Genomic DNA, 72,089 nt, shown 5'->3' with positions numbered 1-72,089 from the left:
CGCATAGCACAGGGAGATCAGCTCGGTGCTTTGTGACCACCTAGAGGGGTGGGAGAGGGAGGGTGGGAGGGAGACACAAGAGGGAGGAGAAATGAGGATATATTTATATGAATAGCTGATTCACTTTGTTATAAAGCAGAAGCTAACACACCATTGTAAAGCAATTATACTCCAATAAAGATGTTTAAAAAAAAAAACAACCCACTTCGTGTCTTTACTATTCTCATTTAACTGTCGACTGGTGAAAATTTTGGCATGAACTTGCAGTGTCCGCTGTTCAATCTCTGAAGTTTCTGTGCTTTATTCTCTATCATTCATGCCTACATTATTCCATCATCCAACTAAGACAAATCGAGGCCCTCCTATGTACCAGGTATCGTGGTCAGAACATTCATCTTTTGTGTTCCAACAGCACGATTGAAGCAGTCTACCCCTAATCGATTAGGACTCAATAAGCAATAGTTCCATTGCATGGAACCAAACTGGATAAATATCACAATAAAAGCTGATCATTTTAACAAAAATTTCATGAAGAAAGAGTTAAGCCCACAGAATTATCAGTTTGCTTAATGGAAAAAAAATGACAGGATTTTTTTAGAGTATAAGTTATAGAAATGCAACCGTGCCTACGTGATAGCAGTGAAGCATTCTACAAGAATTAAAATAATAGAACATATCCTACTGAAGAGATTTAATTTTTAAAATCAACTAATGTTAGAGGCAATATCTGTACTCTGCACACTGAAAAAAAATTCAAGCAGTACGAAAGAGCATATGGTGAAAAGTCTCTCTTCTTCTTCTGAACCCCAGTTTCTCAAATCCCCTCCCCAGAGATAACTACGGCAACTATGGTTACCAGATTTTTGAGTATCTTTCCATAGATAGTCTATGATTATGCAAACACGTATATCCTCATTTTTTCTTTTTTACAAAAATGATAGCATACCATATAGGCTGTTCTCTATCTTGCTTTTTTAAATTAATAGTTTTGTCTTAAGATTGGTCCACATTAGCAGTGAAGGATCTGCCTCATTCTTCTTAACTTTGTGTAGTATTTCATTGTGTGGTTATACACAATCTATTTAACCAATTGTCTTTTAAGGTTTCTTACAGTCTCTTGCTGTTGCAACCAGTAATCCGGCCCACGTAGGTACACTTCTGTAGGATGTCTTCCTGGAAGTCGAGTTCTAAGCTCAAGGCTGCTTATATGTCTGGTACTCTCCCTGCCTTTCAACAACAATTTGGAGATTTTAAGAGATCCATCTTGTTCACCACCTTGCCATTTGGCTCTTCTCCAGATTTGCTGACCCTAGTTCCTTTGATCCTAGAGATTCTTAACCCTGCTGCCCATCAGCATCATCATGGGGTTTTTGAAAATACCAAGACCCATCTCAGAGATTCTGTTTTAATCAGTGATTCTAGTGTATAGCTGATGAGGTCTAGTTGCCAGACCTACTACTCCTTTTCAGGTCATCCTTCAGTCTGTCCTAGGCAGAAAGTAACCCTAAACAGTGAAGAAAGCACAATAAATTGCTCTGTTGAGTCATTTGTAAGAAAGTCAATTATTTATATGATAAATACATAAATTATTTATATTCCTTCAGGACAGATTAGAGGTTCCTCTTTCTTTTTCCTTGCTCTTAGCTCCCTGTTTCACCTCTTAACTGCTTCACCTTAAATAGCCCCAGAGATGTTGCTGAGTCCTCTGCTGTCTTATTAAATATGGGCTGAAAAATCAGTATTAGTAGGGGTAAGGAGCAAAAAATCAGAAGTGGAGTACAAGAGTCCATTATGACCTGGACTCCTTGCTACATAGCTGTTAGAGATCCTTGGTTTTTCTGCTTTTTACATATATATATATATATATATATATACACACATATATATGTATATATATATATATATATATATTTCATTCTGTCTTGCCTTTCTTCTCTCCTCCTTTTCTTTTTCATGCTTCTGTTTGTCACTTCTTTAACCAATATAGAAATTCATTGCTGTGAGGATCAGATTGTGGCTGATAGTATCCAGTCTCAATAATTCCTTAGTTTTTGTGTTTAACAGGGTGAAGTCATTACGTAAGTTTCCCTGTGCTTAACGTTGCAAAGCACCTATCGTTATTCTTCGACAGCCATTCATGGTTAGAAGCTCATCGGCTCCAGAGGAAAGCCTATGAAATACGTAACCCTTTGCTTTAGCTGTTCATTTACAGATGCTGGAAGCTCCGGTCGGGGCGTCTTGATAAAGCTGCTTTATAGCAATTAAGCTAGCTGCTGGGAAATTAGTTCCAGCATGTTTTATGGGCAGCTACAATTTTGGTTCAAAGGAAGGAGTGGGTAATCTCAGCAATTCCAAAAGGGTAATATTACAAGCAAATTCCGACACATTTCCATCTTATCGCTGTTTTCAGAGACCACTGACTCCTCACATCTGTGTGCTTCTTCCTATGTAAGAAGTTAATAAGATAACAATAACGGATGAACTGGGATGTGATGGGGGTGGAAGCTGTTCTCTGCTGGGAGTGGAATGATGTGCCCTTAGTATGATAAGCCGATTCCATCCCATTAAATCACAGATCTGTCTCCCCTCTGTGTATCCCACATGAACGGCTGAAGAAAACTCGTGGAATTGCTAACACTCGCTGCAGCTGTCAGGAAATGATACTAATTAGTTTAATTTGCAATAACACAAGCACTTAACTCTCCAAATAATCTAAGTTAGTAAGTCAGCTTTTATATTATGACAGTGACATGTTTAAGAGACTCTGGAGCACTGCTTTTTTGACCTTTGACACACATTTCTGATAAAGGAGCACATCAAAGATGTTTTGTTTTCCTTCTCCATGATTCTTTCATCTGTTTCAGTGCAAATTATTTGATCAATGAGACGGTTTGGTAGCCTTCCCTAACAGAAAAGAAGCTGAGATTGATGTCTTAAAAAGCATACATTAGCCAAAGGATTATATTTGCAAAAAGAAACTATTAGTATACCAAGCGGATGACACCTCTTAGGTCACTGAATCCCCTAGAATCCATGTGCTCACATTTAATTCTATGCATTGTTTCCCCTTTGCCCTCTTTTGGTGATTGTCAGCTTGGGAAAGGGGAGCTTAGCTGGTGAGTTTCACTTTCTCCTCTAATTTCATTTCTTTCCTATTTCTCAGGCACAGCGGCTGCTACCGTTTCCGCTCCTTCCCCTGGCAGGCGAATGCTTAATGTCTCTCTCTCCTTTTGCTTTTCCATACGTTTGGTAGCAAGAACTCTTTCGGAAGTCCAAGAGGAAAGAGCTCTCAAAAACCTTCTCCTCCACTTAAATTATCTTCATTTGGGGTGTCCCCGGGTCCCTCCGACTCGGGAGTTGGCCGTTGGGCATGCTTTCTGTTTCTTTCGAGTTGCTCCTTTCTTTGTGTCCTATTCATTTTCATTTCGCACAAAACCAGGGGTTTGTGGCTGCCACAAAGCACACGAACAATTCTGAACAATTCCAGACCTGAGTGGAATCCGCGTCCGATTATCTGTTTAGATCAGGGGAGGTGATCTAGGTGAACTGAAAGTTCTGCTCTCAGGCCCCTGGGCTACAAATAGCTTTATATAAGGGTTTGCTCTTTTCATCAGAGCTTCAATCTCTCAGTCATGTTCTTATTATTTTTTAATTTCATTATAAAGCTTAACCCTGGTCTGTGAAGCCTGTTAAGACCTTGGAAAGAGAAGTATTAGGAATTTCTGCTGTTATTCAAAGGGGAGAAAAGTTGTCTGGCCTCTTGGAGAAATTTTATTCATAGCCACCCAGGTTTGAACTCAGAAAGCGATTTTCAAAGGAAGGGTTGGATTTAAGTTTCCCCTTCCCCTCCCAACTGTGGTTCTGAGGTAAAAGCAAAGTGCTACTTTCTCCTGGAAGATTTAACCCTAGTCAATGAGAGCTAAATTTAAGATCAAGCATCGGATGGCTGGAGGATACTGCTCTGCTAAGTCTCGTTTTTTAAATCAATTACTGGGGAAACAAGAACACGTTTTACAGTTTAAAAAATCTGCAACATTCAGATCTCTTTTTCAAGGGATGTATAAAGTTGATATCAAATCTAAAAATTCATTCCAAAAATGGGTCAGATACCCTTGAAATGGGGAGGGGGATGGTGGGGCAGTGCACAATGTTCAGGGAAGCTTATTAACATAGATACTAAAGAGTTTCAGCATTTTCCCAATTCGTAAATTCTACCTCACTGGCGCATGTATCACTGAAGCCACTACAGTTAACATTCTGTCAATGTTTCCATTGTAAATAAGCCTCAGTATTGAAAGCTTTATAATTTGGTTATAAAAATTTGCTTTCTGCTAAAATTTGACAGGATACACAAGATCCAATTGTCCCAGAAAGAGATTGTTTTAAAAACATTTGGAAGGAATAAAGAAAGAAAGATTAACATATTGTGAAATGAGAATCAGAAATTTTATACCATATTTTTTAGCAGTCTAAACAGTGACATATTTAGATAAATCTTGGGCCCAAAGTAAAATTTTAGAAGGAATTCACTTATCCACTGGTAACTGCTGGATAAATATGTCTCCAGTGTCCCCTTCCCCCTGCCCCCAATATTCAGGGGCATCTTAGGTGGTTTTTAGTAATATAGAGAAATAGAGACTATATATTTATAGACTAATATATCTAGACTATGGGGGGAAAGGTGCTAAGGCTTTCTTTCCCCTTGCTCTAAACTTTGCTTTCCATTGTCCATTTTATTTTATTTTTCCCACACATTTCAAGTAATTAATACCAAGGACCTAGGTTACTAATCGCCATTCAGTCTAAGGGTAACTCCCATAGGTTTACTAGATTCAACTAAAATAATGGTAATGGAGAAAAGTTTTTTAAAAAAAATGATAGGGCATCAGGAATTCAGGAATCTACCCAGGGTCCTGCTGCCAACTGGCTGAGTTGACCTTAGTCATATCATCTTATCTCTGTGGAGACTTCAGTTTTCTCAACTGTAAAATGTGAATGCTGACATTCTAGCTCTTTGCTCCTATCAGCATGATTTTGTCATTTTAGGTGGAAAGGGGGTGGTTCATGGAGGCTCAGAGTTCCATCAGAACAACTTGCAAACATCGCCTGTTGAATTAGCAGAACCGGTGACTTCCCAAATGGTTCGGGGAGGGCTTTTCTCTCATAGAACCCCCAAGCTTTCTAGGGAATGCTTTGGGTTTAAGCTATACATATTTAGCTATACATATGGCTGTAATGATTGGATAATAATAATGCCTGTGTAAACTGTATATTTTATGAAGCACTTTTGAATATACACTCTTGTTTAATTCTCACAAAGCACCTAGAACATACATATTGTCTCCATTGCATAGACAAGGAAACTAAGATCAACCAGATTCAATTACATGGCCAAAGTGGTAAATGCTGGCGTATTCTGAAACTAAATTTCATCCTCTTTCTGCACACTGCTCCCTAACTTTAATTTCTATGAGAATGTTCATTTAGTAGAACTTATTTTTCTTTAAAAACATATGAGGCATGTCTCTATGTGTGTGCATGTTCGTGTGTGAACAGGTGCTTTTGTCTTTGTCCCACAGCTCTGATATTCTTAAAAGAGGCAGCAGGGGCTTCCCTGGTGGCGCAGTGGTTGAGGGTCCGCCTGCCGAGGCAGGGGACGCGGGTTCGTGCCCCGGTCTGGGAAGATCCCACATGCCGCAGAGCGGCTGGGCCCGTGAGCCGTGGCCGCTGAGCCTGCGCGTCCGGAGCCTGTGCTCCGCAATGGGAGAGGCCACAACAGTGAGAGGCCCGCGTACTGCAAAAATAAATAAATAAATAAATAAAAAGAGGCAGCAAAATATCCCTGTGCTCCACCTCTGAGCCTCAGCCTCAGTCAACATTCAGATATTGGGATTAATGTTTAGCTACAGGCCTGCTTCATTTCAGCTGCCAGGAGGCTCTCTTTCTTTCTCTCTGGCTTGTTCAGCCACTTCAAGGTAGCCAAGAAATACAGAAGCTCTTAGCTCTTATAGCTCTTATAGCTCTTATAGCTCAGCTCTTATAGCTGAGTGAGATTTTGACATCATTTAGGCCCATAATCTCATTTTTCCAGAAGAAGAAACAAAAGCCCCAAAGACCTGAGACTTCATGCAGCTGGCTGGTGGACGGTCGGGGACCAGAGCGTAGTCTCTAGTGTCAGACCTAGCATCATTCCCATGACTCATGGCAGCCTCGCCCTCTTCACTTAGTCCAATTGGACCTTTGCAGAGAAAGGTCACAGAGGCCTATTTAAATGAGTGGATTGAGTTACTTACTTAAGGTCTAGCGAGGGCACCTGAGACAGTCAGGCGTGGCTGTGGTTTATGAAGCCATCTCTACTCCTCAGACCTTCACACATTATGTGCATTCATCCCTCACAAGCACCCCTCTATTTTCCTCAGCATCATTCCCCTTCTTCCCCAAGTTCTACACTTTTCCCCGTTTCCTTCCGTCCCACTCCCAACATACATACGTATGTGACATAATGACCACTTACCAACATTTGCAAATCTTACTTAGTCCTTTAAGCTTATGAACCTATAATTCTCAACACTCTGATCTCTAAAACATGAAAGAAATTCAACCTTTAATTCAAAACAGCTGATTAAGGGTTCTTCATGTTCAGAACAAACAAACAAAAAAGCTCTCTGTTTTCAACTATGGTACCCAAACTGACAAAAAAGATGAGTTCCGTGACTTGCTAAGATTACAGTAGGACAGGGGAATGGAGTAGGGGAATAAAGTAAAGGGAATGGAGACCAAAGAACCATCTTTTTAGAGTGAATGAAGCAGAAATACTATATAGAATGCAAGATGTACCTCAATATTTCTAGTCAAATATTCAAGGTCTCAGTTTCAGAAAGAAACAAAAAAGAACAATGCATTCCCTTACCAGAAATATTCAGCAGTTTTGCATCATAAATCAGTTGTTTGAAACCAAAAAAACCTAGCTATTATCCTCTCTTATTACAACAGCGACCACAATAGTGCAGCGAAACTGACATTTTGGTCTTCTCTGGGGGGCAGGGCCAGACCTGCTGGGAATGGTACCCACAGTGGACAACATTCTGGTTTTGCTTCTTAAATACATTATTACTCAAAACCTACTGTGATCCAGATAACATCCCTTGTTTCTAAGAGATATCACTTGCCTTTGTGATTTTGTCTACATGTCAGTAAACAGAATTCAAAAATTCTGAGGAATTAAAGAAGGTCTTGGAATCAGGCAAGAAAACTGAAGAAAATAAGAGAGGTGTTGATTATATAGACTCATTCAAAATACAGGGCTATTAGGCAGCACACATGTATCACACAAAATATCCACTGGACAAAGGAATCTCAATGTAACTTTAACTTCCTTGAGTCCAAGAGTTGCATTGCATTTCTTACGCTCTCTCTGGAAAACAACATGAATAGGGTGAATATGTGAAGGGACAGAGTTCTTTCCTCACTTTTACTTTAGAATCTAGATCACTCCCCCCAAATTCACTGTAATGGAGCCCCTCGCAATTGGGACCCTATAGCCTATACCCTGACCTTTACGGCAGAAAAGTGTAATAGAAAAAATAAGGGATGGCTTCTGTTGGCTTGTGGGGCTGTGGTAAAAGCATGCTGTGTGTCGCTAGGAGACGAAAACTTAGTTGGAGGTTCACAGTTATTTCTGACATGTACCCCAGAGGTTCTTTAATATTTGCAACTGATTAACTTAATGGGGCCCACTTCTTCCAAAGCAGAAGGCCCTTTGCCTATTGAGGTATACAGGTGATCTCTATCTGTGACTCTCCCCCTTTTACAAAGACCAGCTTTAAAGGTTAAATGTGTTTGTTCAAAATGCCTCCTCCCCCTCCAAGTCACCAGGGCTGCTCACTGTAACTAGTAATTTAGAAACAATAAGAACACTTTTCAGTAGAATTATAATGCGGTTGTCTGATACCCAGAATGCCCCCTTGTCAAAGCTTCACTTATAATCAACATGAGAAATGCAGGGTTAGCTGGCAGTGGCCTTGGAGAAAAGAGTAGGTGGAAGGGGGAGCTTGTGCCACATCAGTGCCTGCCTGATGGAACCTCGTTCTTTCCCCCCTGAACACATCAGTACAGAATTATCCCAATCTAGGCACCACCACCCTTCAACTTGGAATGCTGTCACCTTTTCTGGCACAAGAAGTCAACACCAGATGTGCCAGGCCTTGGGTAAGAAAATAGAGATCACCGGGTACTTTGTAAAATGCTCAAAACTTACCCTAGAGCTTACACACGATTAAATGAAACTATGTCAGGATTCATGCTTCAACAGAGCCTAACACTTTGGAAAATTCCATCTCTTAGTGTCAATAAGTAAAATTTTCAAATGTCCCCAGAAATTAATGCACAATAGCTAGATTTACTCTATCTCTCATGGTACGGATTAAAACTCATAATACTGATTAATTACTGCCTATTTCAATGGAGTCTATATTAAGATGAGACAAAGGCATTCACATTTTCATCTGCAGAGGTCTGAAGGTTGTTGTGGGGTTTTTTTTTGTTTGTTTTTTTGTTTGTTTTTTTGCGATACGCGGACCTCTCACTGTTGTGGCCTCTCGCGTTGTGGAGCACAGGCTCCGGACGTGCAGGCTCAGCGGCCATGGCTCACGGGCCCAGCCGCTCCGTGGCATGTGGGATCTTCCCGGACCGGGGCACGAACCCACGTCCCCTGCATCGGCAGGCGGACCCTCAACCACTGCGCCACCAGGGAAGCCCGGTTGTTGTGTTTTTTAAGTGTCTTTCCTTAGAAACATGAAGGTCAACCTTACTTAGATGATATGAGACCAAGCATTGGGAGGACTGGAAGCTGTCAGCAGGTGTTAGGTTACTCTGCACAACAACAGGGCTTATTTCCAAACCTGCACTCCATGCAGTTCTGGTCACTATATCTCAAGAAATACAAAACATACTGTAAATTTATCCATAAAATGATATGGAAAAGAATCCTGGGTTTTAAGGGGTTTCTCTGCTGAGATTAGACTGTAAAATAGCACATTTCTCTCTGGAAAGCTGATCAAAGTTAAATCATGAAAGGTGACAATACCCACTTACCTAAGCTCAGATTACCAGATCTATGAAAAGAATAATTTTAGATCAAATAAAAAGAAGTTCAAGTTTCAGAGTATTCTTAAAAACCTTGTTATCTCAAATCTTTGCGAAATTCGTTTATTCAGAGTTTAGATGGGATCACAGATGTCAGTTTCTAACTGGTGGTGATGGGAAGATGGGGTTACCTGGGGAATGTCTTTTTAATTTTCTTATGTGCTCTCATGAGGATGACAATAGCCCCTGACACCCCAATCTACTGGAGATGCGTGGAAGGTCTGACACAGGATGGTATTCCCTTTGTTCCCATGACTTTGAGGAGGAGAAAGGAAAAGTCGTATAATTTCATTGAGCTTTCAGGCTACAGTGGTACGGAAACAAGAGCCAGGAGGCATTAGGGTCTAGCTTTTTCTAGCAGAAATAGAAATAGTCCACAATACATCATTTACCACAGTATTGTTACAATGGCTATTATTATTTCCCTTACAAAAAGGAATGATGTCCAGGTCTGAAAGATCTTGCTAACAGCTTCTGTATAAATGCAAGAATTGTAGGAAGATGCATTTTATTGAATGCATAAATAAAGGCTAAAATAAAAGCTTTGGTGCCATTTTCTTTGCCTTAGTCACTGGAAGCCTAAGGATCATTAATGCAAATTTAAAATAACAACAGTTAAAAGTGTATTAAAAGGCATATTCAAGGATAACATAGCCTTGATCTTTGGATGCCATTTAGGGTATTTTGTCACTTGGGCCTTCAGACGGGTCCTGAGGACTGAGAGACAGAGACAGAAATTTGAATGTCTCCCCCAGAGGCTGCTTTGACTGAGGGCCACCACCCTTGGAAAGCGTGGGAGAAGAGTGAGAGCACTGCTGGGGGATCACCTGGCCCCCAGGGCTCTCCAGCCAGTTCCTGGACTTCTGGAGACCTGGAAGAATGAACACATAGTTTCTTCACAGCCTCCTCTTCATGAGGTCCTGCTGGTGTATGATACCAAGATAGACCCCAGGACTGGCCATTGTCACTCTAGCTCCTCAGCTGCAACCAGTCAAGCTAACAGGCCGTGGGGGCAGCAGGGGGGACTTTTTAATGACTTTCTAGCTCCTGAAAGAGTCTGATGCCTGCTTCTTCCCTTGAAAGTTAAATGCTCTTTATAACACGCTGACTATGAGTAAATGAGAAGGAAAACAGAAAAGCAGCTGGAGATTAGGAAGTCAAGCAATGTGTCCCCCTTTCCCCCCACCATCCTATGGGGGAAATGGAGTATCATTCAAACCAGTAAAGCCTAGAAAGTATTTTATATTTTCCTTTGGGTTTGAACTTTGAGATGTTATCGTTTGGAGTGCTACCCTGGGCCCCACTGTATTAAGGATTTTAATCTGCGAAGATGTTGGTAGTGGCTCTGAATGTCTTATTTTAGGGAAGTTATAAAAGTTGGTTTCAGCAGTACTAGGGCCCTGGGGTCCCTCTGACCCTCAAACTCCTGACTCAATTCACATCACCAGTAGGGCTGCCTCTCTGGTTACGTGGTGTTGGAAACCTAGGCCTCTTTTGACAATTGCTGAGAGCCAGCAGGGGGAAATAGTCCATAAAGTGATTTTTTTTTTCTTCTAAATGTTAACTAAAGGTACCTTCTCTCTGCCGCTGCCCTAACTACCTCACTAATTCTGGTAGCAAAGTCATGCTGTTAAGGAAATAGCTGATTTAAACAAAGCAGGAGTATTTTTAGAACAAAAAAAAAAACCACCCTATTCATGATATCTAATTATGCAAACTGTGAACAAGAAGATGCTAGTCTTGCATTAGCTGAGACTTGAGTCCTGTTATAATTTGCTCTTTTTTCGCAGCAGAAAGCGGTTCTTTTCTGTCTCTTTCCTGCCTTAGCGCAGCTCGGCGCTTTGGCAGACGCGGTGCAGGTCACCGCAAAGTGTTTCTGTTGCCGCGGTACACTGCAGTTAGGGAGCGTGGCAGGATAATGTATTGTAATGCAGATTACGGTGGTTTGCTGCTGCGTGATTCACAGATATGATTGCATCCAATTTCAGAAATAAGTGGAACCGTCTGCTCTTTTGTGTTAGCTGAAAAGCTGTTCGACGGCATTCAAATGACTGCTGCCTTTGCCACCTAGAAATAGAGAAAAGAAACCCACCCATATCACAGCAGTAACTTTCCCCATTGTACCCCTCAAATTCAGCACCATATTGGTTTTTATAAGAATCGTAGTTCTTTTATCTTTCCTCCAAAAAACAGCATGGTTCGACGTTTTGGGGAGTGGGTATATTTTGTTTTATTAAATTTTCTCGTCTCTTCCTCTTGGAGAGGGATCCCGCTAAATGTTCGTTTACCTCACTCTCTCCATGGTTCTGTAACAATGCTCTTCCACTCTTGGAAGAAAACATCTCTGCGTAAACCCTTCAGTGAAAAGTTCCTAAGGAATGACCTAGCTTCTCGCTATCTGGTCACTTTTATGAGGCCTGGGGATCACTAGAGACTTTGTAACTGAGAAGTAATTACACCTTTGATTATTAATCAGATCCATTTAGGTTGTTGACTTTTTATCAATTTGTAGGGTTTTGTTGAACTTCCAGCTCCCGGGACGCCACTTCTAAGGGAGGTGGGTCTCCAAAAGCAGACGAATCATGCACACTTTTCCTCCTCTCTGACCACACACAGTCCTGTCCCTTTTATGAAATCAGCCTCCCCAGTTTGAGTTTGCATCCCCTTAAATATGTGCTTTCTTAAATGTTTGTTTTCCGTTGCTCTAACTTTGGTTTTGCATATCGCTCTTAAAAAGCCCACAGAAACAAGTTAACTATACTTTTCATTCCAAGCAGAAATTAAACCTAGGTAACAAACCCTTTGGCAGGAAAACAGTGGGATTTCCCAATGAGCCACATGAACACAGAGGCTGTTGGAAGCCAGCAGAGTCACTTGGGACCCACAGAGCACAGAGGTTATGGTGAGGGGACATCTATCAAAAAGGTCTGTGAAGAAGCAATCCACGATTTAACACTGACACTATTTTGTTCAGACTCTTTATGTGATAAAACCAATCACAGGCATTTTTCTTTTCCTTGCTTAACACTTAGAAAAATTCAAAGCTGCGTGTAAGCACGAGATTAGGATGTGCAACCAGAGGGGAACTTTTTAAACAGAGGCACCCCCTTTAGCCTGACTGACTCTTCATAGAGGCTAGCCCTATTTCCCCAAGCTGGAGGTTTTATGATGGTCAGGCTTTACTGGACCTAAAATAAATAGGAATCTATGCAACCACGAGCTCTCCTAAGTGGAGCTGTTATATGACTCTATTTTCTGGTATGATCTTTAGACATTATCCTTTAAGGTTGATTCAAGTGATATTTCACTTGGGTGGATGAGAGCATAAGAGATCTATGCAACCACGAGCTCTCCTAAGTGGAGCTGTTATATGACTCTATTTTCTGGTATGATCTTTAGACATTATCCTTTAAGGTTGATTCAAGTGATATTTCACTTGGGTGGATGAGAGCATAAGAGATTACAATTCATGTAAAATTCTACCAGGTTTTTTTTAGATACAGTTATTCATGCTGTAAACTCCAAAGCTGTCTGATGCCTGGGTCATTTGTACAACAGTCTTCATTGATCTTCACCAAAAAGAGCAAAAGGACTGTCGGGCTATAGCCAGAACCTTTGGTAAGACGTCAAAGGAGATTTCCTCTCCAGCACAATGATTATCAGAAAGCACCTGACGGGTATCCTGAGTCTCCAAGATGGAAGTCCCCAGCATCCCTCTGCACCCACACACTAAAGTCTCTACTGGGGAGAGAACAAAACTATCCCATTGATGTGAAACTCCAGGTGGGAGAAGAAGCTTGTTAGAAACAAAACTTTTCAAAGAATAGAGGATTTGGTTCCCTTTATATTTTTAAACTAATTATACTAATTAAATATCTGTTCCTCTTATTCTAAGTATTAATAGTCTAATTTTAAAGGAAAACACTACAACCTAGAAGTACTTGGAGAAATGTATAACTCCTACAAAACTTTTTCCCACCTTCACTTTGTAAATCTGCTTAGTTTGAGACACAAAGCCAGGAGAGAAGCAATATGGCCAGGAGTGGGGCCAGGAATCAGTTTCTAAATTCCAAATCCTTAATTCCATGAGAAAAAAATCATAAGTTGAACTCTTTCTGAGACACAGTAAGGAAAAAAGTGTTCTTTATTAACCCAATGATATAGCTTTACTGTAATGCTGAGGTGACGTCAAGAAAGTAAATGGGACTAGAGCCCAAATCCACAGAAACAATAGTACTTTGAATTGGGAGCTAAGAAATTTAGGTTCCCTCCTGGCATCAGTTACTAGCGAAAGCCTCAGTTGTACCATCTATAAAATGGGGAGTTATTCTACTGTCCTCACAGAAATACAAAAGTGAAGTTTCTTTAAACGTGCTTAAAAATATATGCTATTTTAACCTACTGCACACCGTTGGGCCCAGTGCACACAGCTGGAATTTAAAAGTGGAAAGGGCACCAGCAAGGTGATGTTAGCGGGACAGGGGTCTGCAAATTCCATGGCAACCGTCAGAGGAATGATAACAACATTATTAGTTATGCCCAAGGAAGTGTACTTCATCACCTTGTAATGTGCACAAATAACATTGTCCACAGTACAGAGGACGTTGTCCGTGGAAAATCTAGAGCAGGAGTTGTGTGCCGTCTCTTTCCTTGCTTCACGTAGGGGTAGCTTTCTTACCAGCATGGTCAGGCCTGAGCTTGCATGTGTAAGAGCATTGTTGGGTGGAAAGAGGTCTTAGCCTCCAGACACAGGAGAGGAACAGCTTCACCTTCAGTGAAGACTTAAGTCCATGCACAGTATTACTAACTGGTCTGCAGAAGCCTTTTGAGTTGACACTTTCCTGCCTCTTCCTGTGCCTGGCTTAGACCACATGCCAGCATTACTTAGGGAAAAAAAGACCATGATTCCCTGTCATTGTTTTTGAGTAATGAATGGGCAATTACCAAACTCTTCTGGAAACTCCTGTCTTCTCAGAGCCCTAATGGAGCATTTGATTCCGAGTATTGGGAACATAAATAGCAGTGAGGGCGCCCACATATCTCAAAGGCTGTAGAAATTATATTGCACAACTTAAACCACCAGAAGTTAAATGGCTTTCTGAAAGGATACTGCTGGGATATTTTTCATCACTTTTATAATATTCTTTTCCTTGCTGTCATTTAAAATAGATCTTTGGAAACTTGAAACTTAAATCTGTTTCCTTACCAAAAGTTTTCTTTTCAGCGTGCACATACACACATATAACTGCTTTGTTATTTTAGGATCACTCACGGACTGGTGGCACTCATTTTTTTTTTAATCAAAAAAACACATAAAAGCTTTCTCTCCACATATTTTCCCCACACACGCTGCATCTTGCAATGGTAAATTAAAGCCATGTAGACAAAAAAAAGAGAGAGAGAGAGATCCTTACTTACTATGTAGAAGCGAGGATGACGAGAACAGATCTTTTTCCAGATAAGTATCCATTATCATTATTATTTTGGATATTTCTCTAAAGACAGTTTTATAAACCAAACATATGAAAAATAATTGTATTAGGTGCAAGGTTTATTTAATGTTTACAGCCAGAGCTCATAGCAAAAACAATTTTCTCACTCCATATTCTTTGTATAAGAAGGCCAGCCAGTAAATCTGATTTTCATAATGGCTTGGATTCACATACATTGTTGGTGAAAGTCTATGAAAATATGCTTCGTATTAGCTCTGTTAACTTTATATTCAGTTTTTCTTTAAAAAAGTTAATTGCATTTCCCATTGTTTCTATCGCACTCTTATACAATTTGTGTTCCCTTTGGTAGCTAAAATTACACCTGTAACTGTCCAAAACTATTAGTAGAGTCAGCTTAGCCTGTGGGATAAAATATCTGTCTTGTATTTCAGACAGATTGTGTTCCAATACCCTTGTGGTCAGATTTTTATTAAAAATTCTTCATACTTCTTTTCTCTCTGTGCCAAACAGATCGCTACATTTTCAACACTTAATCATCTTCCTCATCTAAAAATATTTCCACATTAAATGAAAATATTTAAACTTCTTTTTGATGCAGCAAAACTTAGAACAGTGTACAAAGTCTGGTTTTCATAAAGTTTTATAAAAGGGTAGTGTGCGTATAGAAGCGAGTCCACTGCAAATAACTGTCCAGGTCAGCTCTGGGAGAAATGCAATGGTGAGCAGTGGAATGGTTCTTTTACTAAGATTTCGGAAAGCTAGCCCTGCCGATGTAAACTTGTGGCTTCCCTCAATGGAACTTCCTTCAGTGTCACAGAACCTTTCAAGCTCATTCATTAGATGGAGGAGGTACACCAAGATTTGACCCTTTTCCCAATGGCCCCAGGCAAAATCCTAATGACTTGCTGTTATAACAGCTAGATTCCAGTCAGTAAAAGAGAAACCTCTCTGAGCATTTAGAACAAAGATTTTAATACAGAGTGTTGGTTACACTGGAGCTACAAGGGGGCTTTAAGCCAACAAGAGACAGCTAGGAAATCCAGAGATTAACAAAAAGCAGGAGCCAGGGCTCTCCTGGGTCGGAGGGGCAGGAGAGGAGGTGACACCAGCTAGAGCCAGGCAGGAGACAGTCACCGGCTGAGGCAGAAAGGGAGGGACAGGGCGGCCCCTAGACCAGAGCTAGAAGGGACCGCCGCTGGGTCTGCACTTAAGAGCTTTAGAGCCCATGGTGGCCTCCTCCAGTTGTGAGCGCTCCACCCTGGCCCTGGAGGCAGGAGTGTTTAGGGCTACAGGGAGGTACCTATGGCCTCAAAACCTGCGCACCTGCTTCTAGGCTACACTGGGACCCTTTGTCCCAATGACCTGAGCCTAAACCCAGGGACCGTGCAGGCCTCTGGCCCCCACCTGCAGTGGGCCACACCTCCAGTGTGCTCTATTTGGGATAAAGAGGATGGAGCTTGGACGTTTGGACAGTGATATAATAATAAAATATAAATAATCAATGATGATATCAGCTCTGGGGAGCAAATGGTACAGTAGTTAAGATTAAAACCAAGCTGGACTTCAGTCCGGGTTCTGACATGCCTGTGTGACTGAGCAAATGTATTTAACATCTCTGTGCCTCAGCGTCCTCATCTGTAAAATAGGGATGTTAATAAAACAACCTTGTAGGGTTGGAGGGAAGTTAAGTGAAGTAAGTATGTGTGCTTGAAACGTCACAAGAAGCAACTGGCAGGCCAGAGGCCAGGCCAAAGTGGCACGAGGGTGAGGGTGGGGATAGGGATAAGGGCCACTTTTCCTGCATCACCATGTCCAGGCGTGGAATCCCTAGAGTCCAGCTAGCCTTCAGAGTTGATGCATAGGCAGAGCTGATGAGGTAGGAGGACAGAGTGTGCTTTATTTAGCAATCGGTCGGCTTGCTTTGTAACTCTTAAATGTTTATGCATATAGACATGTGGTATGGGGGCCTCCCCTTGACCTTTTACCTTGGACTCTGTAAGTGTTTGGGGTGGACCCGGGGAGGGGAGAGGTACCTTTGGCTTCTCCTTTCCTCTCACCTTGCAGTCTCCCACCAGTACCTGTCACTGCCGAACCTGAGGATACGGGTTCCCTATGACCCGGAGCAGAGCAGGGGAGGGTGAGAAGGGAACCCTTCTCAGCAACAGGACACTCATGCAGGTGATTATCCAAGGTAGTCTGGACATAGATGCATAAAGGACTTAGAAATGTGCCTGAGAAAAGGGGAAACTCAGTTTATGTTATTTTAAACCTCTAAATCCGGGAACAAACAAAGGCTGGCAGAGAGAGAGAAACATATGCAGTATACGACCTAATTTCACAGGGAATTTCCCTGTATTCAGGTGTTCAAGAAAAACTTGGATATTCTCTGATAACAAAACTCAATTGCAAGGATTTTAGGATAAAGTCCAGCTTTCTTTTCTCAGTGGATACTTTTCGGCACGAAAGTCTCCTACCTCCCCGTGAGTCCTCTCTATGGAAGGACAAAGGCGCAGTGGGGAGCAGAAGCCTGGCAGCCTGGGGGACAGAGACCTCAGAGGGCTGCTCCCCCAGGCTGGCTGACATAATGTTTCACATATTTTGTGGTAGGAGGTCAACAAGTTTTTGTAGATTAGCTATTTCCCCTTATTTTATTCTTGTTTGTAATTTAAAGCTTCTTACCTTTAATTTAATATCTATCCAGCAATCTCTTATCAAACACCCACTCTGAGCCCTGTGCTGGGCAAAGTACATGGAGACAGAGGTGAATGACAAAGGAAACAGTGTGAGGAGAAAGCTTGTGGTCCAGGGGAAGAGCAGATGAATAATAGGTAATCACGATAAAATGTGACATAAACTGGAATCTACAAATGAACAGAGGGCTCACCTAGCTAATTCAATAAGTCAAGCAATAATTCTAAGTGGGAGTGCTTTATCCAGGGTTTGAAGGGAGAATGGAAATTTACTAAGTAGAAAATGCTGGGGAGAAAACCTGTGCAAAGTAACAAAGTCTCAAAGGGCATGATGGGTTCAGGGACCATTTAGAATTAGAGGTAAGTTGGGGAGAAAGGGAAGATAAAAAGGGAAAGCTAGTAAGAGTCAAATTATGAAAGGTCTTATATGCCGTACCATGGAGGGTAGATAGTGAAGTGGAAATAGAAGAGGTTGAAGAGTGGATGGATTTATGTTTGACTCTTGAATCTGCTTTTACCACTTATTTGCTGTGTAATATTGGGCAAAGTATTTAACTTCAGTTTCCTCATTAATAAAAGATAGATGGCCAATAAACATATGGAGAGATGTTCCTTCATGAAAACGCAATTTAAACAATGAGATTTCTCTTCCCTGCCCCCTCACCGACCCATTGGGTTGGGAAAAATTGAAATGATTGAAAACATTATATGCTGGCATAAATAACAGAAAACGGTTACTCTTCGACATTATTGGGAGGACTGTAAATCATTGTAACTTATTGGGGAAATATTTGGAAATATCTAGATTTTTTAAAACATTCCCCTAGGTTTCCCACCCTCTCCCCCAGTTACTGCACTATCTCTTGTGGTTTCCTTTCCTATACCCACACCTCTGAAGTAGCTCCTTTGTAGATAAGCTCTCCTTCCTTTACCTAATTTGAGCATGCCATCTCTTTCCTGTTAGTACGCAGAATCAGCCCATAAAGCACGTGGCCACATGATGGGTTCTCAGTACACATAGATCCCTTCCCTCCTTCCCTACTGACCCTGAGGTTCTCGGGCTACATTTTGAATGTTATTAAGAACTCTTGAGCTTCTTCACACAAGAGAGTGGCTTGATCTGCTTTGCTCTCTAGAAAGATGAGCCTGGTGTCATGTAAAAAGGACTTTCAGATGGGAGAAGGAGAGGAGAGAATGACTGAACCATGGGGCCCTGCTCTGAAGTTCTTCCTGCGGGAGACTCCTAGGACACGATGGGTGGTTGGTTATAGCGTGGAACAGTCAGGGGTTTCTCCTGGTTCTGTGGCCTGAAAGAATGATAGATAACTTACTCTTAGCTGAAAATGGGAACCAGGAAGAGGAAGCAGAATGAAGAAGTATGGGGCAGGAAATCTGAAGAAGCGGATAAGGGCTCACTTCCCTTCTCTCACCTTCTATTACTTTGTGAGAGAGGAAAATGAGGGCGAGGATGCGGGAACACAACAAGTAGACAACAGCAGACTCAGAGAATTGCTGTGCAGGAATGTAGACAGAAAGACAGACGGGCGGTCCAGCCTCCTCTCACTGCGTGTGAACGACTCCTCCTACTTCTATGTGCTGAAGATGATTTACCTCCCTGCCAGTCCAGTCCTTCTCTGCTGAGATTCAGCTACATACCAAACATTTCCACTCAGATGTCTCAAAGGAGCCTCAAACTCGAAATGTCCCACCCTGGGACTTCCCTGGTGGTCCAGTGGGTAAGACTCCGCGTTCCCAATGCAGGGGGCCCGGGTTCGATCCCTGGTCAGGGAACCAGATCTCGCATGCGTGCTAAAACTAAGAAGTCCGCATGCTGCAACTAAAAAGACCCCACATGTCGCAACTAAAAAAAAAAAAAAGATCACGCATGCCGCAATGAAGCTCCTGAGTGCCGCGACGAAGACCCAGCCCAACCTAAATAAATAAGTAAATATTTTTTTTTAAAGTCCCATATCCTGAGCTCATCACGTACCCCAAATCTGGTCCCCACCATCTCTATTCCCAGCCTGGGCGACAGCACCAGCATCTATCCAGGTCAGAAACACAGGAGCTCTTTTTTTTGTTTGTTTGTTTTTGTTTTTGTTTTGCGGTACGCGGGCCCTCACTGTTGTGGCCTTTCCCGTTGCGGAGTACGGGCTCCGGATGCGCAGGCTCAGCGGCCATGGCTCACAGGCCCAGCCGCTCCGTGGCATGTGGGATCTTCCCGGACCGGGGCACGAACCCACGTCCCCTGCATCGGCAGGCAGACTCTCAACCACTGGGCCACCAGGGAAGCCCCAGGAGCTCTTTTTGACACCTTACCCATCCTGTGCCCCCTTGTCAGTTAATAAATCATCTTGGTTCTATCCCCTAAACATCTTTTAAAACTCTCATTTCTCTCCATTCCTCCTTCCATATCCTAGTCTGGCCTCTAGAATCTCTCTGTTGGACCACTGCAATAGCCTCTAACCAATATCTTCACTTTGTTCCTTTTGAGTCCGTTCTCCACATTGCTGTCAGAATGATCCATGTACAAGGCAAATGGGAGCATCTCATTCCCTAGTTGAGTGCTTCAATGGTTTCCCTTCATCCTAGCCTAAAGACAAAACTTCTTGGCGCCGATAATTGTCCCTCTCTGACCTTCTCAAGCAATTAAAAGTGGAGACTCTACTGCCAGAGCGCTGGTTTCAAGTCCTGGCTCTGTACTTCCTAGATGTGCGATCTTGCGGCCTCGATTTCCTTATCTCTAAAGTGGGGATAATAATTGCAGCTACCTCACAGCGTTGTACCGAGATGCTGGCCCAGATTGTAAATTCAGCGTTAGCTGTTAGGTCTCCAGCTTCATTGCTCACCGCGCTGTTTCTGTCTGTGCGAGTCACACCGAACTCTTGTCTGCTTTCTCAGCTGAAAGCATAGTTTCCTCTACCTACATATGCACTGCTTCCTCCTAAGCTTTCATTCTTCCTTAAGGGCTTGTGTGGCTTTCACTAAGACCTCTACCAGAAGGTCCCCCCTTTCCTTCCAAGTACACTCTAGGCACTTATTAATTAATTCATGGTGGAATAAATGAATACTATTTCCCACATTTTACGGAAATTGCTTTTTTCATACTTTCCCCCACTGTAGGACACAATGTGTATGAAAGTTATCTTGCTCACCGCTGAATCCCAGTATTCAGTAGGGAGAATGGCACATAGTAGGTGTTAAATAAATGTGTTGAAGAAACGAATACATTTGCCATCCTAGATGAGTACTGACTTTTGAAATCTACTTATACACTCAAATGCATCTATCATGAATCATAAAATTCTGCAAATTTTGCCAATTTACATTACAGTTCTTTTTTTTTTTAATTTCATGTTCTCTCCAAGTTTCTTACTCTTCCAATACTCATCCTTTAATTATCATATGTGTCGGATGATTTTGAACTTCATGTGGCAAAATGTTTTTTGATGAACTTTAAACCTGATCTTGCTAATGCAGTAGACTGTATCAGGTTTTTATAGGTATGCAAAAAGTTACAAGCTAAAAGCAAGCCATTAGTCCAACCTCTAATATATAATTTCGAGGAAACAAAAATATTTCAATTATTCCCCTTTGTCTTTCAATAACTTACTTTTATTAATATTAGTGAAACTGCTTTCCAAGTTAAGACCATCTTCACCTTACAGATAGCATGATATCTTTTATTGCAGTATATTAGAACACTGATTAACCATAATCTAAACTCTCCATCATCGAGCATTTATTTTTTGCTCTATACTTGAGGAAAAGAGCCCAAAGACAATGAAACAGGTCAGTTTTAGCTAAAACAACAAAAAAAGATCTGCAGCGTACATTCTATGGCAAGTGTCTATTAATGCATTAAAACGAACATTTTTTTCCTTAAGAATGATGATTTATTAGTATGCCAAGTCACCAAAGATTCCATTTTTTCCTCCATTCTATCGAAAAGGGAGAAAAATGGAACCATCTATTTAGATTTTTCAATAAACGCTGAAGCAAAAAGGGTTGCAGGTTTCATCCTCAGTTAAACAGAAAACTTGATTTTACCTTAACTCCATGTACCTTGGCGAACTGTGCTCTTATAATATTTTTTCTATTGCTTTGAATGACCTCTTAATGAAGAAATCTGATTTGCTCTAAGATACCTCTCACCGAAGAAGCACTCATTATGCACTGAATAAATAAATGAATGAACAAATAATATACATGAAGTCGGATCTGGCCCCTTTAGGAAGACATCTGTTTGACTCAAACCAGTTCTGTAAATATCATAAATGATAGTCAAATAGGTGACACTACATCAAGATGTTCGGAAGACTGAAGGAGGGGGAAACAACTCAAAACCTTGAAACCGAAGCTGTTAAATGTTACAAGCACAGGCATGCTTTGCTAAACTCATTTTTCAGGACAGAAAAGCAGATTGTGGAATTATTCACGCCAAAGTAATCCTTGCTTAATTTAATCATCGAACTAGGTTTCCTAATATGGATATTTTCTTAGACTTCAGTTTGTTACGTAGCTAACTTATCTTCTAATAGACTATGTTGGTAATAAGAAAGTGAAGTACATGCTCTTGGCAGAGAGGTGACAGTTAGATCTGAAATATCCCACACAAACTTGGTACCCCCTTTTAAATTCAGGAAGCTTGGGATACCTCTATAATGGATCAGAACTGAATGCCAATTATAAACAGATGGTGAGTCTCCGAACCCAGCACGCTGCAGTGAGCACAGGCCACACTGTGCGTTATGGGGAACTGTCCACGGGCGTCATCCGGAACAAAACATGGGCCAGCGAGTTTTGAACAAAGACCACTTAGCTTCCTATTTTAGGACCTTCTAAATGCATAAATCCAGTTGGCTTAGCACAAGCAGAACTTAACACCCCAGGAGACTGAACACTCCATCCAGGAGAGGACAGCGCCCTTCACAAGGAGTCCACATGCTACCCTGATGCTCTGAAAGATGAAAGAGGAAAACAATGAAATGAGGTGTCTGATACTTGAAAGATCATTGGCCTTTCATTAGCCACTGTCTCCAAACATGAACTGGGGGAAATTTCAAGGCAAGGAAAGCAACAGTTACTAGTTCATCAACTCTCCCTTCACAGCAGCGAGTTATTCAAAAATAACAATGCCTTTCTAGGATAGGAAACCAAATTATTAAGAGCATTAAACACTAAAAGATTGCCACCCTTCACACTTTGCAGATCGTTTGTCTCACTTGTCAAACATAAGTTCATTTTTGACACTGATTTCTTAAATTTCCGCTGACTTGGCAATCCACAGCCACTTCTCACAAGCTCTGTAACATCTTAAAGATTTCACAGCTAAGCAGTTAGAAAGGATTTGGGGTTTAATTCAGCTCACCAACCTGTTTAAGAGAATAACGGAAATAAAACAATTTTCAGCTAAGGCCCGAGAAGGCCTCTCTCCTTCTGAAAGACTCTTTGTATCAATGCCATGAATCAAATGGTTTGTCTAAGTGGTTATTCTGTACCACCAGTGAAGGCCCAGCAATGTGGCAGTGAATCACATTTAATAACTTGTGGTTAGCTGTCATGAACACTTAATTTGATGTTGAACACAAACCCTGCAGGGGCAGAAAGGGGCTGGGGAGGGGAGAGGTGGGTTAGGAGTTGGGGTGGCGGAGGGGAGAGAAAGCTAATATCCACTGAGATACCCGGGCTCCTTTCTCCCCTGAATCAGTGAAGGACGGAGGCGGGTCCTGTCTGCCAGGGTGTCCGCCACTACTGTGCAGGGAGGCAGGAGAGAGGATTTGCTGTCCTGGCGTTTACTGTCCCCTTCAAGTTTTCCTGGGGTCCTATTCACCCCCCATAAGGAAGGCTCTCCCGGCCCTACAGGAACATTGCAGTCCTTTCCAGAATGCTATTGGAGGGCTGTCAGGCTGGCCAGAAGAATTCAAAGCGTTCCGGGAACCCACAAAAGATTTCTTGCAGTTTTTGAGCTATCTGGCAGGCAGTAGAAACCCCTCTTGTGTCAACTGCTAAACAGTGCTGTCCCTGTGTCCTAGATGGAATGCATCAAAACCCGGGAATATCACAGCTTCACATGTTGGCCATGTGTGCTGGCGGCAGCGGGCTCCAGCCGCTTCGGACGTTCTTATTTGTCACCCAAGGAAAGCAGCTGTGTCAGGGAGTTGGAGGACTTGGGAGGTGACCACAGGACCGGGACCTGTGATGAGCCTCTCCCTTCCGGCCGAGAGAGCAGGGGGCGCAGCGCGGGGACAGCAGGAGGACGCCTCCCACCGCGGTCACCGCAAGGTCTGCGACAGGCTGCCTATGGTGCCCACCGCGACAGCACCCTGCTCGTGCGCTCTGTGTCGCAATCTGTATCTCAAAAGCACTTTACGCACATTATCTCATTAATCCTCCGTCCGCTCACAATAGTTCTTTGAGCTACACAACGATTTCCTGTAGAATCTTTTTAATGTACTTCAACTGCTACTTGGCAGTGACACGAGCCCAACAGTACATCCTGATAACTCCAAATGGGTCTCTGCTCAGGACATCTGCTTCTGAGGAAAACAGAATTTGACATTAAAAAATCAGTAGTCCTGGGCTTCCCTGGTGGCGCAGTGGTTGAGAATCTGCCTGCTAATGCGGGGGACACGGGTTCGGGCCCTGGTCCGGGAGGATCCCACATGCCGCGGAGCAACTAAGCCCGTGCACCACAACTACTGAGTCTGCGCGTCTGGAGCCTGTGCTCCGCAACAAGACAGGCCGCGATAGTGAGAGGCCCGCGCACGGCGATGAAGGGTGGCCCCCCGCTTGGCGCAGCTAGAGAAAGCCCTCGCACAGAAACGAATACCCAACACAGCCCAAAATAAATAAGTTAGTTAATTTAAAAAAAAATCAGTAGTCCTATTTTCGAAGTACAAAGCAATAAGTGTGTTTTCAGGGACTGTCGGTTTATTTTAAAGCAAAGCAAACTTTAATACATTTAAACAGACACTAAGTAAGTTGTAACACCTCTGAAAGCATTAAGCCCACTCTTGGGGTGCCGAGATGGTCGTGTAATTAGAGACTTTATTGTTTTCCCACAGCGCCTCACCACCATCCACCCAGGGCGGATACCACTTGCGTTGCCTGGCCTGGTGTAACTGCTGGATAATGTGCTGCACCAAATCGAGAAGCATGTGAAAAATATAGATCGCTATTTTACGTATTTTTAATTTATTTGTAGCTGTAACAGGAAAAATTTTTCCTGTCACAAAATAGCCCAAACCTATGGAATAATAGTAGCAAGCCTATCACTACCCCATGGAACACAACCGAAAAAGGAGACACTATCCATGACATAAACACACAGGAAACTTCCGTATTCCAATCACTACCCCATGGAACACAACCGAAAAAGGAGACATTATCCGTGAAATAAACACACAGGAAACTTCCGTATTCCAATCACTACCCCATGGAACACAACCGAAAAAGGAGACATTATCCATGACATAAACACACAGGAAACTTCCGTATTCCAATCACTACCCCATGGAACACAACCAAAAAAGGAGACAATATCCATGAAATAAACACACAGGAAACTTCCGTATTCCAATCACTACCCCATGGAACACAACAGAAAAAGGAGACATTATCCGTGAAATAAACACACAGGAAACTTCCGTATTCCAATCACTACCCCATGGAACACAACCAAAAAAGGAGACATTATCCGTGAAATAAACACACAGGAAACTTCCGTATTCCAATCACTACCCCATGGAACACAACCGAAAAAGGAGACATTATCCATGACATAAACACACAGGAAACTTCCGTATTCCAATCACTACCCCATGGAACACAACCAAAAAAGGAGACAATATCCATGAAATAAACACACAGGAAACTTCCGTATTCCAATCACTACCCCATGGAACACAACCGAAAAAGGAGACAATATCCATGAAATAAACACACAGGAAACTTCCGTATTCCAATCACTACCCCATGGAACACAACCGAAAAAGGAGACATTATCCATGACATAAACACACAGGAAACTTCCGTATTCCAATCACTACCCCACGGAACACAACCGAAAAAGGAGACATTATCCTTGACATAAACACACAGGAAACTTCCATATTCCAAAATTGCAGCAGGTACATTCAGACCAAGAATTATGGCACCAAGTTCCTTGGAGCAAACTAGTCCCCACAGTAAAATTAGGAAGAAAAAAAAAAGAAAAGCCACCACCACCACATCAACAAGAAAAATCATTAGAAGGTGTAGTTGTATGTGTTCACTTAGAAAAGACACTGAAGTCATAAAAAAAATTAAAAGATTTTAAAACTGGAAAAGTCCTTAACGGGCACTTCTGGCATCTAAAAAAAGAAGAATGGTTCTGATGAACTGAGGGGCAGGATAGGAGGACACATATACAGTACCAAATGTAAAATCGATAGCTAGTGGGAAGCAGTCGCATAGCACAGGGAGATCAGCTCGGTGCTTTGTGACCACCTGGAGGGGTGGGATAGGGAGGGTGGGAGGGAGGGAGATGCAAGAGGGAGGGATATGGGGATATATGCATACATATAGCTGATTCACTTTGTTATACATCAGAAACTAACACCATTGTAAAGCAATTATACTCCAATAAAGATGTTAAAAAAAATGTGGCTATTAGAAAATAAAAAAAAATATATTTAGATGTTTCCTTTAAATGAAAGTGCATTTCATTTCATTTCGATCATTTGATAATTATTAAATTATGGAGAAACAGGCTGGAGGAGTTTAGCAACTGCACGAAGGCCTCTAGCTGGCGAGTTAATGACAGGCCAACGGTCAGACGCTAACTGAACATCTGTGAATTCTGCCTTTGCTGCCTTTCTCCAGCAACATTGATGAGAACGGTAATCAGTTATGACAATTTTACAGGGCAGAAATTGAGGCAAGTACAGGTGAAAATCACAGAGCAAATTGATAACAGAAAGAGTCACAGGAGTCTGAATGGCTAACTGTTCCACCAAAAAACAGTATTCCTTATTTTAAGAAGTGATTTTCTTAAACCATTTAAATTCTCAGAACATTATGCGTAGACCGAAAATATGCAGATAAACACATTAAAATATTTTAAAACTATTTCCTTCTTTACTTACTTTCCAAGACCTGAACTCGGATTTATGCTTCTCTTGAAAGAATTCCCAAGCTTTCTTTTCCAAGCTGCAGAACTAGGCCTCGCTCAGGGCTCTGGGCTTGCCAGCTGAGGACAAGAGGCAGAACAAGGACCCAGGCTTTGAAGGAACTCAGAGGATCTTCTCAACACTCGACTCCAACCAAGTCTTCACCATTTGGCTTCAGCAAGAAAGGAGCAAGCCCTGATTCCTTCAGGACCGTAATTTCTCCATGAACACACCAAGTTTATTAGTTTTGGAGCTGTTAATTTGACACTTGCCTTCTTAGAGTTTGCCTAAAATAGAGTGTGGGGGAAGGGCAGGAAGGCAAAACCGAAAACGAAAATGTCAAGGATTCTGACTAGGATGGCAAAAATCATGTCATTTATAACATTTCAGTCAACAGGCTTACTGCATGCCACATCTTCATAGAAATCCTATTATCAAAGCCACCAGACACTATATTTGCTTCCTAATTATAGACCCTGAGCTAACAGTTACTTTTCCTTCCCTATAATAACAACAACACTTTGTATTTATCTAGCGCCTTTCTTCCAACAAGCTCAAAATGCTTTGCAGACATTAACTCCTGAATCCCAGGCCTCCGGCAAGTGGCACCCGGGTGTTTCTTGGGATTGTGTACGTCTGGTGGATTGGTCATGGGGTAGTCGAACAGCTGGATTTCCATGAGCGCATTTTTCTTGACTTTATCAACTGTAAGAATACAGGCAATGTGCAGAAATGAACCTTTACTGGGCTGGTATGTGCTAGTCTCTACAATTTGTTTTTGAGGAAAACAAGGCACAGAGCAGCCAAGGACTTAGAGAGTGACCCTGAAGGAGCTGAACTCTTGCGCCTACAAGCCAACAACAAAAATGCTGTCTCCATTGTTTGCTTTTACTTGATCAAGTCCTACTCTGGACTTGCAACAAACCCGGAGAATTCTTGGGTCTGATGAAGCTTCCATTTTGGACATTCTTCTTTCTACCTTTGCTTCCTTATTATCACTTGTAAACATCTTTAGACACTTGTTTACTAATTCCAATCTTGAGTTTAGCTGTAAGCATCTTGATCACATCGATGATCTTACCCTATCACAAGCAACCCCAGGGGTGCTTAGGGCCCCCAGAACCAAGAAACAAAACATAGGTTAGGGGTTGCCTTTCAAACAATTTAGTTGTAGACTGCAGATTTTTACCTTACACTGTTACTGAAAGTTTCCAAATGGATTTCCTCAGTGGGTTCCTTTAAAACTTAACTGAAAACATAGTATAGGATTGCAGAATCTTGGAGTTAGTTAGAAAAAACTTGGAGGCCTTCTAGAATTCCGTCTCCAATATTGCTGACATACCATCATTCAACTGTTCCTTGAACATTTCCAGTTTTCAAGAAACTCAGACAACAGCCCATTTATTTTTTTAATAATTCCCATTGATAGAAATGTCTTCATTATACAGGGCTGAAGTCATCTACCCTATAACTTCATCTCATTCAAGCTAGCTTTGCCCTTGAAAGAACCCAGCTTACATCAATCAGTCTTCCACACAACTCTGCAAAACTTTAAGAAAACAATAATGTTCCCTTTAAGCTTTTTCTCTGCTAGGTTAAACACTCCGTGTTTTTAGTAGTTCCTCACGTGAAATGTTTTCCAGATCCTTCGCCTCCCTAGGTGCCATCCTCTGAGCTTCACCCATCAGTAGTATCCTTGAAACCCAGTTGTGTTCTGACCAGTACAGATCACTACGGAACTCTGTCTTCTATTATATGGTCCTCTGTGCCTCTAGAAATGCAGCTTAGGGTTTCATCATATTTTGCTAGTCATAACATTCCCCTGGCCACTATTCATTTGGAATTCAACTAAACTCCTAGGTCTTTTTCATCTTAACTAAAAGTAATGCAGGCCTCTCTCATTCTGTTCTTGCAAAGTTGGATTTTGAACCATTGGTCCCCACTAAAACTAATTTGGTTAGTTTCATGTCTAGCATATTGAAATCTTTCTGGTTTTTATGTTGTCATGCTGGAACTGCTCTCTCCATGTTTGAATCCTGACTCATATGATAAATCTTTTTTTGGTGCTTTCAGTTGTTCACTAATACACAAAGATCCACTATGTAGCTGGTATTATTCTAGATGAGAGGAATACAAAAATAAATAAGATTGCTTGTCCTCAAAGCATTCACTGTCTAGAGAGATCAGAGATGGGGAGAATGAGATGTCAAGCTGAGAGGTAGGTTGGAGTCAGCGAGATGGCCATCATTTACTAAGGAGATTGAACTTGGCCCTCTGGGCCCTAGGAAATTTTCAAGCAGGGGAATAACCTGATCAGATGTATGTGTTGGGAGAACACAGCAGCTAGGATGATGGGTTGAAGGAAAAACTACTGGAGCCAGAGAGGTCTGTTAGGATGTTATTGCAAATTTTCAGGTAAGAGTTAATAAGAGTTGAAATACTGCAGGGGCAATGGGAGAGAAAAGGAGGGGACAGAAATGAGACTTTTCAGGAGGTGGAATCAGTAAGATTATGAGACTGGTAAATAAAAAGAATAAGGAAGAGGAAGAGGTCAAGGGTACTCTCAGGAGTTCAGTTTCAGTACATGGTGTTATTTGCAGAGGTTAGAAAGCTTAAGACAAGCAGAAACTACTCGAAGGAGAAATGACTGTAATTGGAAGCTATAGGTTTGCAATTTTCTCCAGTATTTTTCCGTACCCTGGGATCATAAGGGAAGAAAAGAGAGGACTGAATTATTCCAAAGGTGGGATATTGGTAGGTTGGAAGTAACAGGAGAGCAAAGGACTGAGCTGCAGTGCATGTAAATGCCACCCCAATCACTGGGTCCAGTGGAGGAAGAAGCTGATATATTGTAGTGACAGGGAAGGGCTGGGCCACTGGAAGTGGGAAAGCAGTTGTGGTGGAAATTCAGGAATGGGAAAGGCCAGGGTTAGGAGATTGTGCTAGCCGTCTAGGTCACTGAAGAAAATGAAGTTCTCAGTAGTAAATTCCCCAAAACCTCCTCTTGGGGTTGACCTCAGTCCATTAATCGATGCCAGCTCTAACTGTACTTTACAATCAACAAAGGCACATTTCCTTGTCTTCTCCACAAGGCAATCATGTGTGGCTTTATCAGACACCTTACTGATGATGTTCACTACATTGAGAACATTTCACCCAATAACCCAATAAAAAAATGAAAAGTTCTGGGCTTCCCTGGTGGCGCAGTGGTTGAGAGTTCGCCTGCTGATGCAGGGGACGCGGGTTCATGCCCTGGTCCGGGAAGATCCCACATGCCGCGGAGCGGCTGGTCCCGTGAGCCATGGCCGCTGAGCCTGCGCATCCGGAGCCTGTGCTCCGCAACAGGAGAGGCCACAACAGTGAGAGGCCCGCGTACCGCAAAAAAAAGAAAAAAGAAAGAAAAGTTCTTTATCATGAAGGTTCTTAGTTATACTATGTTAGCACCGAGCAATCACTCCATTCTTTTCTAAGTATTTGTCTCTTTGATTACCCACTCTTAAAACTTGGAAGCAATTAACAATCAAATTTACCATTCTACATTTTTCCCATTTCTGAAAATCAAGGACACGTTTTGCCAGCTACATTCTTTAAGCAATCTCTGCCCCTCTTTCTTCGTGATTTCTTAAAAATCCACAGGTGTTTATGAGATCACACCACAAAATGTTACTTAAAGTTCTGGGCTGTGCCTTGCCTGGGCCTTGTGTTGAAGACACACCAAAAATGATAAATTCTGTGCCAGGACACACCACCTCCTCTATTTTCTTAAGCAAGCTTGCTCTACTCTTTCTAGTTTGAGGAGATTATTTTCCTTAATAGACCAGATGATGTCAATACAGGAGTTGAGGAGTTCTGCTTCTTACACATCACTTTTTTACATTATAAACTTTCCTAGATTTTCCTTGTTTCTTTTCCTTTTGCAAACATAGCTTGTATGGCTTTTGTTTGGTTTTTTGTTGTTGTTGTTATTGTTGTTGTTTTTGCAAGTCTCAGTTCCAGAAGGATTTTAGCTTTCCTGGATCTATTATTCTAATTCCTGCTACTCTATTGTGTATATATGTCATTGGGAAGTGTCTTAAGACAGGCTTTCTCAGAATCAGACCCTGAGACAAGAATGTATATGCAAGGGATTTCTTAATGAAGTAAACCCAGGCAAATCCAGTGAGGGAGGGAAGGAAGAAAGACAACAAAGGGAAAGAAACCAAGCAAGGATATAATTCAAGCAGAGGCCCAGCTTCAGCCTGACCTTGCAGTGTTTGTCCCCAGCTGAAGCAAGGGAACTGGGCTTTCATAATCCTGTGCCAGTCAGTCACTTGTTAGGGGGCTACAGGGCAGGGAGAGGGGTAGAAGGTGAGTGTGTGGGGGGTATAAACTGCTAGGTCCCTCTGGCTCTCTGCTTGGGAATATATGTGTGTGTGTGTGTGTGTGTGTGTGTGTGTGTGTGTGTGCACGCCTAGTAGTTCAAGGGCAATCTTCTGAAGATAGTTGCAGGTACCACCTGGTAGAAGCAAAGGCACACAGAAACTGAACAGGGAATCTGAGGGAATTTGTGTTCAATATTGACAGTGTTCGTATATTGTCAATGTATGCCAAGACTCGTATTACCGTGTTCAAGAGGTCAAATATTCTATTTTTATCTTTTTGATCCTTCTCTTTGAAATCTGAGGCCATCAAAGGCTTCTTTGTTCAATCAAGTTGGTTTCCAAGGTGTCTCTCTTTCCTGTGACAGGATCATCTGTATCTGTAGTGTCACAATTCCACTTTTGGAACCCACTGGTTTCCTGAGTTGTCTTCTCCTGTACAGCCTGGAGTACCCCGCCCCCCTGAGCTGCTCACACCAGGTGTCATTCCTGAGTCCTCTCCTCTCTATCAGGACCCCAACCTTACACATTCACAGTTACTCAAAAGTTACCCATCCCTGTCCTGCCTCCCTCCAAACTATGTCTCATATCCATCTACCTCCTTCCATTCTTACTGCCTGTGTGAGTTATGATCACCTCCTGCTTATATTCTCCCCTAATCTTTCTAATTGTTCTCTAGACTTTCACATCTGTGCCCTGTAATCTATTTTCAGCATGGTACCTGGAATGATCTTCTTAAAACACCAGGCAGGCTATGTCACCCTATGCTTAAAGATTCCAAGGCACTTACCATGAAAGTCCACTCCCCCCTGTGGTTTCCAAGCTGCTGCCTGATACTCCAGCCTCATCCTGAGCCTCTTGCCCCCTTGCTCACTGCACTTCTGCCACAGATTACCATACTTCTGTCCCTCCTCCTGACCTCAGTGATTTTCTCCATGGCGTTTCTCAGTCTGCAGTGTTCTCCCTTCCACTCATCACTTGGCTACTTCCTGTGGATCCTTCAGCTCTCAGTGCCTTTTCCTGACCTAGGTAAAGTCAGTCCCCCATGCTGTTACTCTCTCTCACAATACGCCCAGCACAATGGGAAGACAAGCTATGGCAAGGCTGCTATTTTCCTAGATGGTATTTATCACAGTTTATAATTAAATATTCATTTATGTCTTACTTCCTTAGTATCTGTCTCTCCTGTTAGACTATAAGATTCATTCCTGTGATAAGCCATAATGTCCTGTGATAAACCATAATGGAAAAGAGTATTAAAAGAAAGAATGTCTGTATGTATAGAACTGAGTCACTTTGCTGCACAGCAGAGATTGGCACAGCATTGTAAATCACCTATACTTCAATAAAAGAATAAAATATAAAACAATTTCATAAGGGAAGGAATGCATCTATTTTATTCCTTGATGTATAGTCAATAACAGTTGTTGAATAATGAGTAAACTCTTATTTGTAAAAATAGTTTTGAAATCTATCATCCTATACTGAGGATACAGACTTGAGTTGCAAAAAGCAGCTTCTGTTTACAAAACAGCCATCAGAATGTGAAGAAAAGCTATGATAAGGTGACAATTAGACCCTCATGGTGAGCTGGACCCAGATCTTTTCATTTGTGAACTTCTCAAAGAAGTTCTTGGGACTTAAAAGCCCCCCAAAAGAGCAATAGCATAGAATAGGTGCATTATGGGCTGAATTGTTGAATTCATGTGTTGAAGTCCTAACCTCCAGCACCTCAGAATATGACTGCATTTGGAGACAGGGTCTTCACAGAGGTAATTAAGTAAAAATGAGAGCATTAGGGTGGGTCCTAATCCAATATGATGTCCTTATAAGAAAAGGAGATTAGGACACAGACATATGTGAAGGGAAGACCATGTGAACACACAGGGAGAAGACGGCCATCTGCAAGCCAAGGAGAGAGGCCTCAAAAGACACCAAGCCTGCTGATATGTTGATCTCAAACTTCTAGCCTTCAAAACTGTGAGAAAATATGTTTCTGTTGTTTAAGCCACCCAATCTCTGGTACTTTGTTAGAGCATCCCTAACTAACTGAGGCACTTGAGGAAGTCATATCTAAGATGAAAAAAGCATTTTTCCTGACGTAGCTGAGGGCCCGATAAGTATGGGTTCACGCTACACCAGAGCTAACTGTAAGTTCCAGGATTTGCTCCCTTCTTGGGGGGTGAGGTGGAGCCATAGCCCAAAGGACTCCCTCCTACCTACACCACAGGAAACGTGCAGGTGGATCTGAGGCCTCACTGCAGGTCCACTGAAGAGCAGCTCTTACCACCCCACAGGGTCACTTCAATAACTAAGACAATGTGACAATCATAGAGTTCTAATTTGGGAGGTAAAAAGTGTGTTTCACCTCCCCACTCACACTTCAGCCTCTTCTCACTATGCCCACTAAAATAAGTTAATTTCTGAGCACTAATCACTATAGGGAATCACCACTTACAGTGAATTAGAGATTCACTATAGGAGTCTCCAATTATTCCACTTATAGGTAATCTCCAGTTTTCACTCATCTGAGTATGTCTGCAACCAACAAGAGAGTGGATATGTCCACCACACTGACCCCAAAGATTTTCCAGATCTGGGATCCTCAGAGACTTTTAGTTTAAAATCTGACTTGTTTGTCTATTACTTTGCAGTATTGCCCCTAAAGATGCATTGCATTAACACATTTTCTGCCTTTTAAGTGCTATAACTCCTAGGAGGTGGTGTGTGTGTGTGTGTGTGTGTGTGTGTGTGTGTGTGTGTGTGTATCTATATCTGGTCAAACTCTTAGTTTGTCATTTTAGGATAAAAATTCTCTTCTAATCTTTTCAACATACCTATATGATTAAGTGAGCTTAATATTTCATAGATTTTTGACTCAAGTTTAAGAAAATCTTTGTAAGTATTTCTTTAGCTCAGACCTTTACACCAGCATATTCTAATCATTCACTAAAATGGTAGCAAAGTTTTATGGGAAAGCCAGTTGGGTATAAAAAAGAGAAGTGGGAGGAAATTGAGCAAAAAAAAATATAGAATGTATAGTGGGTGAAAATCGACTTAAAAAGAGAAAGTTGGATCATAGTGAACATTGAGTTTGGTAGAATATTAGAGAACCCCGTTTATTCAAGAGCTTGGGGGGAGGAGCTTCAAGATGGCAGAAGAGTAAGACACTGAGATCACCTTCCTCCCCACAAATACATCAGAAATACATCTACATGTGGAACAACTCCTACAGAACACCTACTGAACGCTGGCAGAAGACCTCAGACTTCCCAAAAGGCAAGAAACACCCCACGTACCTGGGTAGGGAAAAGAAAAAAGAAAAAACAGAGACAAAAGAATAGGGACAGGACCTGCACCAGTGGGAGGGAGCTGTGAAGAAGGAAAGGTTTCCACACACTAGTAAGTCCCTTAGTGGGAGGAAACTGCGGGTGGTGGAGTGGGGGAGCTTCAGAGCCACAGAGGAGAGCGCAGCAACAGGGGTGCGGAGAGCAAAGTGGAGAGATTCCCAGAGGATCAGGCCGAACAGCACTCACCAGCTCGAAAGGCTTGTCTGCTCACCCGCCGGGGTGGGCGGGGCTGGGAGCTGAGGCTCGGGCTTCGGTTGGATCCCAGGGAGAGGACTGGGGTTGGCGGCGTGAACACACAGCCTGAAGAGGCCTAGTGCGCCATGGCTAGCCGGGAGGGAGTCCGGGGAAAAGTCTGGAGCTGCCGAAGAGGCAAGAGACTTTTTCTTGCCTCTTATTGTTTCCTGGTGCGTGAGGAGAGGGGATTAAGAGCGCTGCTTAAAGGAGCTCCAGAGACGGGCGCGAGCCACGGCTATCAGCGCGGACCCCAGAGACGGGCATGAGACGCTAAGGCTGCTGCTGCCGCCACCAAGAAGCCTGTGTGCGAGCACAGGTCACTATCCACACCTCCCCTCCCGAGAGCCTGTGCAGCCCACCACTGCCAGGGTCCCAGGATCCAAGGACAACTTCCCCACGAGAACACACGCCTCAGGCTGGTGCAACGTCACACCGGCCTCTGCCGCCGCAGGCTCGCCCCGCACTCCGTGCCCCTCCCTCCCCCCGGCCTGAGTGAGCCAGAGCCCCCGAATCAGCTGCTCCTTTAACCCCGTCCTGTCTGAGCGAAAAACAGACACCTTCAGGCGACCTACACGCAGAGGCGGGGCCAAATCCAAAGCTGAGCCCCGGAAGCTGTGAAAGAAGAGAAAGGGAAATCTCTCACAGCAGCCTCAGGAACAGCGGATTAAATCTCCACAACCAACTTGATGTACCCGGCATCGCTGGAATACCCGAAGAGACAACGAATCATCCCAAATTGAGGAGGTGGACATTGGGAGCAATGATATATATATATTTTTCCCTTTTTCTCTTTTTGTGAGTGTGTATGTGTATGCTTCTGTGTGTGATTTTGATTTTGTCTGTATAGCTTTGCTTTTGCCATTTGTCCTAAGATTCTGTCTGTCCGTGTTTTTCTCTTTTTTAGTATAGTTTTTAGCACTTGTTACCATTGGTGGATTTGTTTTTTGGTTTGGTTGCTCTCTTCTTTCTTTCTCTTTTTTATTACTTAAAATATTTTTAATATTTTAATATTTTAATTTTATAACTTTTTTTATTTTAATAACTTTTTATTTGATTTGATTTTTTATTTTTATTTTAATAATTTTTTTATTTTAATAACTTTTTATTTGATTTGATTTTATCTTAATTTTATTTTAATAACTTTTTTATTTTAATAACTTTTTATTTGATTTGATTTTATCTTCTTCTTTCTTTCTTTCTTTTTTTTCCTCCCTTTTATTCTGAGCCGTGTGGATGACAGGCTCTTGGTGCTGCAGCCAGGCGTCAGGGATGTGCCTCTAAGGTGGGAGAGCCAAGTTCAGGACATTGGTCCACAAGAGACCTCCCAGCTCCAACGTAATATCAAATGGCAAAAATCTCCCAGAGATCTCCATCTCAACATCAAGACCCAGCTCCACTCAATGACCAGTAAGCTACAGTGCTGGACACCCTATGCCAAACAACTAGCAAGACAGGAACACAACCCCATCCATTAGCACAGAGGCTGCCTAAAGTCATAAGGCCACAGACACTCCAAAACACACCACCACACATGGACCTGCCCACCAGAAAGACAAGATGCAGCCTCATCCACCTGAACACAGGCACTAGTCCCCTCCACCAGGAAGCCTACACAACCCACCAAACCAACCTTAGCCACTGGGGGCAGACACCAAAAACAACAGGAACTACGAAACTACAGCCTGCGAAAGGAGACCCCAAACACAGTAAGTTAAGCAAAATGAGAAGACAGAGAAACAAACAGCACATGAAGGAGCAAGGTAAAAACCCACCAGACCAGTGTTTCCCTGGTGGCGCAGTGATTAAGAGTCTGCCTGCCGATGCAGGGGACACGGGTTCGTGCTCCGGTCTGGGAAGATCCCAAATGCCACGGAGCGGCTAGGCCTGTGAGCCATGGCCGCTGAGCCTGCACGTCTGGAGCCTGTGCTCTGCAATGGGAGAGGCCGCAACAGTGAGAGGCCCGTGCACTGCAAAAAAAAAAACAAAACAAAAAACCACCAGACCTAACAAATGAAGAGGAAATAGGCAGTCTACCTGAAAAAGAATTCAGAATAATGATAGTAAAGATGATCCAAAATCTTGGAAATAGAATGGATAAAATACAAAAAACGTTTACCAAGGACCTAGAAGAACTAAAGAGAAAACAAACAGTGATGAACAACACAATAAGTGAAATTTAAAATTCTCTAGAAGGGATCAATAGCAGAATAAATGAGGCAGAAGAACGGATAAGTGACCTGGAAGATAAAGTACTGGTAATAAGTACTGCAGAGCAGAATAAAGAAAAAAAAATGAAAAGAATTGAGGAAAACTCAGAGACCTCTGGGACAACATTAAACACACCAACATTCAAATTATAGGGGTCCCAGAAGAAGAAAAGAAAAAGAAAGGGACTGAGAAAATATTTGAAGAGATGAGAGTTGAAAACTTCCCTAATATGGGTAAGGAAATAGTCAATTAAGTCCAGGAAGTGCAGAGAGTCCCATACAGGACAAATCCAATGAGAAACATGCCAAGACATATATTAATCAAACTATCAAAAAATTAATACAAGGAAAAAATATTAAAAGCAGCAAGGGAAAAACAACAAATAATATACAAGGGAATAACAATAAGGTTAACAGCTGATCTTTCAGCAGAAACTCTGCAAGCCAGAAGGGAGTGGTAGGACATATTTAAAGTGATGAAGGGGAAAAACCTACAACCAAGATTACTCTGCCCAGCAAGGATCTCATTCAGATTCGAAGGAGAAATTAAAACCTTTACAGACAAGCAAAAGCTAAGAGAGTTCAGCACCACCAAACCAGCTCTACAACAAATGCTAAAGGAATTTCTCTAGGCAGGAAACACAAGAGAAGGAAAAGACCTACAATAACAAACCCAAAACAATTAAGAAAATGGTAATGGGAACATACATATCAATAATTACCTTAAATGTAAATGGATTAAATGCTCCAACCAAAAGACATAGACTGGCTGAATGGATACAAAAACAAGACCCGTATATATGCTGTCTACAAGAGACCCACTTCAGACCTAGGGACACATACAGACTGAAAGTGAGGGGATAGAAAAAGATATTCCAGGCAAATGGACATCAAAAGAAAGCTGGACTAGCAGTTCTCCTATCAGACAAAACAGACTTTAAAACAAAGACTATACGAGAGACAAAGAAGGTCACTACATAATGATCAAGGGATCAAACCAAGAAGAAGATATAACAATTGTAAATATTTATGCACCCAACATAGGAGCACCTCAATACATAAGGCAAATATTAACATCCATAAAAGGTGAAATCGACAGTAACACAACCATAGGAGGGGACTTTAACACCCCACTTTCACCAATGGATAGATCATCCAAAATGAAAATAAATAAAGAAACAGAAGCTTTAAATGATACATTAAACAAGATGGACTTAATTGATATTTATAGGACATTCCATCCAAAAACAACAGAATACACTTTCTTCTCAAGTGCTTATGGAACATTCTCCAGGATACATCATGTCTTGGGTCACAAACCATGCCTTCGTAAACTTAAGAAAATTGAAATCGTATCAAGTATCTTTTCTGACCACAACGTTATGAGACTAGATATCAATTACGGAAAAAAACTGTAAAAAACACAAACACATGGAGGCTAAACAATACACTACTTAATAACCAACCAAGAAGTCACTGAAGAAATCAAAGAGGAAATAAAAAAGTACCTAGAAACAAATGACAATGAAAACATGATGACCCAAAACCTATGAGATGCAGCAATAGCAGTTCTAAGAGGGAAGTTTATAGCAATACAATCCTACCTCAAGAAACAAGAAACACCTCAAATAAACAACCGAACCTTACACCTAAAGCAATTAGAGAAAGAAGAACAAAAAAACCCCAAAGTTAAAAGAAGGAAAGAAATCAGAAAATTCAGATCAGAAATAAATGAAGGAAATGATAGCAAAGATCAATAAAACTAAGAGCTGGTTCTTTGAGAAGATAAACAAAATTGATAAACCATTAGCCAGACTCATCAAGAAAAAAAGGGAGAAGACTCAAATCAATAGAATTAGAAATGAAAAAGGAGAAGTAACAACTGACACTGCAGAAATACAGAGGATCATGAGAGATTACTACAAGCAACGATATGCCAATAAAATGGACAACCTGGAAGAAATGGACAAATACTTAGAAATGTACAGCCTACCGAGTTAGAACCAGGAAGAAATAGAAAATATGAACAGACCAATCACAAGCACTGAAATTGAAACTGTGATTAAAAATCTTCCAACAAACAAAAGCCCAGGACCAGATGGCTTCACAGGCGAATTCTATCAAACATGTAGAGAAGAGCTAACATGTATCCTTCCCAAACTCTTCCAAAATATAGCAGAGGGAGGAACACTCCCAAACTCATTCTATGAGGCCACCATCACTCTGATACTAAAACAAGACAAAGATGTCACAAAGAAAGAAAACTACAGACCAATATCACTGATGAACATAGATGCAAAAATCCTCAACAAAATACTAGCAAACAGAATCCAACAGCACATTAAAAGGATCATACACCATGATCAAGTGGGGTTTATTCCAGGAATGCAAGGATTCTTCAATATACGCAAATCAATCAACGTGATACACCATATTAACAAATTGAAGGACAAAAACAATATGATCATCTCAATAGATGCAGAGAAAGCTTTTGACAAAATTCAACACCCATTTATGATCACCCTGCAGAAAGTAGGCATAGAGGGAACTTTCCTCAACATTATAAAGGCCATATATGACAAACGCACAGCCAACACCGTCCTCAATGGTGAAAAATTGAAACCATTTCCACTAAGATCAGGAACAAGACAAGGTTGCCCACTCTCACCACTCTTATTCAACATAGTTTTGGAAGTTTTAGCTACAGCAATCAGAGAAGAAAAAGATATAAAAGGAATCCAAATCAGAAAAGAAGGAAAGCTGTCACTGTTTGCAGATGACATGATACTATACATAGAGGATCCAAAAGATGCTACCAGAAAACTACTAGAGCTAATCAGTGAATTTTGTAAAGTAGCGGGATACAAAATTAATGCACAGAAATCTGTTGCATTCCTATACACTAATGATGAAAAATCTGAAAGTGAAATTAAGAAAACACTCCCACTTACCATTGCAACAAAAAGAATAAAATATCTAGGAATAAACCAATCTAAGGAGACAAAAGACCTGTATGCAGAAAACTATAAGACACTGATGAAAGAAATTAAAGATGATATAAACAAATGGAGAGATATACCATGTTCTTGGATTAGAAGAATCAACATTGTGAAAATGACTATACTACCCAAAGCAATCTACAGATTCAATGCAATCCCTATCAAACTACCACTGACATTTTTCACAGAACTAGAACAAAAAATTTCACAATTTGTATGGAAACACAAAAGACCCCGAATAGCCAAAGCAATATTGAGAAAGAAAAACGGAGCTGGAGGAATCAGGCTCCCTGACTTCAGACTATACTACAAAGCTACAGTAATCAAGACAATATAGTACTGGCACAAAAACAGAAATATAGATCAATAGAACAGGATAGAAAGCCCAGAGATAAACCCACGCACATATGGTCACCTTATCTTTGATAAAGGAGGCAAGAATATACAGTGGAGAAAAGACAGCCTCTTCAATAAGTAGTGCTGGGAAAACTGGACAGGTACATGTAAAAGTATGAAATTAGAACACTCCCTAACACCAGACACAAAAATAAACTCAAAATGGATTAAAGATCTAAATGTAAGGCCAGACACTATCAGATTCTTACAGGAAAACATAGGCAGAACAGTCTATGACATAAATCACAGCAAGATCCTTTTCGACCCACCTCCTAGAGAAATGGAAATAAAAACAAAAATAAACAAATGGGACCTAATGAAACTTAAAAGCTTTTGCACAGCAAAGGAAACCATAAATAAGACCAAAAGACAACCCTCAGAATGCGAGAAAATATTTGCAAATGATGCAATTGACGGAGGATTAATCTCCAAAATTTACAAGCAGCTCATGCAGCTCAATAACAAAAAAACAAACAACCCAATCCAAAAATGGGCAGAAGACCTAAATAGACATTTCTACAAAGAATATATACAGATTGCCAACAAACACATGAAGGAATGCTCAACATCAGTAGCCATTAGAGAAATGCAAATCAAATCTACAATGAGATATCATCTCACACTGGTCAGAATGGCCATCATCATCACAAAATCTAGAAACAATAAATGCTGGAGAGGGTGTGGAGAAAAGGGAACCCTCTTGCACTGTTAGTGGGAATGTAAACTGATACAGCCACTATGGAGAACAGTATGGAGGTTCCTTAAAAAACTACAAATAGAACTACCATATGACCCAGCAATCCCACTACTGGGCATATACCCTGAGAAAACCATAATTCAAAAAGAGTCATGTACCAAAATGTTCACTGCAGTTCTATTTACAATAGCCAGGACATGGAAGCAACCTAAGTGTCCATCAACAGATGAATGGATAAAGAAGATGTGGCATATATATACAATGGAATATTACTCAGCCATGTAAAGAAACAAAATTGAGTTATTTGTAGTGAGGTGGATGGACCTAGAGTCTGTCATACAGAGTGAAGTAAGTCAGAAAGAGAAAAACAAATACCGTATGCTAACACATATATATGGAATCTAAAAAAAAAAAATTATCATGAAGAACCTAGGGGCAAGACACGAATAAAGACACAGACCTACTAGAGAGTGGACTTGAGGACACGGGGAGGGGGAAGGGTAAGTTGGGACAAAGTGAAAGAGTGGCATGGACATAGAAACACTACCAAATGTAAAATAGATAGCTAGTGGGAAGCAGTCGCATAGCACAGGGAGATCAGCTTGGTGCTTTGTGACCAGCTAGAAGGGTGGGATAGGGAGGGTGGGAGGGAGGGAGATGTAAGATGGAAGAGATATGGGGATATATATATATATATATGTATAATTCATTCACTTTGTTGTAAAGCAGTAAGTAACACAACATTGTAAAGCAATTATACTCCAATAAAAATGTAAAAAAAAATGTTAAAAAAATTGGTATTAAAATGAGTTGTTACACTCACTACCCTTTTTGCGTGTTTTAGAAACATGTATATTCTCAAATGCTTAGAGAATTTGGAACAACAGTGAAAACACATTTTTATACCTAATCCTATTATTTAAAATCTAGGTTTCTGTAATAAAACCTGTTTTGCACTTATAACATATTAAAAGTTGTGTCTTGAAACCTGGTCCCTGTGCACGCACAGCAGCCGTTATGAGTGACCTGGTGCAGCCGGCTGCATTGGTAGATAGAATAGAAAGACTCCTATTTTGCTTGCTTCCAAGCTTTCCAGGTCTTCACAAACATCAATTTTCCCGTGTCCTGTGCTGAAACCAAAAATGCTGCTGGTAGAGATGAATCCCCAAGGAGACGGACTCTGAGATTTATGTTCCGTGGGGACAGCCCTCAGGAACAAGAGCAGGAAGGAGGCAGGACCGGGCAGTGGGAGAAGGTAAAGTGTGATGAAGTTTCAACAGCAGACTCAGGTGACCCTGCAGGGATCTCCTGATGAGCAGAGCTCTTCAAAACTGTCCTGCACTGAGACTAAGGGGCAGATGTCTATACCCCAACACTAACCAGTCACTGGATACAGACCGGTCCCCTCCCATGGAGGGGACACAGCCCTGGAAGAGGCCACAGCTCCCTTCATGTGAGAGCAAGCCTGGGAGGACTCAGCTGAAGCCATCCCCAGCACTAATGTAAGCAGCTGGGAGAATAAGAGGCCTCCTGAAGGGGAGGGGTTTGGCAGTGCACAACACCCACTGCATGCACCCCCGAGCCACTCGGATGCACTTACTTCACACTTACTTCGTATGTAAGTACACACCACCTGGAAACAGCTCCTCCGTGATTCTGGTTTGTCTCTCTTCCTGGGAAAACTGACAGTGGGAGGGTTACTGCATGAAATACAACCACCTCGCCACTGCAACTGGTCCTGAGGCTGCAACTGACACTCGTCTCATCTCCCTATCCTACTACATGTTCTAGATTCTCTTCACCCCTAGCATCTCTGCCAGTCTAAGTGGCTTACATGATAAAGTGACCCAGACACTCTTTCCTGAGTGGATCTGAGCTCCTGGACCCTATGCCCTTCTCTGGCTATGGCTGTTGCACGTGACCATTTATAGTCAAAATTGGGGAACTGAGTATCAAGAGATGAGATGACTCAATGGATCACCTGGGTCCCATATGAATTCTTCCTATTGTGTAGCAGCTTCTCCATTTCTACTGATGATTAAATTATACCTGTCAGACAGTGACTTCCTTCTTTGCCTTTGACATATGTAGCCTAAAGTGGCCAGGTAGCAGCTGTAACTTAGAGGTTAAAGGAACTCTAGCTGTAAATCCCATTGGAGGAATTTCCCTTCTGGGAACCAGGGTCTCTGGATCCCCAAAGCCTGGAATTACAGAGATGAGAATGACCAATGTTGGTCCATGTTGCCTGTGTCCTACAGCCCCTTCAGTGCCTAGTCTCTTTCCACCCTTAGCAGGTCCAGCATAGCCTTGATCAGGTTATGTTATGGTGTGCTCCTAATTATTGGTTAGCAGACAAGAGTGGAGTTGGGAGTAAAACCTAAGGGTTTTCTTACAAGGCAGAGGACTCTGCACCATGTTCAAACAAGAGGGAGTGCTTTAGTAGGAAAGAGTGGGCTTTTTTTTTTTTTTTTTGCATTGTGCCAAGGTTCCAGGGCATAAAAGTTCTTTAGTGAACACACCCAGCTATTCCCATCCCAGGTCACAGGGTCCATCCTTTCCCAGCCAGGGCTCTGACCGTGGCATAGCTGACTTGCTGTAGGGTTGACAATTCAAAGTTCTCTGGTGCTCAGCTACCCTTGTAATTAAAGTCTGGGGACTGATCCTCAGCATTTTCTGCTCTCTGGCTGCAGGAGATGATTGTTCTTCCATGTGCTTCTGAGAAAGCCCTCTGAACTTACAGTTTGCCCGAAATTGGTGATTAATCACCCTAACCTTTTCATTATCTTTCTCCATTGTATTGAGTACACTCCGCAAGAGCAACCTAATTCCACTGTCTTTATAATTACTTCTTCTCCTGAATCTCTGAGATGTTGCACCTGCCAGTTGGCAGATGACCTAGTTGATAAATCCCATTTTAGAGATGACTTTCTGGGACTGGCACCAAGGTCTTAAGTTGAGTTCCCAAGGAAGCAGACTCTGTGATGGAGATTCGCATGCAGGGATTCCACTGGATGTATTCTTAGGAACAATATGTACGGGGGAGAGAGAGAATAGGATCCAGCAGAGGGAAAAATTGAACTGCAATGAAGTTGCAACAGAGGCCCCAGCTGATACCCTGGGCGATCTCTGGTCTGGAATGGCCTTTCAGAGTTGTTTGAACTGAGGTGAGGGAGAGGGGCCTTTGTTGCTCCTTTATTGACCATGTTGTTTTTGGATATGGGCAGTCCTTGGAGTGGAAGCGTAGACTTGTGTGAGGCAGCTCCCTTCAACAAAGGGCAATTCCTGGGGCATGACTTACTGTGAGCCATTGGCAGGCAATAGTCCTAATAGCTGGCAGAATAAAAACCTCAGTCCTGCAGGTGAGGGTGGGGAGAGAAACCTGGGACGTAACTTGCCACTATATGTACCAGTGCAGTTCTGAAATTTTAATAAGATCATGAATGTAGAAGGGCTTTAAATTTGTCAACACTTTATAAATCCAGGTTATTTTCACTACTTCACAATTTTGACACGGGTTGGCCCCAGCACAGGATCAACTGCCATGGTCAGTAGGACAAGATCTCTTTAAGTCAGACTGTTCCATGTTTTAGTCAAGTCATTGGCCTTCCAACAGTCTGTCATCTTATTCCAAGACTACAAATTCTTGGTAGATTTTAGACAAATCTCTCCAGTATCCTGTAAAAATGAGGGGTTCACATTTGACTTCATTTTTTCCATTCAAGATTTTTTCTTTGGTGAGCAGTTTAGAATATGTGAAGGGTTAAATACTAGTATCATGGCAAAGTTGAAACAGAACCATAAGTTTAATATTATTTTAAAGTTAAAATGATTTAACATGACACCAAGCTTGAGTTAACATTCTACATGGTTGTGGAGATATTAGGGTTTAAACAGATGTCAGCAATTTTTTTACAAAACGGAAATTGAGTTCTACAGATGGTGGAGACTGAGGAGTTCAAAGTGTTGTATAAAAAATGTACACTCAAGTAAAAAGTAATCATCTTTATATTTCAAGTTTGAAGACACCCTTTTGGTGATGAGGATAATTTTCAAGCCGATCAGACAGAAATCTATTTACCTTTCTCTTCCATATCATACTTTTTTTTCTCTGCTACAATTTCTGATTATGGAAGGTATTTGTGCAGTAATATAGGACTTCTCTTTTTCCAATTCCCACCCCTATTCTACCTCATTTTTCTATTAGCATAATATTGTTCAGCTTGCCTTATCATATTTTCCATAGCAACAGGCCACGGTGTCATAAAAATCATCTTCTTCCAGATTTTTATTATTTTCCATATGTGGTTGGACTTCTTTTAGAAAGTTGTAATTTTCATGCATTTATTTGATGAAGATGCTCTTACCAGTTGAGGAAAGGTTTTAAGGTTATAAGAAAATATTTAGGTATGTGAGTTTTGTCCATCATCACCAGTTCTTTTAGTTGTATAATTTGTGCTCAAAAGTGCAAAATTTTCCGTAAATGATGAAACAAAATTCATATTTTTAAATGAGAGAATGTAAAAATACATTATCTACAAAATTATCACTTCCTGTTTTCACCCAAACAGCCAGATTTTTTTCAAATGTACAATCAATTTTTTGTACTTGAAACCCTGACTGCCAGAGTAGTTAGAGAAAATGCATTGCAAAATTTCATTCAAACAGGGAGGAGAATTGTGGACTGGAAAGAGGATGAGGGACCTTCTGCAATGCATTTTGGACAATAGGTGGGATACAGGAGCCCTCCATTCAGATATAGGTTGGTTTCTAGCCTTGATGCCTAAGACCTCAGGGAAAAGGGTGTTCCAGTGACAAACTGCAGACCCTGGAGAATATCTGCCCTAGTTCCAACAAGACGAATACTGAAGAATATCTACTCTACTTCTAAGAAGAGGAATTTGGGATCTGAAAGATCCATACATAAAGACTGCCACTGACTTCCGAATCTTCTTACCCTCAGATACTACAGTTCTCATTTACAGTTGCCCACTGCTATGCCCAGTATCCTCTTTTGAGTAGGTTCCAGAAGGACTTTCAGAGTCATGGAGGAGTTGAGGTCATCTTTGGTGAATCCCAGGGGGAACCCATCTCACTCTACCAGTGTCTATCTGGAGAGTTCTATCACCTTGAGTCTTCTCTCTCCGGCTTGGTGCTGTCTCACTGCCTCTAGAGAATACTGTTGGCTGCTTCCTATCAGTGATCTTCCCTCAACCATGGAAAACAAGTAGCCTTGCTTCCCTCCTCCCATCTTCTTTTGAAAATCACCAGACGTGAATCCTATGCTTCAAAAAGTGAGGACTAGACTCTTTATTGCTAACTGTTCTCCTTTACCATTGTCATCCCAACAATGACACCAGCCACCTTTTATTTACCTCACTCCAGTATCTCTATACCTTATGGTGACCCTACAAAGTTGAGTTTTATCTCAACTTTCTGATGAGAAAAATGAGACTCAGAAAGATTAAATAACTTGCCCAATGCCACAGAGCTAATAAATGGCAGCACTTAGACTAGATTTTACACGTCTCCCAGCACTACACTGTTCCCCTCATAGCATACTGTCTTCCGAAATAAAGAGGTGATTCTTACCTGTTACAGAGATGGCTGTCATGAAAGGCTGTGAACAAGGTGGCAGGCATTCATCCCAACCACATTTCTAACATAACCGTAATGTGGCCACATCAGGCCAGGTAGAAAAAGAGGACAGAGTGACTGCAGACCAGTGAAATCAGAGATTTCCAAGGAGCTGTGGGGAGAGTAGAATTTCTCAAATAATATCACTGCTACTAATGTCCCCCAAACCTAGGGCTGTGATTTACCAGACCAATAAGTAAGTTTACCCAAGAACAGACCAGAGTTCTCCTGTCTGTCCTGGATGAGTCTCTGGATGGTGGTCAGTCACTTTGGCCTGAAAGATGAAGTGAGATTCCAGAACTTATCAATGTTGCAGCACTATTAATCCTCTTAACAATAGGATTAAAAGATAATAGATCACTAAAATGTCTGGACTTCCCATTCAGATGCCGTTAGGACAGAATTAGCTATTAGGATCTATTATTTTTTTCAATCCTATTGTTACTAGGATCAGCAGTGCCTGAACATTGAGAGGTTCTGAAACCTTATTCCACTCAGGTCACTAAGTGGCAGATATCTGTTCTATATATGAATGTCTTACTGCTGCTTTAGCCTTTATATTAAACCTATTTTGAAAGCATAGCCCAAAGCCATTCGTGCCATTGGCTTCTTTCTCTTTGCTCTTTCTTTGAGTTATGAACTGAGCACATCAATAGCTGCTCTGAAAGCTTTGATGCTTCTTTGGCAATGACTTCAGTCCTGCTGCATTTACCACAGAACTGCAGTGACTGTCTTATGTGGAGAAGCATATTTGTGGTTGATAAAATGCTAGTTCAATGGGGGAAAAAGTGAATTGATTATATTGAGCATTTTTATAGCTGTCACTTTTCTACAAGACAAAGAGAATAATTTTGGTTTCTTCATCTATTCCACATATACACTGATTTTTAATTACAATCAAACATTATTAAAGGAAATCCAAGTGAAACCAGGGGGAAAATTATAACTATGGTTTAGTACATAGGATTCCATTTGGTCTGGGGTGGAGGGAGTCGGCGGGCACTTCCAAGCTTTTTGATTTGTACAATATTTGATTATATATACAATTAGTAAAAAGGTATTCTAGGGCTTCCCTGGTGGCGCAGTGGTTGAGAGTTTGCCTGCTGATGCAGGGAACACGGGTTCGTGCCCCGGTCTGGGAAGATCCCACATGCCGCGGAGCGGCTGGGCCCGTGAGCCATGGCCGCTGGGCCTGCGCGTCCGGAGCCTGTGCTCCGCAACGGGAGAGGCCACAACAGTGAGAGGCCCGCGTAACGCAAAAAAAAAAAAAAAAAAGTATTCTACTCAGTATAATTACCTGGAGAATAATACATGGTATGTAAGGTACTGCAACCCCCTTCTATAGTTGGAATTCTGAGAAGTGAGAATCCCACTGCCCTCTATCTGAAAGCATGGTTTAAGTCTATCATAGCCTATTTTCTTACCCCAAAGATTTTTCTAGGGGAATAAGTTTGCATTTGTAACTCACCATCCTTCTTCCAAGAGAGGCAGCACGATAGTGGTTATGTTCAGGGACTCAGAGACAAACAAAACTTGTTTCAAATCGAGGCTTAATCACTTAGGAGCCTTATTAGCCTATGTGGCTAGTTGTTTAATCTATCTCAATTTCCACACCTGTGAAATGGGCACCATGTAAAACGAGGATCCTCATTACATAAAATGAAGATCAAATGCCATACTGAGTACCAAGTTATTGGCACACAGTAAACAGCAAAAGTTAGTTGACATTATTACCAGGGTCATGAAAGTCCTTAGTGGAACTGTGGGGACAGGTCACACATGTTTGAGGAGGCTCATCTGCCACGTGAGAAGCAGTGTAATGGATGTTAGAAAAATCCTTAAAGATGTGGAGTCTGCTTCTGGAAACGGTTTCTGCTTCTTCTGAATGACCAAGATGGTTCCAGACCCTCCAAGTCCTGGCAGGACAAATTGAGGCCATGTTCCTTTGACTGACTGTATAAATGATCACTTTCACTTTTACATTATCATTCTTTCTTTCGGGATGATATATCCTTCTGGGGACTCCTCTAGTGATAATAGCAGCTGCTTTCAAGAAATACCTTTGAAAAATGGAATAATCTTATGAGGTCGGAGGTGGTTGGGGAAGAAGGGGAGACCTGCTTGAGAATGGGATTTGCAGTTGGTCCAGAGCTCTGATATTGCTTCTCTATTAATGAGCTTGTAATTTGATTACTTCATCTAGACCACTGTTTCTAGATGGTTGGTCCTCTGAATCACCTGTGGCAGGGTGCTTGTCAAACATGCTGTTGCCTGAGCCCCACCCCAGACTTTCAGGGTCGAAATCTCTGGGGCTGGAGATAGGCAGTCTGCACACGCAAGTGTGAGAACTTCCAATACAGGCTACAGCAGAAAATATTAATGTCACTACTGACATTATTTCAGCTCCAAGCACTTCTCACTTGGTTTTTAGCAGGGAGAAAGAGATGATTAATACTTACGATTATGTATTCATTCCTGGGCTCCAAGACTTCCACTTTCACTTTTCTGTAAAATGGGAGTTAATAAGAGCTACCAAACTCTTTTTAATGTAAGAATGAATAAATGTTTAGTAAGTGTTTGGGGCTGTCTGCGAAAAGGTAGTATAAATATGCCAAGCATTATTATAGGAGAAATATGTAGATGGGTTTGACTTATATATGCCCCAAATTCCCATTTGCCATAATTTAAGAAAATAGGTACCGAAATGGTGCCAGTGGATCTTATAGCTAAGTTACTGTTTTGGCTCTGTAAAGGGAGGGCATGCTTAACCCAAGGGAGCTATAAAGCATCAGCTGAGTATTGATGGAGTTTGGAGTCAAATAGAAGCCTGTTCTGCTGTGAAAACATGCACATGTGTGGAATTGCATTGCTATAATCAGGACACAACCAAATTCACAGATGTGCCCAATTTTCTGTTTCCTCTATATTTTACCAGTTTCACGGCACAGTGACAAATGAGGAAAGCACTAAACTGATTTTGTATAGCATCTCATGGAAGCCGCTCACAAATCTCACTGCGGGGAATGAACCTCACAAATGTTAATAGTTAAGCACTACATCTGTCTAATCCATCTCTGGGATACACTAAGATCTCTGTTACTTTGCATATAGCAAATTGAAGAAACCCCATTTATTCTAAGTCAAGTTTCCAAAAAAAAAAAAAGATTTCCTTAAAAAAAAAATCCCTTCTCTCCCCAAAGATTTTTCTTCTATTTTTCCCATTTTCAAGTGCACACGGTGGATAGTTAGAAAATGGAATCAGAAAAGAATATCTGACTGAGGCGATCTGAAATGAGGAAAGAGCAGCCCGTTACACTTACCTTTCCCACTATATATGTTTCTCACCATTTTTAGCTCCTAAAATACCAGGAGGCTCTTAAAACTTTAAAACTCCTCTACCAACATCCAAAAAAAGGAAGGTAGGATTTTCATAGTTTGGAAAAGAGAGAAAACACATTGTAGTGGACAATCGTTTTCTCCCATCATTAGCATTCACCCCTCTTTTTTTCCTTTGTGGGAAGTCACCTGGCTGCATTAAGTGCCGTCTTAATGTTTTGGCAATTAAGACGTCCCCTCTCCCCAAGCCAACGAGTAAGTGCCTGACTCAAAGTGGACCAATCAGACACGCTCTCCCGAGTTTTGACTCCTCAGCCCAGCACAGCAAGGACAGGGGAGTGCTCACTGCTAGTGGCAGTGCCTTGCCAAGACTGTCCGTTAGTTCCTGCTGCCCAGAACCCCAGGGCTGCCCTGAGTCCTGAACTGTTCTCCATATGAATTTTCAGTCTTACCTTTGCTTCTTTAGCTCCTCCATATCTTTCCCACAAATTCCTCTTTTTCTTAACCTAGGCAAGGTTCTTTACTGTTGCTTACAATCAGAGGTGTCAATTAAAATCTTTATCAGCTGGCTTACCTGTGGGAGAAGGCAAAAAAGGAATGCATGCTGGTCAAGGTGCCCACCAGAGGGTTCCTAACAAAAAGCTTTTACTGAAGATATTAGATCTCACTGTTCTGCTCATTTTAGGAATAGTGGCATTTTCATCTGAGCTAAGCTTTACCTATAGTCATGCGATAGATATAAAAGATAACAATGTTAGTAAGAGAGGGGGAATACTGTATGCTAACACATATATATGGAATTTAAGAAAAAAAAATGTCATGAAGAACCTAGGGGTAAGACGGGAATGAAGACACAGACCTACTAGGCAATGGACTTGAGGATATGGGGAGGGGGAAGTGTAAGCTGTGACAAAGCGAGAGAGAGGCATGGGCATATATACACTACCAAACGTAAAATACATAGCTAGTGGGAAGCAGCCGCATAGCACAGGGAGATCAGCTCGGTGCTTTGTGACCGCCTGGAGGGGTGGGATAGGGAGGGTGGGAGGGAGATGCAAGAGGGAGGAGATATGGAGGTATACGTATATGTATAGCTGATTCACTTTGTTATAAAGCAGAAACTAACACACCATTGTAAAGCAATTATACTCTAATAAAGATGTAAAAAAAAAAAGAAAGAAAAAGAAAAGGCTCAGTGGTTACAAAGCACATCTGCGAAGATTTCTCCATGTGTGTTCCCCCTCTGTCTTGAATGCCGGCTCCATCGGGGCACCTGACACACAGTTCTGTATGTGTGTCACCCCCGCAATAAAGGGGAAACACTTTGAGAGGAGAAACTGCTTCTTATTCACTCCTGTAACTTCAATGACCAGCAAAGTATTGGTAAATGATAGAGGCCTAGGACATTTTTGTTGAAGAAACGAAAGAAGAAATGTTCATACATGGTACCCAATGTAAGGTTTTGCACATAAATAGCATTTATTGAATTTAAACTCCTGGAAACAAACATTGGTGGTACTGGCAGTTTTACACCACCCACTTTGGATATTGTGTGTTTGTATGTGTTTTGAGATATTAATGATAAAATATTAATTCTAAGTGAGGATATTTTCCTCCTTTAATACTGTCTCTTGCTAGTACGTAACACAGTATAGATGTTCAATAAACATTTGCTAAATGAATAAATGAGTGATCATGAATGAGTCAGTGAGTGAATCATGACAAAGAAAGTGTCACCATCATTCTTCTTTATAGGACAGAAATACTGAGACTTATTTTCTTAATGAAGTGTGGCACTCAGAGTCGTTGAAAAGTTTATCGGCACCATGATAAATGTTTGAGAAAATCTTTTCCCCTAATAGAAAAGAAAACTATCTCTGCTATTAAGATGTTAGAAGTAGTGATACAGAGAAGGGTAAAAGCCCATAATATTAGGTACAGAATAAAATGTTGCCCATGAAGTTAAAGAATTTTCCCCTGATTTTTTGAGTGAGATAATGTTCCGGAAAAGAGCACTTGTAAATTGATTAAATGTTTCATTTGGCTTTTATATTGAGACATCAGCAAAAACACTGATTGGCAGACGTAACTTTCACCAGAAGACATCCAAGGCTATAAAAATAGTTGAAAGCAGAAATTTTTGTTTTTAAGAAAGAAAATCAATATCCAGAAACTATTGCTGGATCATCACACCTTCAGAGCCCATTCAGTTAAAATAGATGTGAGCCGTGGAGAATCCTCACCATGAACAATCTCATTTTGTTCCATATATGCTACTCACTAGGGCTGCAAAGGAAACTCAGACAAGAAGGACTGAAAGAAACGTGCTTTCTGGTTACCCTGAGATACCTCAAAATGTCTTTAATCATAAGACTCAAACATTCCAGGTTTTACTGGCTTTGAATTGGTGTAGCGTCAGCAGACCCTACGATAGCATATTTGTGAGTATGATCAGGGAGGATTTTTAGTGACAAGGACTTTTCAAAACATTGGCCTTAGGTTTGATGGGGAAGAGCATATCTTCCTCCACTTAGGGTGCACACGAAATGGGTAATGAATGGACATCCGCTCTCTCTGGGGCCAGCGGCTATTGCCAGGCTGTTTCATACATTGAATATTAAAGGCATAATACCTGGCCTATGAGATTTCCAAGGACTTAAAAAACAGTTTAAAAGCTGAAATTTCAAAAAAGAAAAAAAAAACATTCAAAAACGCAAAAGGGGCAAACTGAAGTCAATAAACACTAAATTAAATGACTCCAAAATGTAATACTGTGTCAAATTCATTTAGTGTTAAATTGAAAATTCGTGAAATTTCTATTACACTTGAAAGCAATCTGTGGGCTAGATTTTGTCATTTTGCAAGTGATCAAGAAATCATAGTCAACTGTGGGACTTCCCTGGCAGTCCAGTGGTTAAGACTCTGAGCTTCCACTGCAGGGGGTGCAGGTTTGATCCTGGTCTGGGAACTAAGATCCTTCATGCAGCGAAGTGCGGACAAAAAAATAAAAGAAAAGAAAAGAAATCGTAGTCAATTATAAATTAAGTGTTATCCACAGTCAAATAGATTTAAACATAAGAATATGAGCATCAATTTTGTAAAATGTATAAAAATTATGTAATATGGGATGTGGGTGCATTTCCATATATTTGATATCATGTAGAAGAGAGATTTCCAGGACCTATGGAGGTGGCTCAAACCCACAGTTTATCACTAGTGGTGAAAAAGAACCCGAACCTGCAGCACCTTCTTTCCTTCTCGCACTTCTCTTCCAAGGTCAGCCCACGGAGCAGGAGGCAGGGTGTAAGAGCGCTGGATTTGGAGTCAGACAGCCAGGTTCAAGTTCTAGATGGGGATACCTCCTTTGTTATGTGACCTCGGGGCTGAGGCTCATCACAACAGATGGGCTCCGTCCCCAGAAAAGCAATAAAATGGGACAATATATTAGGTTATATTGGATGAAACATCCATTTGTAGGGCAAAACAGTTTCCTGTGTTTAGGCCTAATACATGAAAGCATTTTGCAAAGTGTAAATGATCACAGGGATTAAGATTCCGAGGGAAGTAGAAAGTACAGAAAACGGAGGGAGAGAGATCTTGGTGAACGCCTGAATCTACCTGAATAGCAGGGCGAGGGTTAAAGAACCACAGCACTGTGGCTTCTAAGTTTCTTACACCCAGAGGCAATTCTTTGATCCTTGGTCGGCACCCTCTGTGTCAACAGTGTGTCCCCTGCCCCAACACGCCCCCCAAACAGTTATTACTCAGAGGTCTGTGTAGGACCTTCACGTATCCCCAAAGAAAAGAGATAATGCTTTAACCTCTTGTTCCCCCTGCCCCCAACCTCCCCACCACCCTCCATCCTTCAAAGCAAAGGGAAAGAACGGGGTGTGTTTGGCGGGGTCAGCAATATATTCTCCCAGGAATTTCCAGTCCTGTAAGCTTGCATTTACTTTGTGGGGCTAACAGATTCAGATTTTCCAATAACCTATAAAATTATTTTCACATCCATCTCTGGTAAAACTCCATAACCACTGGCTAGATGATGACTATATGTATGCAGTATACATACTGCCTTGAACAGACTTTCTTCTTTTAGGGCTGCAGCTTGTAGAAACACTGTCTTCTTAGCTTGATTTTATTCGTGAAAGAGAAGAGACATAGCTGGGAGCTACCAGGCAGAATCCTGAATGAGGAAGAGGCTCCTTCACTCATGGTGAGGATGGTGAGTCCCTTATCTTGTTAGATTCACTTCGTAATTAATTTAAAATAACGATGAAAAGTAAAGAATTGGTAATTTTTAGATAAAAGGCCAGAGGAAGTTTTTCAGTCAGCTGTTTTGCCAGAAGAGGAAGTCTTGAGGGTAAAGCTCCCCCTGCTACACTTTCCTTCCCCACTCCCAAGCCTCTTTCCACTTACAGCTTTTTTTGGGGGGGGGGTTAGAGAACTTTCTGGAAGGTTCTAGACATTCTTAGAATCGCCTGACTCCACACATGGGTTATGGGAGAGGGAAAAGAGAACTGAAAAGGAAAAAAGGGGGGTGGGGAGGAGGAAGGGGAACGAGCTCTCCAGTCTCCTAACACCCACTTGGTTGTGGCTCCTGGCGGCTAAGGGTCCCCAGTGAGTAGTTCCTGAGGCAAGACTGTGACCACCCTGCTACAGATTAATTCTTTCCTTTTAGAAAGTTGGGCTTCGGTACACTTAATGAGGGAGAAATAGGATGTGATTTTTTTTTCTTTTCTTGCAGAATCACTCCAGTGTGATCTGCAGAGTGATTAGCGTAGCTCAGCCTCAGTTGGGATATTATGGCTTAAATTATTCCTATTAGTTTCCAGCTGACCTTGGAACACAAACATTACATCTGATTTCAATGAAATTTTAGACTTTGTTGTTCTCAGTCAACTAATGAAACAGTTGAACCTTCCCATGACTTGTGGTAATTAGAATAAAGGGTAAGTATTATTACGAATAATGCAAACCGATTTACAAGATGGCAAAGTGATATTCTGGAAGTTGTAGACGAAGACACTAAAAATGTGGACTGAACGCAGACTAAAAATGCAGTGCCATGCAGAAGGTTGATGCGTTCCTGCCAAAATACAACCCCACCTGGCAGCATTACTTTTGTACAGTGAGTTTTGGCCCAGCTGACTGGTTACAAGAAACATTATGTTAACAGGAAAAGCCACTTTAAAAGTCTGTTTGATGCTTAAAGCTCTCCAGTACACTCTAAACGTTTAAACCGATACTCCAAACTGATTAAAGCATTTATGGAAAATAAAAGTGTTTTGCCAACCGGGGGAAAAGATGAGGGATCTTGGTTGTTGTTGCTTGTTTGGTTGGTTTTACTGAGGTGTAGAACAGAAACCCCAAATTTGACAGATTTCCCAGTTCTAATTTACTTTTAAAAGTTTAAGAGTTTATGCCATCCCAAACAATTTACCCAAACTCAATGGATTTTCAAATCAAGTATAATGACCCTCCTGTGCTAGGAGAGGGATGGTGTCCTCTTCCTGGTTATATTCTTGGTGTTGAATATAGTGCTTGGCACACAGCAGATGCTTAATAAAGGAATAAAGAAAAGTAATCACCTAAAATGTGGGGACTCAGCCTCATCACTCACTTAGGAGCACGCCAGCGTCATGTAAGTAGACTTTTCACAGATGTTTCAGACATGCTGTTTCTGATGAGAGTGTCACGTTTCAACTTCCTGCCCCCTACACCCCATATGCCCAGTGAAGTCCTCTTCACCCTTCAAATCCCTTTCTCTGAAGAATCCCAGACCGGTGATGCCCAAGACTTGAAGCCAGCCAGTCTGGGTTTGATTTCTGGCTCTGCCACTCACAAAAGACCTTGAAAGTGACTTGACTATTTTTTGCCTCAGTTTCTCCATATGTAAAGTGGGGTTTTGTGAGGATTAACGTGCATCATATCATGATTATTCAGCAAATGTCAGCTCTTAGTGCCTTGGGTTACTTGCCACACTGTATTGCAATTATCTGTTTACTTATGTATTGTCTTCACTCGATTACAGCTCATCCAGTGTAGGATTTCTGTCTTTCTATCTTTGTGCTCACCGAGTTTACAAAGCACAGGCTCTAAACTTGGTAAGTAAGCAATAAATGTTTGCAGATTTGAATAAACTAAACTCAACCCATTCCCTGGGAGGGCGGTGAGGCCAAATTCTCTCTTATTCTTTAGGGAAATCCTTTCAGATGGAGAAGATCATTTGGATTAGAAACCTGTAAATTCCACTTCCTGTGACTCACCTTGCTGGGAATGAAGTAGAGACACCTAATCGTCACCAAGAATCTTGAATAACAACAACATTTCACTTTGGCCAAGTTTCCCTTCAGGGACATACAAATTAACTTCTGTGATTTTGCCTTTAAGAAATGTGTTCCTTTCCTTGTTATTATTTTGAGCAAATTCACATCATTCTTACTGCATTTCAATTTCTGAATGAAAGTCACCTCCTTCCCAGCTTGCACAGCTAGGGTTGGGGGAGAGGAGAGGTTTCGGGTATACCACTTTCTTCCAAAACTATCATTGATTAGAAGAATCTGTTTTTTCCCCAACTTTTAACCACATTAAAAAATTTTGTACAAAGCTTTTCCCCAGTTTCTGTTCAGAGTGATGTCATTCCCCAAGAACCTAAGTATTCAAAGGAATATCATAATAAAAAAATGCACTTTCAGGCCACAAAATACAGCACAAAACTGAAGCTATTTTGTTGTTTCCAGAAAAATAATTGCTTATATACTGAACACTTGGTGTTAAGCTCTAGTATTAGGTTAAAAAATGCAGATGTATTTATAGAAAAATATCAAAGAAATACAAATAAAGCTGTTACTTGCACAGGACAAAAATTGTGACAGTGTAAGTAAATGACTAAGGGTTCAACAAACCCTGGGTTGGAGAATGTTCCTGACATTTCTCAACTCTTCTGTGAGAAACAGAGGCATGTCACACCCTGGAGCAAGGATTTCCACACCAGTCTCTCCTCTGTACTCCTTCCAGCATCATCCTAGGGAAACACAGTGGTCACACCACAAATTGTCCATCACCATGGCTGTCTTTATGCAATAAGAAATCGAGAGATGGGTCCCTAGCACAGGATTAGATTAGCCTTTCTCTCTCTGCTGTAGCAGGGGACCTTCAGTCTCTTCACAGCCTCATGCAATAGTGTCTTCTCTCGGCTGAGAGGATCCAAGGTCCTAGTTGATGGTTGGTTGCTGTTGTTGTTGTTGTTTTTCCTATTATGGAAATGAACCATTGAGTTGCCCTCATTAAAAGCAGTTTGTCATTTAACCATCAGGGAATTACAGACGAAAGGTGTCTCTTAGGTCCTTGGGTCCAGTGCCTGGTAACGCGGGATCCTCTCACTTCCTGCACTGTTGTTTCCAGCTCTCTGTCCCCTCCAGTTTCCGTATCCTGAAGACTTCCCTCTAAAGCACTGCTATACCAATGGACAGCATCACTTGTAAAAAAGGTGCTATTGACCATCTAAATAATCATTCTCATAGGTAGTTACGAATCTTGATGCCCTGTGGTGAAATATGCCTTTTGCGGCCCCCCACGCTTACTCAGCACAAACAATCATGAGTGTGTACTTCACACCAGCCCCTGAGGCCAGGCTAGGGGATAGGACACTGACGAGGACCCAGCTCCTGAGTGGCTAGGCCTCTACACAATGAGCTTTTTCTTTTTTTTTAATTTATTTATTTTTGGCTGCGTTGGGTCTTTTTTGCTGCGCGGGCTTTCTCTAGTTGCGGCGAGCAGGGGCTACTCTTCATTGCGGTGCGCGGGCTTCTCATTGTCGTGGCTTCTCTTTTTTTGTTTTTTTTTTTTTGCGGTACGCGGGCCTCTCACTGCTGTGGCCTCTCCCATTGTGGAGCACAGGCTCCGGAAGCCCAGGCTCAGCGGCCATGGCTCACGGGCCCAGCCGCTCAGCGGCATGTGGGATCCTCCTGGACCAGGGCACGAACCCGTGTCCCCTGCATCGGCAGGCGGACTCTCAACCACTGTGCCACCAGGGAAGCCCTGTCGTGGCTTCTCTTGTTGCAGAGCACGGGCTTTAGGCGTGCAGGCTTCAGTAGCTGTGGCACGTGGGCTCAGTAGTTGTGGCTCGTGGGCTCTAGAGCACAGGCTCAGCAGTTGTGGCACACGGGCTTAGTTGCTCCGAGGCATGTGGGATCTTCCCGAACCAGGGATCGAACCCGTGTCCCCTGCGATGGCAGGCGGATTCTTAACCACTGTGCCACCAGGGAAGCCCCAATGAGCTATTTTTACGTGGTCTTCTCTTGCCAACTTCCTACTGTTCTTGAATTCTTCTCAGGTCCAGCCCTAGACCTCGCTGGGAAATAGGGGCCAACTGTGTGCAGGGAATCTGTTTCCTCTCCCAGCTCCTCCTCGGGCATCCAGTGCCCCACACAAGCTCCCTGCAGACCACCACACAGGGTAGTCTCCAGCCTACCCCCAGCCCTGCCCTTGAGTGACTGAGAGCAATTATTTCCAGGTGACAATATATTTAATTTGCATTTGAGCTTTCCCTCTGCTTGTGAATAGAAACATTTTATGTTCTATTAGAGAAAAGAGGCTTTTCCAAAAGTGCAAAATCATAGTCCACATTTTATCCACACAAAAGTCTAATCTGAGGGGGCAGAATGGAAAAATTATGTGATTAGGGTCAGACCCAATTCTGACGCCAACTCCTTGGATGACCCTGGGCAAGAAACTTAATCTTTGCAAGGCTTCCCTGGCTCATCTTATGAAGCAGGGCTGCTATTCCTTGGCCATCCCACTTGGGTTGATATAACATTTAAACTCCCATTGAGGGGTTCCAATGAGATGACATTTCTGAAAGTGCTTCATGACTGCCACGTGCTATGCAAAGTCAGTAACTCCATTGCATAGTGGCGTCTGGATCAGAGGGCACCTTATCCTTGCAGAACCCCACTCTGCTATGTACCTATCAGGTGGCCCTTTGTCCTTTGCATTCACTCACATGGCGAGGCCCTGGAGAACCCCTATAAACTTTAGGAGCAAAAGCAGAGTCCACTCACCTCCTCCCTAGTCAAAAGCATGGACTGCCTTGCTCTATCCACGTGCCCATTCTGGTGCTCAGGCTGCAAGTGTCAGCTTCACCAGGTCCTGGTAAGAAGTAAGACCACTCTTCTGCTGGGGTTCTGACACTGGGTCTGTGGTTCCAGAGCTCCAGGACAGGTTTTAGGGGCTTGATAAACCTCTTGAAGTGGCTCGCAAAATTATATACATGTTTTTTGGAGAAAATATCCATAATTCTCATCAGATTTTCAGAAGGGCCCTTGGGCCAAAAATGTCCCAAAATCCACTGCCCTAAGATAGCGTTTTAAAATTATTGCAGTGACATGGATCAGGTTGCCTCATAGCTAGGTAGGAGAAGCATGGATAGAATTAAAGTCTTATGTATTATTTTTAGTTGATAGGTTGCCACTTTATGAAAAAGATTCTCAGATCCTTCATTTGGGGGGAACCCCATGAAGGGGTTCCAATGAGACGTTAATGAAAATGCTCCGCGAATTGCCAAGCACTACACAAAGTTTTATCATACTTACCCTGCCTTCGACTTTTCTCACCCTTATCGCTACATCCTCCATTGTTCCACCATTTATATTCTTTTCTATAATCAGAATAACATATTTTGTGCTTGTGCATAGAATGACTAGAAAAATTGAAAATCAATATATAACATATATTATGGTGATGCACATAATCATATATAATTTTTAATATATACATACACATATAAGCATAATATATACATAAACATATAAATAGAATATATGCATAACATAAATATAATATATATGTACATATACAAACATATATACCCTTTTATAATTTTTGTAGCTTTCTTAACTTTTTTCTCTGTTTCTTGATTTCCATTTTTTTTCTACTGTCCATATTAATATTAATGTTTTGTACTACTAGAATGTATTCTCTAGTGTCATCTGATCCTGAATAAGGCAAGGCTTTTATTTGTGTGATACTGTGATTTATAAGAAATATATATATTTGGTCATTCAGATGACCAAAACATTTCTCATATATATTTGGTCTTCATCCACGGTTCCTGACTCACAGCTCCCAAAACCCTTGGAATTTTATCCCACCCCAGGGTGGGGGCTGGTTGCCAGGAGAACCAACCAAGTGATTAGAAGGTTGGAACTTTCCGTTCCACCCCCTGATTTCCTGGGAGGGGAGAGGACTTGAGGTTGAATCAATTGCCATTGGTCATGATTTAGTCAATCATGACTATGTACTAAAGCCTTCATAAAAACCCAAAGGACAGCTCTTTGGCCCTTTGTCAGAGAGCTTCCATGTGCTACCATCCAGGCCCTGCACCCCACAAAGACAGAAGCTCCTTTCTTTAGGACCTTACCCTATGCATCTCTTCATCTGGCTGTTGATTCATATCCTTTAATATCCTTTTATAATAAGTTGGTAATCTACCGAGTAAACGGGTTTCCCTGAGTTCTGTGAGCCATTCTAGCAAATTAATCGGACCTGAGGAGGGGATCACGGGAACTCTGATTTACAGTCAGTCAGCCAGACGTACCGGTAACCTGGACTTGCGGTTGGTATCCTGAGTTGGAGGGGGTCATTGGCACCTCCAGTCTGTAGTTCGTTGGTCAACCTGGGCTTGTGACTGGCACCTGAAGCGGAGGGAAGTCTTGTGGGACTGAACCCTTTACCTGTGGAATCTGATTCTGTCTCCAGGTAGATAGTATTAGAATTGAGCTGAATTCTTGGACACCCACTGCTGGCCTCAGAGAATTGTTTGCTGCTGTGGGGAAGCCTCCACACACACAGGTTAGAATTGGGTCCAAGAACCCTTTGCAATTTATTTGTTTTTGTCCAAAACAATCCCTCAGGAGAGAGAGAGGGAGTTGTCCAATATTTGAGCCCTGACAGTTCTTCCATATCACAGAACGCTTTCTCAAATATTTTGCTGAACGCTATAGTTTAAGCAACTGATCTACTTTTATGTACATGGTACACGTAGTTTCAAGAGTATAAAGAAGGTTTTCAGCAAGAGTGAATGAGTAATATATTTTCTAAGTTCCTACATGTCCTCACATTGCATTAAGAGTTTGGTTGTGGGAATAGAATGCTAGACAATTATTCCTTTTTTTCTTATAATTTAGAAGGCATGGCTTCATTGTCATCTAGCACACAGTGCTGATGGTGGAGATCCGGTTGTTTGTCTCTCACTCCTTTGTAGGTCACAGAGTAGTCATGGGTCCCACCCACCGAGTATTTCCGGTGTTTGTCCTGTGGTAAGGTTGCCCTTCTTGGCCTCCTTGAATTTGAATGGGATCATGTGACTAATTCTGGCCACTGAGTTGTGAGTGGAGAGATGTGTGTCAGTCCCAAGCCAGAGCATTTATTCTGAGAACCTCTGGAACTCGCCCTCCCCCTGACCCCTGGCCATGGCAAATGACAGTGTTCATGTAGAGGAACCATCAGCCTAGGTCCCAGAGTGAAGATGGTGATGACCCAGGAGCACAGCCTCTTCATATCTGTTGTATATTCCGGAGATGTTCAATGTCTCTTGTGCTTCTTTCCCAGCTCCCCAAACCCTCACGACAAAGCTCTGGGCACAAATCACATGCTTATTCGGGAGTACAATATTCTGGCTTTAGCTTAAGGACAAAAGTTTTCATTGCCAGCCACTTGACGGCGGGAGTGGGATAGGGATGCTCTTTAAAGGAATAACCTGGCAACTGGCCCACGCTGCCCTTTGAATTTAGTGATTTTGAACTTGGTGATTTCTGGGATTCCTGAGGATGTCCCTTGCTTACTTCTGGTATCCTGGGCTGTGGTTTCCTCTGCTCTTTCTCTGTCTATTCTGATCACATATGTTTTCAGTATTCTAGGAATTCTTCAACATTTTTGACTGACAGATGGTTCCCAGCATTGTTCTGCTTTTATTAAAAAACAAAACAAAACAAAACAAAACAAAAACCTTGTACTGTCATTTCAAAGGGATCTTTGGAGGAAAGGGGAAGTAGATGTCTGTGCTCAGTCTGCCATTTATAATTGGAAGGTAAATGTCCACTTTTCTAAACAAGGCTTTTTCTTAAGAAAAAAGTCACACTGACTCTGAGTTGCGTAAGTAAAAGGGCAATATATGAGAGCCTTAAGAATATAAGCCATCTCCTTCTGGGACCTTAATAAACAATTGTACTTAAATTTTAGAAGCACAACTTAGAAGGACATGGAAAGGTTAAAGAGGCCTGAAAGGATGTAATAAAGATAATTCAAGGCTTGGGTAATAGGGTATTAGAGGAGAAGTAAATGGAATTAGGACGACTTATTTTACCCAAATAAAATTTCAGTGTCCTAATATAGCAATGCATAAAGTGCTAATGCACAGATCAAATTTTCTGTACCTCTACTAAGGCCAAAGTAAGTAGAAACTGACTTTAACAACACAAAAAGAGCTTTAGGTGAAAAATACAAAAAGAGCTTTCTCCATGTAGCAGGAGCAGTGGAAGACCTAAGGAAGGTACAAGAACCAGTTCTCCAATCCTTAGAAAACATTTGTGAGCTTTGGTTCATTTTGCAGATCTGTCTGAAGATAGGAGCCTGCGTTAGACTCTGTCCCTATGGCACCATGGTTGTCTGTGAGACGAAATTGTGGTGAGTCTTTGGCATATGGAAATAGATCATGGGACTGTCGATAAAAGCTGTAAGCAAGCATGTCTTTCATCATCCTTGTGACATGACGTAATTCATGAGAAGCTCGAAATAGTATTGTGTTGTGTTGGAGTATTTTTGCCAACTGTTAAAAAGCTCATATTTAACTTTTCCATTATGAACTTGAGCCTTCTTTGGAAGTTGTCTTTTTCCCATAAAGTCTTCCCAGATAATGTTTTCCCAGCAACATTTGACCGGACAGCCTGACACATACCCTTGCTAGTTATAAACCCAAAGCTGCTTATTGTCCTTTATTTAATTATCTCTAGTGGTACAGTTTTTTTTTCCCCTTATTCATTATTTTGATAGACTTGCCAACACAGAAAAGCAGAAGAAAAAAATGGTTTTTAGTAAGGACTATTTACTTTGGCCAGATAAGATTTCAGATTGTCCTAATATAGTAAGGTTTCAAGTGCATGAAGTGCTAATGTGCAGATTAGATTTTCTGTATCTCCACTATGGCCAAAATAAGTAGAAACTGACTTTGCAGGAAAAGAAAAAAAGATGGAGGTAAAAAAATCAAAAAGACTTTCTGAATGTTAGGGTTTTTAACTTTGGCAATGAAATATCCAAGAAAGAGACAGAAACTAGTTCTTCAATTCTTAAAAAAGTTGTGAGGGATGGTCTAGTCATAAAACCTGTCAGTATTTCAATGATAGAGATTGTTTTCAAATTTCTATGTGTTAGGGAGTCCTGGTTCTGTCTTTGTAACCCTGGGAATGTCATGAGGGTCTTGCAAATTAGAAGTAAGTCCCAGAGTTAACTCGCTGATTTAGAGGGGTTCAAAGTTTGCTTGGGAGGTTGCAGATTTGCCTTCTTTGGCTAGGTATAGGAGAGCACTTCAGATTTATCTAAGTGCCCACAACTTGGGTTTATCCAGAGGCATAGAAACCAAAAGGTCACAAGACTTCATTCATTCACTCATTCATTTATTCTCCTATTCAGTTAAGCATTAATCAAATGGATAACACTGAGTTGGAGTTGAGAGCAAAAGAATGCAAGATACAGATATTCACAGTTGTCACAAGGGCACAGTAGTGACACCAAGATACCAGAAGACAAAAAGAACAAAGGTCATTTAATGCCAGGAAAAGACATGAGAGTTTCACTATCTTAAGACAGCCACTGACTGCCAGTGAAACCAGTTGATAAAGTAAGGATCCTTTGGGGTCCTTCAAAAAGCTCTCTTTGCCATTTTCAAGAAGATTTAACCGCTAGCCCCATGCCACTGTTCTGGAGTCTGGCTCTAGGACTGTCAGACCACTAGGTGCAAGTAACTGAGAAGCAATTTAGCACCTCGCCAAACAGGGTCTGCTGTTGGGTCACCAGTATCAGCCTGCTTTAGGGGCTTGTTGGAAATGCAGAATCTTGGGCCTTTTCCCAAACCTACTGAGTCAGGTAGTTTAACAAGATCCTTAGGAGATTCACTTGCACAAGGCAGTTTGAGAGGCATTGCACCAATACATTTCTAAATACCTACAGGGAAAATGAGTGAACTTAAGATAAATTACCTGGGGTCAGTTCCCTAGCTGACCTCCACTCCCTCCCCAGCAGGACTAGCCTCTCAAGTCTGCTGGATGTTCCTTGTACTTGAGGAGTGTACGATCTTTTTTTTTTTCTTTTTTTCTTAAATAGCCCTTTCTTCTCCAGGATGAACTGTTCTCATCCCTTGATCATTCAGAAAATATTCACCAAGTTCCTACTAAGTGTCAGGCCCTGTGATGGGTCCTGGGTGAACAAGAGTGGGCACGAAAAGCACAGTCTTTGCTCTCAGAGATGAGCTTCTATTTTAGTCGCAAAGACAGACATTAAAGAAGTAGATGGCTAGGCAGTGAGATTTAGCAATTACTATAATCTCTATTTTTCAGATGAAGAAACTGAGACTTGGCCTAAGTAAATTGTTCCAGGTCATACATATCCCTGTGGGGTAGATGGACAGATATTTTATTGTACAATCTTGTGAAGGAGAAAAGACCTGCCAAAAATAACCCAGTGACGAGGTTACTGATTAAGAAACAAACATATGATTAAGTGTTAACATGAGACACATAGAAAATAGCACACTGGAAGTTCAAAGGAAAGTATGAGCTTATAGGTATAAGCTGACACAGGTGAGAAAGTTCTTTCTGAATAATTGGAATCAATTCAGGCTCTAAAGCAGTGGTTCTAACGTGAGCATGCGCCAGAATCATCTGGAGGGATGGTTGATCCCTCCTCTGGAGTTTTTATTCAGTAAATCTAGGGTGGGTCCTGATAATTTGCATTTATGACAAGTTCTTCCTCCCACTTCTACCTGCTGTACTGCTGCTGCCAGTCCCGGGACCATTCTGAGAACCTCTGTTTTAAAGCGGTAGTTTTCAAATAGGGGTAGGGGAAGTTAACACTGTCCCCCAGGGGGACATTTGGCAGTGTCTGCAAACAGTTTTAGTTGTTAAACTGGGTGCTGCCTCTGGTATCCAGTCAGCAGAGGCCAGGGATTCTGCTAAACATCCCTCAATGCAGAGGACTGCCTCCACAACAAAGAATTATCTGACCCCAAATGCCAGTGGTGCTGAGATTGAGAAATCTTGCTCTACAGCTCCCCCCTGGCTGTCCATTAGAAACACCTGGGAAGACTTTAAATTCCCTGATGCCCAGGCTGTACCCCAGATCCATGAAATCAAAATCTCTGGGATGGGGACGTAGGTGACAGGATTTTTAAAGCTCTTCGGCTGATTTTAATGTACAGCCAAGGAGGAAGAGAACTCTTCCAAAGGATGGGAAATATGTCAACAGTCGAAAAGTGCGTTGGTTAATATGTTTGCTGCCAGATTTATTTTCCATTTTTCTTTATCTTATGCAGGTTCCCAGGAAGCTGTCCAGGAGCAATGTTACCCAGGCCCCCTCGCCCTCTGGCTCCTGGGTGTTCAGCCAACAAGGGGTACCACCTGGACATTGGAGGTGGGAAGAGAGAGCTAGTGGGTTATTTGTTTTCCCCCTTCCCTCCGTGTGTTGTCACAGTTCTGACAGTAGTTCTGTTCTGCTATGGTCTCACTCTTTTGGGGTGGCTGCCTTTCCATGGTGTTAGCTCTCAACCTGGTTCTGGCCACCCCTCATCCTCCCTTGTCCCTTCAGGCCTGGGGTAGCCAAGCTTGCTGACATTGCCAGTTAATGCCGGGGTGCTTCAATATTCATTATCGGTTCCCTCAACTCTGCACACATCTCTGTAGATAATCCCTTCATTAAAAATTCCCTTCAAAATTCCAGGTGAGTATGCTGTTTCCTGCCAGACAGGGCCGGCTTCACAAGCACACAGCCCAGGCAGTCACGTCTGACCCCGCGCTCAGGAAGCCCCCATACCTGGCTTCATGCACTGCTGCATTCTGTCTTGGAATTCCTAATACTTTCTTTTTTCTTTTTTTCTTTTTTTGGCGGTACGCAGGCCTCTCACTGTTGTGGCCTCTCCCATTGCGGAGCACAGGCTCCGGATGCGCAGGCTCAGCAGCCATGGCTCACGGGCCCAGCTGCTCCGCAGCAATGTGGGATCTTCCCGGACCGGGGCACGAACCCGTGTCCCTTGCATCGGCAGGCGGACTCTCAACCACTGCGCCACCAGGGAAGCCCCCTAATACTTTTGAAGAAGAGGCTCTGCATTTTCTTTTTCCTACTGGGCCTGATGAATTATATATTGATCCTGCTGCCAAGACTCTGGCTGATATACAGTTATTCTTGAGAGGAAGGAAATGACATGAGCAAGACCTGGAGTTAAAAGGGCACTTGCTGTATTTGGGGAACAATAAGATGTGGCCATTTCCAACTTGGCAGGAAAGGATAATCCATCATCACATCTAGAGCAGTCTCCTGGTGATCTGGAAAAAGTCGATGGACTGAGTCTACCGCAAGATAGCATCTCCTGCTGTAGCATGTGCCCAGTGGGTCTGAGCTTAGGTTGTGGTGAGACCCGTTTAAGAGTAACTGATCTGATGATGGACACTTAGGTTGCTTCCATGTCCTGGTTATTGTAAATAGAGCTGCAATGAACATTCTGGTACATGACTCCTTTAGAATTATGGTTTTCTCAGGGTATATGCCCAGTAGTGGGATTGCTGGGTCGTATGGTAGTTCTATTTTTAGTTTTTTAAGGAACCTCCATACTGTTCTCCACAGTGGCTGTATCAATTTACATTCCCACAAACAGTGCAAGAGGGTTCCCTTTTCTCCACACACACCCTTTCCAGCATTTGTTGTTTGCAGATTTTCTGATGATAGCCATTCTGACCGGTGTGAGATGTCCATCATCGGCTGAATGGATAAAGAAGATGTGGCACATATATACAATGGAATATTACTCAGCCATAAAAAGAAACGAAATTGAGCTATTTGTGGTGAGGTGGATGGACCTAGAGTCTGTCATACAGAGTGAAGTAAGTCAGAAAGAGAAAAACAAATACCGTATGCTAACACATATATATGGAATCTAAGAAAAAAAAAGGTCATGAAGAACCTAGGGGTAAGACGGGAATAAAGACACAGACCTACTAGAGAACGGACTTGAGGATATGGGGAGGGGGAAGGGTAAGCTGTGACAAAGTGAGAGAGTGGCATGGACATATATACACTACCAAACGTAAAATAGATAGCTAGTGGGAAGTAGCCACATAGCACAGGGAGATCAGCTCGGTGCTTTGTGACCACCTAGAGGGGTGGGATAGGGAGGGTGGGAGGGAGGGAGATGCAAGAGGGAAGAGATATGGGAACATGTGTATATGTATAACTGATTCACTTTGTTATAAAGCAGAAACTAACACACCATTGTAAAGCAATTACACTCCAATAAAGATGTTTAAAAAAAAAAGAGTAACTGATCTTCCACACTCCAGTTCTTGATATGCCTAGAACCTCTTCTCACAGTCACACTCTAGATATGAATGTTTGCACTTTCCAAGAAAAAATATGTCACATGCATTTAGCTCATTTTATTTTCACAATATGCCATTTAGCACAGTAGTTCTGGAGTAACATAAATTTTAACAGACATTTTTAATTGAAATATACATAGAGAAAAGTACTTAAATCATAAAGCTGTGGCTCAATTAATTTTCACAAAGTGAACACATCTGGTTCTCTGATAAAGAAAGAGCATTATCAGCTGTCCTGAAAGCCCCCTGTGCCAATCTCCTCTCCAAAGGTAACAACTGGCACCACAGGGAAGTGTTGCCTACTTTATGGAAAAAGAATCATACAGTATGAGTTACTTTGGGTTTTGCTTCTGTTACTCAATATTGTTATGTTGACTTACATTGTATGCATCAGTGGTTTCTTCATTCTCTTTGCTGCACAGTAATCCACCGTAAAAATATTTCAGTGTATTCACCCATTCTAGTATTTATGGACATTTGGGTTCTCAGGTTTTTGTATTATGAATAATGTTGCCATGAACCTTCTTGTCATGTCTTTTGGTGCACATGCATGCATTTCTTCGGAGTATGTATTTAGGAGTGCAGTTGTTATATTGATATGAGATCTTTCAGCTTTGGTAGACATTGCCAAACAACTTTCCAAAGTGGTTGTATTAGTTTATGTTGCTACCACCACCAGATGAAACTTCTAGTTGTTTCACATCTTCAGCAAAACTCAATGTCATCTTTTTTCATTTTAATCATTCTGATGGGTTCATAGTGATTTCTCATTGTGACTTTAATCTTATCGTGAATTTGCATTCATTCCCCTGATAACTAATGTGGTCAAGCACCTTTTCATATATTAATTGTCCATTTGAGTATCTTCTTTTGTGCAATGCCTGTTGAAGTTCACACCTATTTTATTAGGTTGATAACTTTTTCCACTTGATTTGTTTTTATATTCTGCATGCAAGTTTTTTGTTGTTTTTATGTATGCAAAAAATATCTTGCCCCCATCTGTGGCCTTTCTCACTCTTTTCATGGTATCTCTTGACAAAAGGAATTCTTAATTTTAGTGTAGTTCAATTTAGGATCTTTTCCTTTATGGTTAGTGCTTTTTTGTGTCCTATTTCAGAAACCTTTGTCCCAAATCCATGAAGATGTCTTCTAGTCTCCTACATTGCCTTCTAGAAGATTTATTGTTTTACCTTTCACATTTAGATGAATAACCAAAACATTTAATTTTGTGAATGGTGAAAGGTTGATGTCTAGGTTTATTTCTTTCCACATGAATAAACAAATGAGCTATGATCTTTTATTTAAAAAACCATCCTTTTCCTATTGTTCTCTAGTGCCACTTTTATAAATCCAGTGTCCAAACATGACTGGTTTTAGTATTATGGTAATTTGGGGCTCATAGATAAGTTGTATAGAATTACTATTAGTTATTTCTTAAATGTTTGGTAGAATTCACTAATATTCTGGACCTGAAGTTTGGAGATACCCCCCGCCTGCCTTTAGGAAGTTTTCTAACTACACTTTTGATTTATTTAATAGATATAGTATTCTTCAGGTATCTCTGTCTTCTTGAGTGAGCTCTGATAATTTGTGCCTTTCAGGAATTTGTCTATTTCATGTAATTTGTACTTATTGGCAACTCTTAGTTTTGTTAATCTTTTCTATTGTTTTCCTATTGTCTATTTTATTTATTTGTATTCTAATCTTTATTATTTCCTTCCTTCTACTAAGTTTGGGCTTAGTTCTTTTTTTCTAGTTCCTTGAGGTGTGATGTTAGGTTGTCTGTTTGAGATCTCTCTTTTTTCTTGAGGTATGCATTTATTGCTAAAAACTTCCCCCCAGAGGGAAGTTTGTTGCATCCTATAATTTTGGAATGTTGTTTCCATTTTCGTTTGTCTCAAGATATTTTTTTAATTTCCTTTATGATCTCTTCTTTGATCCATTGGTTGTTAAGGAGAGCGTTGTTTAATTTCCATGTTTTTGTGAATTTTCCAGCTTTCCTCTTGTTATAGTTTCTAGTTTCATACCATTGTGGTTGGAAAAAAATACTCAATATAATTTCTACCTTTTGAGTTTGTTGAGACTTGTTTTGTGATCTAACATACAATCTATCCTACAAAATATTTCATGTGCCCTTGAGAAGAACATGTACTCAGCTGTTGTTGGATGGTCAACAGTGTTGTTCAAATGTGCTATTTCCTTATTGAGTCTCTGTCTGGATGGTCTATCCATTGTTGAGAGTGGAGAATTAAAGTCCTCAATGATTATTATATTGCCATTTATTTCCCCTTTTAGTTCTGTTAGTATTTGCTTTATGTATTTAGGTGCTCCAATGTCAGATGCATAAATGTTTGCAATTGTTGTATCTTCTTAATGAATATACCTCTTTAACATTGTTTAATAACCATCTTTTTCTCTTTGATCATTTTTAACTTAAAGACTATTTTGTCTGATACAAGTACTATAGTTACCCTGCTCTCTTTTGGCTAATATTTGCTTAAAATAGTTTTTTTCATCCCTTCACTCTCAGTCTACATGTGTCCTTAAAGCTAAAGTGAGTCTCTTGTAAGCAGCATAGAGATGGGTTTTGTTTTTTTCTCCATTCAGCCATTTTATGTCTTTTGATTGGAGAATTTAATCCATTTAATCCAAGTAATTATTGACAAGTAAGGACTTACTATTGCCATTTTGTTAATTGTTTTCTGATTGTTTTGTAGACTCTCTGTTTCTTGCTTCCTCTCTTATTCCCTTCCTTTGTGATTTGATGACTTTTTGTGGTGGCATGCTTTGACTCCTTTACTTTTGTGGTTTTTTTTTTTTTTTTTTTTCGCGGTACACGGGCCTCTCACTGTTGTGGCCTCTTCCGCCGCGGAGCACAGGCTCCGGACGCGCAGGGCCCAGCTGCCATGGCTTATGGGCCCAGCTGCTCCGCGGCATGCAGGATCCTCCCGGACTGGGGCACGAACCTGCGTCCCCTGCATCGGCAGGCAGACTCCCAACCACTGCACTACCAGGGAAGCCCTACTTTTGTGTATTTACTACAGTTATTTCCTTTGTGGTTACAATAAGGTTTACATAAAATATCGTATATTTATAACATCTTATTTTAAGCTGATAACAACTGGCCCCTGGTAACTACTATTCTACTTTCTGTCTCAATAAATTTGACTACTCTGGGTATCTCAAATAAGTGGAATCATACAGTATTTGTTCTTTTGTGTCTGGTTTATCTCACCAGCATGTCTTCAAGGTTTATCCATGTTGTTGCATGTGTCAGAATTTAATTCCTTTTAAAGGCTGAATAATATTCTAGTGCACGTGTATATCGTATTTTGTTTATCCTTTCATCTGTCCATGAAAGACATTTGGGTTGTTTCTACCTTTTAGCTATTGTGAATGATGCTACTACACACATTGGTGTAAAAATATCTGTTCACGTCCCCGCTTTCGATTATTTTGTGTATATACCTAGAAGTGGAATTGCTGGATCATATTGTAATTCTATATTTTTTTCTGAAAAATCAAACATACTATTTTCCACAGAAGATGCACCATTTTACATTCCCACAAGCAATGCACAAAGTTTCCAATTTCTCCACATTCTAGCCAACACTTGTTGGTTTGGGGTTGTTCGTTTGTTTGTTTATTATAATAGCCATCCTAATCGGTGTGAAGTGGTATCTCACTTTGGTTTTGATTTGCATTTCCCTAATGATTAGTGATGTTGAGCATGTTTTCACATCCTAATTGGTCATTTATATTTCTTCTTTGGAGAAACGTCTATTCAAGTCCTTTGCCTATTTTTGAATTGAGTTGTTTACTTTTTTTGTTGTCGAGAGGAAATTTATTTTTTACAAGATATACAGATAAATATTGATGGGATATAATATTTCCTGATACAATATTGCCCCAAAAGTTTTTGAAATAATTAGCAGTATATATGTATCACAAAGAACTTTTATCTAGAATATATAAAGAACTCCTACGACTCAAAAAGAAGACAAACAGCCCAATTTGAAAGGGTAACACATTTAAACAGACACTTCACAAAAGAATATATACAAATGGTCTATATGCACATGAAAAGATGCTCAACGTCACTAGTCATCAGGGAAATGCAAATTAAAATCACAAGATACGATTACACACCACTAGAATGGCAATATTAAAAAATCATAATAATACTGAAAGTTAGTGAGGATGTGAAGCAACTAGAACTCATATACACTTTTAACGGGAGTATAAAATGGTGCAACTAATTTGGAAAAACATTTTGGCAGTTCCTTAAAAAGTAGAACATATATTTATCATACATCCCATCAATTTCACACCTAGGTAGTTACCCAAGAGAAATGAAACATATGTCCATACACAGATCTGTGCATAAATGTTCATAGCAGCTTTAATCATAATAGCCAAAAGGTAGAAACAACCGAAATGCACATGGACAAATTGTGGTATAGTCATAAAGTGGAACATATTCAGCAGTAAAGGGAGCAAACTACATGTTGCTAATACAGGCAACATGAATGAATCTCAAAAATATGATGCTGTGCGAAAGAAGTCAGACACAGAAGAGTACATATTATATAATTGAATTTATATCAAATTCTAGAACAGGCAAAACTAATCTATTATGGTATAAAGTCAATCTGCGGTTGCCAAGGACCTTTAAGGGAGGGAATGGACTGCAAAGAGAAACAAAGGAAATTTGGGGGGTGATATGAATATTCTACATCTTGACTAGAGATGGTGGTTCCACAGATGTATATATTTGTCAAAACTCATCTAAATGTA

The sequence above is a fragment of the Grampus griseus genome, assembly GCF_964374135.1.
Source record: "Grampus griseus genome assembly, chromosome: 7".
Classification (NCBI taxonomy): domain Eukaryota; kingdom Metazoa; phylum Chordata; class Mammalia; order Artiodactyla; family Delphinidae; genus Grampus; species Grampus griseus.
Note: the sequence above shows the minus strand (reverse complement) of the source record.